The sequence below is a fragment of the Aegilops tauschii genome, chromosome 3 (genome assembly GCF_002575655.3).
Source record: "Aegilops tauschii subsp. strangulata cultivar AL8/78 chromosome 3, Aet v6.0, whole genome shotgun sequence".
Taxonomy (NCBI): domain Eukaryota; kingdom Viridiplantae; phylum Streptophyta; class Magnoliopsida; order Poales; family Poaceae; genus Aegilops; species Aegilops tauschii.
In genome coordinates, this window is record NC_053037.3 from 288,212,472 (window position 1) to 288,284,560 (window position 72,089).

General features: G+C 45.7%; 3 protein-coding genes across 3 annotated transcripts; 1 reads left to right on the plus strand and 2 right to left on the minus strand.

The window, feature by feature from the left end:
- The first annotated feature begins 22,525 nt into the window (after window positions 1-22,525).
- Window positions 22,526-23,038, plus strand: LOC141042901 (uncharacterized). Its single transcript, XM_073511814.1, has one exon. It carries the CDS (start codon window positions 22,526-22,528, stop codon window positions 23,036-23,038), a length of 513 nt encoding a protein of 170 aa, XP_073367915.1.
- A 6,683-nt stretch (window positions 23,039-29,721) lies between these two features.
- Window positions 29,722-33,184, minus strand: LOC109770033 (uncharacterized). Its single transcript, XM_020328735.4, has 7 exons — window positions 32,427-33,184; window positions 32,201-32,300; window positions 32,056-32,121; window positions 31,113-31,277; window positions 30,923-31,019; window positions 30,232-30,362; window positions 29,722-30,136 (listed from the first exon to the last, which is right to left on the minus strand). Exons 1-6 carry the CDS (start codon window positions 33,046-33,048, stop codon window positions 30,243-30,245), a joined length of 1,170 nt encoding a protein of 389 aa, XP_020184324.1. The 5' UTR covers window positions 33,049-33,184; the 3' UTR covers window positions 29,722-30,136; window positions 30,232-30,242.
- Window positions 33,185-33,396: 212 nt separating this feature from the next.
- Window positions 33,397-40,530, minus strand: LOC109770032 (developmentally-regulated G-protein 2). The gene is made up of 12 exons (XM_020328734.4): window positions 40,284-40,530; window positions 40,056-40,180; window positions 37,713-37,780; window positions 37,488-37,564; window positions 36,851-37,031; window positions 36,714-36,770; window positions 35,565-35,639; window positions 34,678-34,797; window positions 34,431-34,601; window positions 34,162-34,275; window positions 33,869-34,039; window positions 33,397-33,766 (listed from the first exon to the last, which is right to left on the minus strand). The coding sequence occupies exons 2-12, from the start codon at window positions 40,123-40,125 to the stop codon at window positions 33,671-33,673; spliced, it is 1,200 nt and encodes a 399-aa protein (XP_020184323.1). The 5' UTR covers window positions 40,126-40,180; window positions 40,284-40,530; the 3' UTR covers window positions 33,397-33,670.
- Window positions 40,531-72,089: the final 31,559 nt, after the last annotated feature.

Sequence of the window (72,089 nt, forward strand, 5' to 3'; positions counted from 1 at the left end):
CATTAGATCATCGTTGCATATCATATTTTATTGCATTTTGGTTTGATCCTAGAAATTCTACGCAACTCAAGGACCCACGGAGAGAGTTGGGGATTTCATTATTTTTATATTCGAGTTTTTCTCGAATTTTGAAAAGAGGATCGTTTGATTTTAATTATTTTCTCTTTGAATATTTATTTTATAAAAATAAAAGAGAGAGGATAAAATGACTTCCTCAAAATAAAGAAATATCGGAGATTTAATATTAAAATCAAATAAGAATTTTATTCGGAGTTTTATCGCTATTTTATTTGAATTAGGAAAAATACGTGTTTCTCAAAATTGCATTAGAGTCCCAAATAAATATTCACCTTGTCCGGTAGTTTTTAGAGGATGGGGAAAATTTATTTCAGGAATTTTGGAGTCCGTTTAGTATTTCTTTTATTCGTTTTTCTGCGCGGAATAATTTAAAAAAAACGAAACCGACTTCGGGCCGTACCCGAGCGGGACTCCGCCCAGGGGGGGCTTTATAAGCCACGCCGGCCGAGCCCCGAAGCCCATCAGCCCGCACCCTGCCAAACCCTAGCCGCCCCGCAGCCCCGCCGCCGACGCCGCCCGCCTGCGCCGCTGCCGCGCCGCCCTTCCGCCCACACCGCCGGAGCCACCGCCCTGCGCCGCCACCCGCCGCCGCACCACCGCCGTCTCGCCCGACCCGCCGGAGGTAGCCGCCGCCGTCCTCGGTTTTCGCGAGAAAACCGATCGGTTTTTTCTCGAAACCCTAGATGTGTTTTTTTTTATTTTAGATCGGTTTTTTTCCTGGTTTAGTTATTTAGCGAACGTCCGTTCGTACATTCGTTTTAACGAACGATTTTCACCGTTTAGTCGCAGACAGCGAACGTTTGTTCGTTAGCCTGTTCGTCAGTTTTCTTTTTCTCGGATTTTCCGCGATTATTTTCGATCGCGATTTCTGATCCGATTTTCGTTTTAGTTTATCTTTTCGCTCGTATATTGGAATCAGGCGATTCAAGCGCCTAGAGTTTCGCCTCGAAGCCCTCTTTCTGTTTAATCAACTTAAACAAGTTTTTGCTACTGTAAAATTTGACTTTAGTCCAGAATAGTAAATGAAGCTTGTTTCTTTCGTCGTTTGAGTTTTGTTGCTTCGTTTGATTTGATTCTTTTTGCCAACCGGAGTTCTTAAGTTGAACTTTCTGGTTAGATCTCTTATTTGAGTTTTACCCGTGCCCTTGCTTGATTGCTTATTGTATGCTTGTTTGTTTGCGATAGAGTACCCGGAGTGCGAAGCGTGCTACTACGAGTCTCTAGGTTTCGCGGATCATCAGCAAGGCAAGTAACACTTTGATCATACCTCTTTACTACCCAGTTTTATTGCATTAGATCAATCCTCAAACAATTGCATGGTTAGGATTTGTTTTAAATTGTGGGTTTTGGGAAGTAGATGAGGTAGTACCTATTCACCTGTTTATTATCAAACCTATGGGAGTTACTTCTACGTTGCTTATACTGCTATGCTATGCTCATAGACGTGGATTGGGTTTGAGTGTATTCATGACAGAGGTGAGCATTTTTAATTAATGGTTAACTTAAGGTGGCAACTTTAAGACATATCTGGGAGGATTGAGGCACCTGGGGAACCCAGTGTTGCCTGTATTTTTGGAAATCCTGGGGTACCATGTGATTCTCCTATGGACTGCCACCCAGGCTCAAAGGGATCATAAGATTATTCATGCTAGAAACTTCCGTGTGCAGCCACATGCCATTATGGGCTCTGCCATAGTTGAGTAAGTTGTGGGAACCCTTTCCATGATGGGCTAGCAGATGTAGGGGATTGTAGGTGTACAGGCCTATCTATCGGTTAAGGAGACCTCTTCGGAAAGACTGTGTCTCGGTCATCCGTTTCTCAAACATCATGTAGTGCGAGAAATCAAACGGAGGAGATCGAGTCTTGTGGGGAAAAGTGCACAAACCTCTGCAGAGTGTACAAACTAATCATGGTTAGCCGTGTCCCCGGTTATGGACGTCTTGAGTATCTAGTTCTTGGATTATCATGTGGATCTCATCACTCTATTACAAGATTAATTTTGATTGGGTTATTAATTACCTTTTAATTGGGATTGAGATGGGGTTTACCACTCTCAATGTTTTCAACCAACTTTGTAGTTAAATAAAATATATTCCTTTGTTGTAGGAAAAAATTGGCTTTTCGCAGAACATATTAACCATACAGCCTCCACCAGCCATATATGCATGTAGTGATAGCATTATTCTGTTCATTACTCTCTTGTGTTACATTGCCAGCATATTCCATGTGCTGACCCGTTTTCGGGCTGCAACGTATCATGTTGCAGACTTTTCAGACGATGAGTAAGGAGCCTTAGGTCGTGGTCTTTCACTCAGTGATGCCGTTGGAGTTGATGGACTCACTTTATCTTCCAAGCCTTCCGATGTTATCGTATTAGTTGGCCTTAAGCCATATTTATTGTAATAAGTTCTCTTTTGAGACATTCGATGTAATAAGTGTGTGATTGCCACTCTGTTATAAATCCTCAAGTACTGTGCGTGTCAGCATTACCGATCCAGGGATGACACTGATGCACAAAGATCAGACTGTTTGAGGTCTGGTCGCTACAGGATGGTATCAGAGCACACGCTGACTGTAGGACACGACCACTAAGCTAAAGCCCTAGATCACTACTCTCTTCTCATTTCTGAATCCTCTCCATTTTCTACTCTTTAGGATGGCGGACGCAAGGAACAAGTTCACGCAACCGGATGAAGACACCCCTTTTGGACGCCACTTGAAGGAAGTTACTAGGTACCTGAACATCAGAATACCAAGCTTCACCGGGACTTACAATGCCACTTTACCAGAAGAGGAGCGCTGGATGATTCAAGTTCAAGTTCCAGGAAGGACATTCACGCCAGTCACTCAGCCCATAGAGTTTTCCTTTGATGCACCAACCTGGAGTCTAGGAAAGAGTATGGCAGCCCACATCACCATGGGACGCATTGGGGAAGTTTACCACAAGGATCTCAAGGATACTATCTACCAGATTTGTGGGCGCCGAGATGAGCAATGGGAGATGATCAGCACCAGGAAGGATAGATCGATTGCAGCTTTCATCCAGGAGTTAAACCAGCACATTCGACGCCAGGAGAACCAGGTGTGCGCAGGCATGACAGATTTGAAGAAGGCGGTGACAAGGATCACGGAACTGGAGGAAGAACTCAAGGCTACACGCGAAGACTATGAGGAGGAAATTGTCGTACTAGTAGAGAAGAATGACGACCTGACAAGGAATCTAGGAGTTTTCATGGGAGACCCCGCGCCAGGAGGAGAAGATGACGGTTCCACTTGCCCGGAGAACTACATCATCATCGACGACACCGACTCGGATCCCGATGATAGCAATGATGACTATGTTGATGAAGCTGGAGCGGATATCATGGAGTCTTCGATCGATCAATTTTTCTAGTCGACCACCATATCAGTAGTAGTATTCCACCATGTATATAGTATAGTCCGAGCACTTTTGTAACGATAGTTCTAGACCGATTGTATGCCCTTGTTTGATTGATTGAGTGATATGATTGTGTTTGTCTCATGTGCATATGGGTAGTGTTTTCCCCCCAGACCTCATTCTACTCTGTTTTCTCATCTTTTCTAAACCCAGCAGATCCCTCCGAGACGCGACAATGGATTTGTTTTCCCACCGGAGCTCACTCAGTTGATCCAGCAGCAGAATGCATTGATGCGGATACTAGTCCAGAATCAGAATCAGGGGAACAACAACAACAACAACAACAACAACGACAACCCACCACCACCACCACCTGTTGATCACTTAGCCCGTTTTCTAAGGCTGAATCCGCTGGTGTTCTCCAGTAGCACCGAGCCGATAGTTGCAGATGATTGGCTCTGCAAGACTGAAAGGGAGTTGACCACTGCAGGATGCACAGATGCGGAGAGAGTGCGTTTTGCCGCACATCAGCTTGATGGACCCGCAGCATCATGGTGGGAGAATTTCACAGCCACTTACCCCATCGACACTGTTACATGGGACCAGTTCCAGCAGGCTTTTCGCACTGCCCATGTATCAAGAGGAGCTATGGCTATGAAGAAGCGTGAGTTTCGCAACTTACGCCAAGGAGGGCGCACCGTTGGCCAGTATGTTGATGATTTTAGTAAGCTAGCACGTTATGCCCTAGATGACGTCGCTACGGATGCACCTAAGCAGGAGAAGTTTCTGGAGGGACTGAATGATGAGCTGAGCATGCAGTTGATGGTGGAAAATTTCAATAACTACCAGGAGTTGGTAGATAGAGCTCTCATGCTTGAAGGGAAGCAGCAGCAGATTGACAGCCGCAAGAGGAAGTATGGACAAGGGAAGTACAATTCTGGAGCCCAGCAGAGACCCCGTTTCACCCCGAACTCGGGAGGACTTGTCCATAACCATGGAGGTCACAATCACACTGGAGGAAGTTCGCACAATCATAGTGGCCCCAAGAACGGGAATGGTAATGGAGGAAACAACGGACAGAACCGTTCCAACCCGGCAACGCCCGCCAAGAAAGATTTAAGCCACGTTACTTGCTACAAGTGCCAGAAGACCGGACATTACGCCAATGAATGTCCTGAAGCTAAGAATGGAAACGGCAATGGAAGCTCTGGGAAGAAGCCCAACCCTTTCAACAGGGGACAAGTGAACCACGTTAACATGGAGGAGGTTGAAGCTCAACCAGATGCAGTAATAGGTAAGTTTTTGGTTAAGTCATTTACTGCCGTTGTTCTTTTTGATACTGGTGCATCGCATTCATACATATCAAGGGGATTTGTGGATAAGTATAAACTGCCCACCAAAGTTCTTAGTACACCTTTGTTAGTAAGCTCGCCAGGAGCAGAGTATATGGCAAGCCAAGGATGTTTTCAGATGCCATTGACCATAGGTAGGCATGTTTTCCCCCCAGATCTGATAATTTTGGAGTCACAAGATTTGGATGTGATTCTGGGTATGGACTAGCTATCGATGTATCGAGGAAACATCAATTGCGCCAGTAAGACGATTCTGCTCACCACCCCAGAAGGAAGAAGGATCAAGTATGTATCCCGGCATGTGCCGAATAGGACTCAAGTAAATTCCTTATCAGGAGTTGTACAGGAGGAAGTACCAATGGTAAAGGATTTCCCGGATGTATTTCCAGAAGAATTGCCGGGCATGCCACCGGATAGAGACATTCAGTTTTTAATTGAGCTTTTGCCAGGCACAGGGCCAATATCTAAGAGACCGTACAGAATGCCGCAAAGGATTTGGACGAAATTAAGAAGCAGATCAAGGAGTTACTGGATAAAGGTTATATTCGCCCAAGTTCGTCACCTTGGGGATCGCCAGTGCTTCTAATGGAGAAGAAGGATGGATCGTTAAGGATGGTTGTTGATTATCGAGGATTGAATGAGGTGACGATCAAGAACAAGTACCCACTGCCAATGATCAATGATTTGTTTGACCAGCTTCAAGGAGCTAAGGTGTTTTCCAAAATCGATCTGCGATCAGGGTACCACCAGCTGAAGATTCGAGAGCAGGATATACCTAAGACAGCTTTTACCACGAGGTACGGGCTATATGAGTATACCGTTATGTCGTTCGGTCTGACTAACGCACCTGCCTATTTTATGAACATGATGAACAAGGTGTTTATGGAGTTTTTGGATAAGTTCGTTGTGGTGTTCATTGATGATATTCTGGTCTACTCGAAGAATGAAGAGGAGCATAAAGAGCATTTGCATTTAGTACTTGGGAAGCTCAGAGAACATCAGCTATACGCCAAGTTCAGCAAGTGTGAGTTTTGGTTGAAGGAAGTTGGATTCCTTGGACATGTTATATCCGAAGAAGGAATAGCGGTAGACCCCACCAAAGTTGTCACTGTGACAAAATGGGAAGCACCCACGTCGGTTGGAGAGATCCGGAGTTTTCTTGGACTCGCAGGATACTACCAGAGGTTCATTGAGAATTTCTCAAAAATTGCAAAGCCTATGACAGAGTTGTTAAAGAAGGACACCAAGTTCAAATGGACTGAGGAATGTGAGGCCAGTTTTCAGGAGTTAAAGAAACGCTTGGTTACATCACCAGTGCTGATTCTGCCAGATCAACGCAAGGATTATGAAGTGTATTGCGACGCTTCACGTCAAGGACTTGGAGCCGTACTTATGCAGGAGGGAAGAGTTGTTTCATATGCCTCAGGACAGCTTAAACCCCATGAGTAAAATTATGCTACGCATGATTTGGAGTTAGCAGCCGTAGTGCATGCGTTGAAGACTTGGAGACATTTTCTCATCGGAAACCATTGTGAGGTATACACGGATCACAAGAGTTTGAAGTATATCTTCACGCAGAAGGAGTTGAATCTCAGGCAGAGGAGATGGTTGGAACTCATTAAGGATTATGACATGAGGTTGCATTATCATCCTGGAAAGGCTAACGTAGTAGCCGATGCGTTGAGCCGCAAAAGTCATGTCAATACACTCATGAACGGAGGATTACCCAAGGAGTTGGCAGATGACCTACGCGAGCTATGTTTGGAAATTGTTCCGAGAGGTTATGTAGCAGCTTTGGAGATTCAATCTACATTGATGGATAAGATCGGAGAAGCTCAGAAGACGGACAAGGAGATTGTCGAGATAAAGGAAAGAATGAGCAAAGGAAAAGCTAAAGGATTTCGTGAGGATGAGCACGATACCTTATGGTTTGAGGACCGCGTATATGTGCCAAATGATCCGGAGATCAGGAAGTTGATTCTGCAAGAGGCCCATGATTCGCCATATTCGATTCACCCAGGAAATACCAAGATGTATCTGGATTTGAAGGATAGTTTCTGGTGGACGGGAATGAAGAAGGATATTGCAGAGTATGTAGCAGTTTGTGATGTATGTCAGAGAGTGAAGGCGGAGCATCAGAAGCCAGCAGGATTGCTACAACCATTGCCGATACCCGAATGGAAGTGGAACAAGCTAGGCATGGATTTTATCACAGGATTGCCCAGGACTCATTCAGGCTATGACTCGATACGGGTTGTAGTCGATCGTTTGACGAAAGTAGCTCATTTCATCCCAGTGAAGACCACTTACACCAGTGCTAAGTTGGCAAAGATATACATGACCAGGATCGTATGTCTGCATGGAGTTCCGAGGACCATTGTATCAGATAGAGGAACCCAGTTTACCTCAAAGTTTTGGAATCAGTTGCATGAAACTTTGGGAACCATGCTACAGTTCAGTACAGCTTTTCACCCGCAAACGGATGGACAGACTGAGAGAGTCAATCAAATTCTGGAGGACATGTTGAGAGCTTGTGCACTAGATTATGGATCTAGTTGGGACGATAATTTGCCTTATGCAGAGTTCTCTTACAACAACAGCTATCAAGCCAGTTTGAAGATGGCCCCTTTCGAAGCATTGTACGGAAGGAGGTGCAGAACACCGTTGTTGTGGGACGAAGTTGGAGACCGACAGTTGTTTGGACCAGATTTAATTAAAGAGTCTGAAGAGAAGGTTAAGCTGATTCGCAATAGACTCAAGGTAGCCCGGTCCAGGCAGAAGAGTTATGCGGATTCTAAACGCAAGGAGGCAGTTTACGAAGTTGGATACAGAGTGTATCTTCGTGTATCACCACTTTGAGGAGTGAAGCGTTTTGGAGTTAAGGGAAAGTTAGCACCACGCTTTGTGGGACCATACCAAGTTTTAGAACGTATGGGAGAAGTTGCTTACAAGTTGGAGTTGCATGAAGGATTGTTAGGAGTTCACGACGTGTTCCATGTTTCTCAGTTGAAGAAGTGCCACGCAGAGATGGCTGATATTCCTCTGAGAGATACAGTGCCGCTGGAAGCGATACAGTTGGATAGCGAATTGACCTACGAGGAGAAGCCAGTCAAGATTCTCGAGTTTGCCAGCCGAGTCACACGCAGCAAAGTAATCAAGTTCTGCAAAGTTCAATGGAGTCACCACACCGAAGATGAAGCCACCTGGGAACGAGAGGAAGACCTACGGAAGGATCACTCTCACCTATTTTCAAGCCAACCCGAATCTCGAGGGCGAGATTCATCTTAAGGGGGTAGGTTTGTAACATCCCAAATTTTCAATTTGGAATGTTATACATTAGATCATCATTGCATATCATATTTTATTGCATTTTGGTTTGATCCTAGAAATTCTACGCAACTCAAGGACCCACGGAGAGAGTTCGGGATTTCATTATTTTCATATTCGAGTTTTTCTCGAATTTTGAAAAAGGATCGTTTGATTTTAATTATTTTCTCTTTGAATATTTCTTTTATAAAAATAAAAGAGAGAGGATAAAATGACTTCCTCAAAATAAAGAAATATCAGAGATTCAATATTAAAATCAAATAAGAATTTTATTCGGAGTTTTATCGCTATTTTATTTGAATTAGGAAAAATATGCGTTTTTCAAAATTGCATTAGAGTCCCAAATAAATGTTCACCTTGTCCGGTAGATTTTTAGAGGACGGGGAAAAAATTTAGGATTTTTGGAGTCCGTTTAGTATTTCTTTTATTCGTTTTTCTGCGCGGAATAATTTAAAAAAAACGAAACCGACTTCGGGCCGTACCCGAGCGGGACTCCGCCCGGGGGGGCTTTATAAGCCACGCCGGTCGAGCCCCGAAGCCCATCAGCCCACGCCCCGCCAAACCCTAGCCGCCGCCGCCGCCGACGCCGCCCGCCTGCGCAGCTGCCGCGCCGCCCCTCCGCCCGCGCCGTCGGAGCCGCCGCCCCGCGCAACCACCCGCCGCTGCGCCACCGCACCGGAGCCGCATCGCCGCTGCCGCCGTCTCGCCCGACCTACCGGAGGTAGCCACCGCCGTCCTTGGTTTTCACGAGAAAACCGATCTGTTTTTTTTTTGAAACCCTAGATGCGTTTTTTTATTTTAAATCGGTTTTTTCGGTTTAGTTATTTAGCGAACGTCCGTTCGTACGTTCGTTTTAACGAATGGTTTTCACCGTTTAGTCGCAGACAGTGAACGTTCGTTCGTTAGCCTGTTCGTCAGTTTTTCTTTTTCTCGGATTTTCCGCGATTATTTTCGATCGCGATTTCTGATCCGATTTTTGTTTTAGTTTATATTTTCGCTCGTTTATCGGAATCAGGCGATTCAAGCGCCTAGAGTTTCATCTCAAAGCCCTCTTTCTGTTTAATCGACTAAAACAAGTTTTTGCTACTGTAAAATTTAACTTTAGTCCAGAATAGTAAACGAAGCTTGTTTCTTTCGCCGTTTGAGTTTTGTTGCTTCGTTTGATTTGATTCTTTTTGCCAACCGGAGTTCTTAAGTTGAACTTTATGGTTAGATCTCTTATTTGAGTTTTACCCGTGACCTTGCTTGATTGCTTATTGTATGCTTTTTTGTTTGCGATAGAGTACCCGGAGTGCGAAGCGTGCTACTACGAGTCTCTAGGTTTCGCGGATCATCGGCAAGGCAAGTAACACTTTGATCATACCTCTTTACTACCCATTTTTATTGCATTAGATCAATCCTCAAACAATTGCATGGTTAGGATCTGTTTTAAATTGTGGGTTTTGGGAAGTAGATGAGGTAGTACCTATTCACCTGTTTATTATCAAACCTATGGGAGTTACTTCTACGTTGCTTATACTGCTATGCTATGCTCGTGGACGTGGATTGGGTTTGAGTGTATTCATGACAGATGTGAGCATTTTTAATTAATGGTTAACTTAAGGTGGCAACTTTAAGACACATCTGGGAGGATTGAGGCACCTGGGGAACCCAGTGTTGCCTGTATTTTTGGAAATCCCGGGGTACCATGTGATTCTCCTATGGACTGCCACCCAGGCTCAAAGGGATCATAAGATTATTCATGCTAGAAACTTCCGTGTGCAGCCACATGCCATTATGGGCTCTGCCATAGTTGAGTAAGTTGTGGGAACCCTTTCCATGATGGGCTAGCAGATGTAGGGGATTGTAGGTGTACATGCCTATCTATCGGTTAAGGGGACCTCTTCGGAAAGACTGTGTCTCGGTCATCCGTTTCTCAAACATCATGTAGTGCGAGAAATCAAACGGAGGAGATCGAGTCTTGTGGGGAAAAGTGCACAAACCTCTGCAGAGTGTACAAACTAATCATGGTTAGCCGTGTCCCCGGTTATGGACGTCTTGAGTATCTAGTTCTTGGATTATCATGTGGATCTCATCACTCTATTACAAGATTAATTTCTATTGGGTTATTAATTACCTTTTAATTGGGATTGAGATGGGGTTTACCATTCTCAATGTTTTCAACCAACTTTGTAGTTAAATAAAATATATTCCTTTGTTGTAGGGAAAAATTGGCTTTTCGCAGAACATATTAACCATACAGCCTCCACCAGCCATATATGCATGTAGTGATAGCATTATTCTATTCATTACTCTCTTGTGTTACATTGCCAGCATATTCCATGTGCTGACCCGTTTTCGGGCTGCAACGTATCATGTTGCAGACTTTTCAGACGATGAGTAAGGAGCCTTAGGTCGTGGTCTTTCACTCAGTGATGCCGTTGGAGTTGATGGACTCACTTTATCTTCCTAGCCTTCCGTTGTTATCGTATTAGTTGCAATTAAGCCATATTTATTGTAATAAGTTCTCTTTTGAGACATTCGATGTAATAAGTGTGTGATTGCCACTCTGCTATAAATCCTCAAGTACTGTGTGTGTCAGCATTACCGATCCAGGGATGACACTGATGCACAGAGATCAGATTGTTTGAGGTCTGGTCGCTACAATGCCACAATAAAGTAAATTACATTGAGAATTATGTTAGGTAGCATTCCACATCAAAAATTATGTTTTTATCATTTACCTACTCGAGGACGAGCAGGAATTAAGCTTGGGGATGCTTGATACGTCTCCAACGTATCTGTAATTTTTGATTGTTCCATGCTATTATATTATCTGTTTTAGATGTTCAATGGGCTTTATTATGCACTTTTATATTATTTTTGGGACTAACCTATTAACCGAAGGCCCAGTGCAAATTGTTGTTTTTTTGCCTATTTTAGTGTTTCGCAGAAAAGGAATATCAAACGGAATCCAAACGGAATGAAACCTTCGGGAGGATCGTTTTTGGAACAAACGCAATCCAGGAGACTTGGAGTGGACATCAAGGAAGCAGCGAGGAGGCCACGAGGCAGGAGGGCGCGCCCCAGGGGGTGGGCGCACCCCCCACCCTCATGGGCCCCTCGTAGCTCCACCGACCTACTTCTTTCGCCTATATATACTCTTATACCCTGAAACCTTCGGGGAGAGCCACGAAACACCTTTTCCACCGCCACAACCTTCTGTACCCGTGAGATCCAATCTTGGGGCCTTTTCCGGCGCTCCGCCGGAGGGGGATTTGATCACAGAGGGCTTCTACATCAACACCATAGCCTCTCCGATGATGTGTGGGACCTTCGGGTCCATAGTTATTAGCTAGATGGCTTCTTCTCTCTCTTTGGATCTCAATACAAAGTTCTCCTCGGTCTTCTTGGAGATCTATTCGATGTAATTCTTTTTGCGGTGTGTTTGTCGAGATCCGATGAATTGTGGGTTTATGATCCAGATTATCTATGAACAATATTTGATTCTTCTCTGAATTCTTATATGCATGATTTAAATATCTTTGCAAGTCTCTTCAAATTATCAGTTTGGTTTGGCCTACTAGATTGATCTTTCTTGCAATGGGAGAAGTGCTTAGCTTTGGGTTCAATCCCAGTGACAGCAGGGGCAGCAAGGCACGTATTGTATTGTTGCCATCGAGGATAAAAAGATGGGGTTTATATCATATTGCTTGAGTTTATCCCTCTATATCATGTCATCTTGCCTAATGTGTTACTCTGTTCTTATGAACTTAATACTCTAGATGCATGCTGGATAGCGGTCGATGTGTGGAGTAATAGTAGTAGATGCAGAATCGTTTCGGTCTACTTGACACAGACGTGATGCCAATATACATGATCATGCCTAGATATTCTCATAATTATGCGCTTTTCTATCAATTGCTCGACAGTAATTTGTTCACCCACCGTAATCTATGCTATCTTGAGAGAAGCCACTAGTGAAACCTATGGCCCCCGGGTCTATTTTACATCATATTATTTTCCTATCAATTTGCTATTTATGCCGCCGTTTATTTTGTAATATTTACTTTCCAATATATAAAACAAAAATACCAAAAATATTTATCTTATTATCTTTATAAGATCTCACTTTTGCTAGTGGCCGTGAAGGGATTGACAACCCCTTTATCGCGTTGGTTGCAAGGTTCTTGATTGTTTGTGCAGGTACTAGGGACTTGCGTGTAGTCTCCTACTGGATTGATACCTTGGTTCTCAAAAACTGAGGGAAATACTTACGCTACTTTGTTGCATCACCCTTTCCTCTTCAAGGGAAAACCAACACATGCTGAAGAGGTAGCATACCTGCCGGGGGCTTGTCGCCCGTCGAGGTCTTGGCCCTCTTCGCCACCCTCTGGGCCAGCGTCTCCGTGTCCCTGTCAAGATAACATCAAATCAAAGAAAGACGACACAGGTGTAAGGTCAGGAGATGATAGGGGTGAAATACTTGCTCGTCCTCCACCTCCCCCTCCACTGGCTTCCTCTTCCTTTTCGGGCTAAAAGATCCGAGGTCGAATTCGGCCTCCAGGGTGCTGTCCGAGGGAGAGGGAGAAGGAGATGGGGTCCGGCGCCGCTTGGTCGAGGAGGAGGAAGTCGCCGTCTTCTTCGCCACTGCGGCCTTTACCGTCTTCTTCGCTGCCCCGGCCTTCATCGCCCTCATCTGGCGCACGAGCTACTCCTGAGCCGGTTGCCGCTGCGCGGTCCTGCCGGGCCGGACCGGCTCACCAGAGCTGGCCCGCTGCAGGATGCATTTCTTTCCCGCGGACGGAGGGTCGTCCGCTTCGGCTTCCTCTTCGGGCGACTCATTGCCCGCGTCTTCAATGAGGGGGGCCCCGACGCCGGCGCCGCTGGCCTCCCCGGCAGACTCCGCCCACTAGGCGAGCTCCTTCTCCTCCGCGGCCGCGTCGGCCTCGTCCTCTACGACACCGGCGCTATCGGCCTCCTTGGCAAGCGCCGCCTACGCCGCCCTGGCGGTGATGTATTCCAGCTCCTCCTTGGTGGTGTCACGGATGAGCAGCGGCTCGTCGCGGACATAGCCCTCCGACAAGTTGTCGAAGAACTCCTGCACCTTCTCTGTTGGCGGCTCGACCCAGGCCGGGTCGAGGCCGTGCGTGTTGAATTCCGGCATCATGGCAATGATAGCGGACCGACGAGAGTTGTTGCTCGGCGGGACTACTCCTGCCGGCAACCCAAACAGGGGCCCCTTGACGGCCTTGCCGGCCTTCGCGGCCCTGCCGGTCCTCTCAGCCCAGCCATCGGCATCCACATTGAGCTGGAAGTGCCTCTGGCAAAAATGGGCATGCCCCAGCACCGTGAAGTTATGCTTCAGGCCAGGGCAGAGCCTCATGACATCGGCTGCATTCCTAAAGTCCCAGGCCGGCCTTCCCTTGTTGTGCAGCGGGGCAATTCGGCTACGGATGAAATCGGCCCCAATCATCTCGAGGCTGAGCCCGGCCATGGTGAGGCGATGGATCCTGGTGGTGGCAACCATGAGCTTCTTGTCGTTGGCGTCGAGGTCGCTCCAGTCCCTGCGGCGGGTCGGCGGGCTCTGGCGGACTCGGCAGAACTCCTGGAGATCCTCCTCCTTGATCCAGAGCCACCGGCCCCGCCACTCGTCCCACCTCTCCTTCTGGGCACCCTCCGGGTATGTGCCTTTCTCCTGGGTCCTCGGGATCCAGGTGATGCACCCAGAAATGGCATCCCCTGGCTGGATGCGAGGATAAAAGTAATGGCGGAAGAGCGATGTGCTGGGGAGCACTCCGGCAAAGCCCTCACAGAGATGGGCGAAGAGGGCCATGCACGCCACGGCATTCGGCGTGAAGTCGAGGAGGTGAAAGCCGTAGGTGTGCATGATGTCGTTGAAGAAATCGGAAAAAGGGGGGCAGAGCCTGCAAGAAAAGTAATCGACGAAGAAGGGATACCGATTTGGGCCGGGCTTGGCGAAATCGGCAGGGATGATGTGTGTGGCAAGGTGCCCCGTCGTCTCCCTCCCCCGCAGGGGCTTGAAGTAGTCCCTGAGGTGGACCGCATCGACCGTCGAAGGGAAGTAGGTGTGCTGCATCCGAAGCACCGCCAGCTCGCTCTCCGGCGCCTCCTTCTCCCCGGCGTCCTTGGCCGCACCCTTGCCCTTGCTGGTTTTGGGTGCCATGGTGGATGGAAGAGGGCTAAGAATCAAGAGCAATGGGGGCGCGGCGGCGGCGAGCAGGGGAGAGCTTCGAATCTTTCGCCTGAGGAAAAAGAGGGGAACGGTGGTTCCGAGATTGGAAAAGGCGCAGAGGTTAAATGAGTAGCGCGCCTGCGGTTTTTCCTTTTTATGGGGAAGGCACAGGCCGCCTCTTTACCATGATATGACGCACGCGTGCAGCAACTTCCCCACGCACGACCCCCACGTCATGCATTCAACACGGGTCGTGGGGAAGCGCAACGAGCAAGGGAGTTAATACAGTAAAAACTCTGCCACGCGCGCGCCCAATAATGCCCCGCGCTTATATGTGGCCCAGGCCCGGGGGCTCCTGTCGGTGTACAAAAGTAGGGGTCCTTTTTGTACCCCTTTACTTGTGCGCGGGCAGTCGCAGCCACGCACCCGCAGCTGCGCTTGGCGGGATAGAAAAGGAAGCCAAGTCACAAGACTACCAGAGCCGTGCTCAAGACCAGAAGCGTGAAGAGCAGAGGGGCGAGGTGAAACTCCCCCGGCAAGGCCCTTTCCGGGGCGGCCTTCACAGCCCCGTCAAGAGCCTTGTCGGGGCAACTTACCCAACACCAACGGGGCCGCCACCCTTGAGTCTAAAATTTCCGACGCCATCAACCACATTGGAACCAAAGGCTCGGGAGGCGCCTCCATGGTGGCATGCAGATCTTTGTGAAGACAAAAGGCCTGCGAGGCCTAGGTAGGAACCAGAGAACAAGACAACAGCAAGGCTCCTTGCCGAGGATGCCCACGAGGCCCCGGCAAGGGTCCTGCCGAAGATACCCACGAGGCCCCGGCAAGACTCTTGCCGAGGGCACCCGCAAGGCCCCGGCAAGACCCTTGCCGGGAATATCAGCAAGACCGCGGCAAGGCCTTGCCGCCCCATCACCGACCCACCAACTAAGCAGGTACCCACATGGCAGTACGTGACTCCTAAGCCAACTAGTCAAGCACCTACGTGGTGGCATGCAGATCTTCATGAAGACCCTGCCACCACACCAGCTCAGCAGCCAGCCAGCCTACATGGCGCTGCATGCCTCGTTGGCCTGGACGCGTGGCGAAGCGGCGACGGACGGGACGGGCCTAATTGTCGCCCCCGATAAAGCAAGAGGACACCTAAGTAGCGCATTTAATGTGTTTTGTCCTACAGTGCCAGAGATAAACTCGACTATTGTACAACTTTCCACCTCCTGTGTGCCACTGTCGCAGCCCCTTTGACTATAAAAGGAGGCCCGCGGCATACTGGGAGAGGATTCGGACTTTTTGGACCCTGCACGCTTTGTAGCTAGTCCAAGAACACCAGATAAACACAAGCCAGCAGGAGTAGGGTATTACACATCACTTGCGGCCCGAACCTGGATAAATTTGTCGTGTTGATCTCTTAAAACCCGCTCTTTCCACAGCCCCGCGCCCGCCGACCGTAGAAGGGATTCCCGTGATCCCATAGGTGTCGTTTCCACCGACAAGATTTTATTTTTCTTGATATTGATTGCAATCTGTCTTGTCCAATTATTCTTGGAAGACCGTTTTTACGCACTACCAATGTTGTGATTGATATGAAAGAAGGCAATATTAATTCTAATTTCCTTTGAGGAAGGGTATGGAACACTTTCCTAGAACAAGAATTAGGCTACCTTATCAATAAATCGTGAGGGCATCTTATGGATCTCGAACCAAAGATGACAAAACTTAGATCCTTGCCTTATGCCTAGCTAAGGGCGTAAAACTATAGCGCTTGTTGGGAGGCAACCCAATGAATATTTTTATTTTTGCTTTTGGCTTTCTGTTCTTGAGTGTTAGCACAATTATGCTACTGTTATGATTGTGTTTTTTGTGTTTAGTTAGTGTTTGTGCCAGGTAGAACCAATAGGATCTTCTTGGGTGATAGTTGTTTGATCTTGCTGAAAAAGACAGAAACTTTGTGCTCACGAAAAAAATCTCATTTTTTATCAGAAAGAGATTTTGCCCTGATTCTTTTTGCAGAAGACTAATATACAAATTATCTAGGTCTTCCTAGTTTTTCAGAATTTTTGGAGTTCCAGAAGTATTCGAACAAATCATATTGCTAGAGACTGTTCTGTTTTGACAGATTCTGTTTTCTTTGTGTTGTGTGCTTATTTTGATGGCTCTATGGTTTTCTTTGATGAGTTTTTGCCATAGAAAAGTTGGAATACAGTAGATATAATACAAAAACAAAATAAGAATTGGTTTGATACATCACTTATAGTAGTGATTTATTTTTCTTACACTAACGGATCTCATGAAGGTTTTGTTGAGTTTTGTGTGATTGAAGTTTTCAAGTTTTGGGTTATCTTACGATGGATGAAGGAAGGATAGAAGAGCCTAAGCTTTGGGATGCCCCGGAATCCCAAGATATTATCCAAAAATGAGCAACCAACTAAGCTTGGGGATGCCCCCGAGTGGCATCCCCGCTTTCTTCCAACGATCATCGATATGTTACTCGAAACTATATCGTTATTCGTCACATGATATGTGTTTTGCTTGGAGAGTCATGTACGATATAAGTTTTTGCTTGTTTTTGCTTGTTTTATTTTGTGTTTTAAGTCATCAATCCTTGCTGGACACACCTATTTGGGAGAGCCAAAACTATGTCATGACTTGTTAGAATTGCTCTCTTTGCTTCACTTCAATTTTTATGACCAATAGGACTTGCTGTAGTGCTTCACTTATATCTTTTTAAGCATGGTGTGCTTAGTATTTTTGAAGAAATGCTCTCTTGCTTTACTTAGATTTATTTGAGAGTTAGTAAATTTTGAAGAAATTCTCTCTTGCTTCACTTAAATTATTTTGAGAGAAAGAAGAAAAATTATGCTCTTGATCTTCACTTATATTTGTTTGAGCTTATGAAAAGCAACACATGAAAATTAGTCCGAAAGTGATAGATATCCAAGGATATAATAAAAACTTTCATGAAGATCATTGGACAAAATAAACTTGATTCTTAGTAATAGTTTTGAGATATGATGATGTGATATGTGAGTTATGTTGATGAGTAATTATGCTTTAGTAAGAATATTGGTGTTAAGGTTTGTGATTCCCTATGCAAGTATGGAAGTCAATAGTCATGCAATGAAAATTATATCCTACTTGTGGTGCATTATTCGGTGTTATTTATGCTTAATGCTTGCTTATGAGATTATCTGTTTCTTGGTTGGTCGCTTCCCAATCTTTTGCTAGCCTTCACTTTGCACCAAGTATGATCTCTACTTGTGCATCCAAAATCCTTTAAACCAGTTTTGCCACATGAGTCCACTATATCTACCTATATGCGGTATTCTTTTGCCGTTCTAAGCAAATTTGTATGTGCCATCTCTAATTTTCAAAATAAACTTCTCTTTTGTGTGTTTGTTTCGCTCGCGGAGCGGTGAAGGGTGGCTAATATTTTCCATGCTAGATGTGTTATTCTCACGATGAGTGTTTATTCACTTGTCATTGCACGAGAGTAAGGCAAAAGTCTTAGGGATGCCCAGTCCGAAATGCAAAAATGAATTTACTTTATGTTGTCGAATAATAAATTCCTTGGAAAGTGTTGGTATGGAGGGCAACCGTGGATATGGCTAGCCATGGAAAGTGAAAGTATGGTGGAAAAAGGAATAAACTTTATTTTCTATTAGGGAACCGCCTATGGCATATCTAGCATGGAAAGTGTTCGGAACTCTAAGTCATTTTCGTTGGTGGGATGGATACACCTCCCAAAATGTTTTTATCTCTAATTTTTTTTGCTTTGAGATCTGGCACCTCTACAAATCCCTACTTCCCTCTGCGAAGGCCCTTTCATTTACTTTATGCAATTTTCATTTTGAATTTGAGTCTCCATCTTCTCTCATAAAAAGCACCAACTAGGAGGCAATATGATCGTACTTAAGTATTGGGTGTAGCTAATATTCGAGTGTGTTTCATGAATGAATCAATGTTTGAGCATGATGGGCTAGGGATAACTTATTGTAGCGTTGATATTTTCAAAGACTTGGTTGCTTGTTGATATGCTTGAGTATCTAAATTATTATGTCAAAACTAGACTATTGCTTTGAATCACGTAAAAGTCCAATTGTCCATGCTATAAAGAAAAGAATATGATATAACATGATAGGCAGCATTCCACATCAAAAATTCTGTTTTTATCACTTACCTACTCGAGGACGAGTAGGAGTTAAGCTTGGGGATGCTGAACGTCTCCAACGTATCTATAATTTTTTATTGTTCCATGTTGTTATATTATCAATCTTGGATGTTTTATAATCATTTTATAGTCATTTTATATCATTTTTCGGTACTAACCTATTGACATTGTGCAAAGTGCCAGTTGCTGTTTTTTCCGTGTTTTTTACATCGCAGAAAATCAGTACCAGGCGGAGTCCAAATGCCACGAAACTCCACGGAGATTTTTTATGGGCCAAAAGGAACACAACGGGCCATGGCTGCTCCTGGGGGTGCCCCGAGGGGGGCACAGCCCACCAGGGCGCGCCAGGAGGCCCAGGCGCACCCTGGTGGGTTGTGCCCACCTCGAGTGCCCCCCGGACCGCCTCTTTGTTCTATGAATACCCCAATATTCCAGAAACCCTAGGGGAGTCGACGAAATATTCATCCAGCCGCCGCAGAGTCCAGAACCACCAGATCCAATCTAGACACCATCTCGGATGGGGTTCACCACCTCCATTGGTGCCTCTCCGATGATGCGTGAGTAGTTCTTTGTAGACCTTCGGGTCCGTAGTTAGTAGCTAGATGGCTTTCTCTCTCTCTCTCGCTGAATTCTCAATACAATGGTCTCTTGGAGATCCATATGATGTAACTCTTTTGTGGTGTGTTTGTTGGGATCTGATGAACTTCGAGTTTGTGATCAGTTATATCTTTTTATATCCATGGAAGTTATTTGAGTTTCTTTGATCTCTTATATGCATGATTGCTTATAGCCTCGTATTTCTTCTCCGATATTTGGGTTTTGTTTGGCCAACTTGATCTATTTATCTTGCAATGGGAAGAGGTGCTTTGTAGTGGGTTCGACCTTACGGTGCTTGATCCCAGTGACAGAAAGGGAAATGACACATATGTATCGGTGCTACTAAGGATAAAACGATGGGGTCTATCTCTACATAGATAGATCTTGTCTACATCATGTCATCGTTCTTATTACATTACTCCGTTTCTCCATGAACTTAATACACTAGATGGATGCTGGATAGCGGTCGATGTGTGGAGTAATAGTAGTAGATGCAGGCAGGAGTCGGTCTACTAATCTTGGACGTGATGCCTATATAATGATCATTGCCTAGATATCGTCATAATTATTTGAAGTTCTATTAATTTCCCAACAGTAATTTGTTCACCCGCCGTTTGCTATTTTTCTCGAGAGAAGCCACTAGTGAAACCTGCGGCCCCCGGGCCTTATTTCTCTTATATTTGCCTTTGCGATCTACTTTTTCCTTGCATTTATTTTCAGATCTATTAAACCAAAAATACAAAAATACCTTGCTGCATTTTATTTCTATTTATTTTATTTGGCGTTTGATCTATCAAATTATTACAACTTATTCCCGTCCTCACACCATTTCTGGCGCCGTTGCCCGAAAGGGATTGACAACCCCTTTAACACGTCAGGTTGCGAGGTGTTGTTATTTGTGTGCAGGGGCTGTTTACGTTGTGTTGCTTGGTTCTCCTATTGGTTCGATAACCTTGGTTTCATATCTGAGGGAAATACCTACCGCCGCTGTGCTGCATCATCCCTTCCTCTTTGGGGAAATACCGACGTAGCTTCAAGCGACATCAAGGAGGCACTACAATAGAAGCAAGACCAATTATTTCATCCTTACTAGGCAATTATTTATTATGAGGTTGTCTATGAAACTTAGATAAATTAAATCATGAGACTCATCACCAATGCTAATATTTTCAGTTTGTTTCTCACAGTCTATTATAGCACTAATAGTATTCAAGAAAGGTCTGCCAAAAATAATGGGACAAAATTCATCTTGTGGGGAACCAAGAACTAGAAATCAGTAGGGTATTTTATTTCCCACACAAGACTTCAACATCTCTAACAATCCCAAGTGGTGTGATGGTGTCTCTATTAGCAAGTTTAATAGTAACATCTATGTCTTCTATTTTAGCGGGTGCTATGTCATTCATAATGTCTTGGTATAAGGTAAAAGAAATAGCACTCATGCTAGCACCCACATCACATAAACCATGATAAGATCTCCTATTTTAACTAAGACAACAGGCATGCCAACAACAGGTCTATGCTTGTCTTTTTCATCGGGTTTGACAATTCTAGCAGCGTCATCACATAAATAAATAACATGCCCATCAATATTTTCTACCAGGAGATCTTTAACCATAACAACACTAGGTTCTACTTTGATTTGCTCAGAGGGTTTATGTGCTTTTATACTACTTTTGGGAACCATGGTTGATACCTTAGCATGTTCCTTTATCCTAACAGGGAAAGGTGGTTTTTCAATATAAGCAGTAGGCACAACTGGATCAACATTGTAAATAATAGTTTCATCATTAGCTGTAACTGGTTCTTTAATTTTTCTTAATAGGTGGATGATATTTAAACCACTTCTCCTTAGGGAGATCAACATGACTAGCAAATGATTCACAAAAAAGGCTACTATCTCAGAGTCAAGTCCATATTTAGGGCTAAACTTGTGCAAAGCATCGGTATCATAAAAGATTTAACACAATCAAACCCAAGCTTAATACCTGACTCTTTACCTTCGTCGAGTTCCCAATCTTTAGAGTTGCGTTTAATTCTTTTTAAAAGATCCCACCTGAATTCAATAGTCTTCTTCATGAAAGAACCAGTACAAGAAGTATAGAGCATGGTCAGATCATCACGAGAAAGTCAAGCATAAAAGTTATGAATAATAATTTCTCTTGAGAGCTCATGGTTGGGGCATGAATATAACATTGACTTAAGCCTCCCCCAAGATAGAGCGATACTTTCTCCTTCACGAGGCCAAAAATTATATATATATATATAATTCCGATCACAATGAACTAGATGCATAGGATTTTTTTGGTGAAATTCCAATTTCAATCGATTCCAGTTCCAAGATCCAATATCATCGCATAGCCTATACCATGCCAATTATTTTCCTTTGGAAGATAAAGGAAAAACCTTCTTCTTAGCTTCATCTGTGGGTAAACCTGCAAGCTTAAATAATCCACAAATTTCATCCACATAGATCAAGTGCATATCAGCATGTTCTGTTCCATCTCCTGCATAAGGATTAGCTAGCAGTTGTTCTATCATACCCAAAGGAATTTCATAACTGACATTTTCAGTAGGTGCATTAGGTTGAGGGGCAACTAATTGTGCTTCAGGTCGAGGTGAAGATGCCCCAAACAAACCCCTCAAAGGATGGTTTTCCATAGTAGCAAGTGACAATAAATTTCAGCGCGTAATATAAATTTTCCCTTACCAAGAGCGCTTCACTCCCCGGCAACGGTGCCAGAAAAGAGGCTTGATGACCCACAATTATAGGGGATCAATTGTAGTCCTTTCGATAAGTAAGAGTGTCGAACCCAACGAGGAGCAGAAGGAAATGACAACTGGTTTTCAGCAAGGTATTTTCTGCAAGCACTAAAATAGTCGGTCATAGGTAGTTTGATAGCAAGATAATTTGTAATGGACAAGTAACGGTAATGGTAAATAAAGTGCAGCAAGGTAGCCCAATCCTTTTGTGGCAAAGTATAGGCCAAAACGGTCTCTTATATTAAGCAAAGCGTTCTTGAGGGTAAACGGGAATTTCATCTAGTCACTTTCATCATGTTGGCTTGATTTGCGTTTGCTACTTTGATAATTTGATATGTGGGTGGACCGGTGCTTGGGTGCTGTTCCATCACTCCCTTGGAGTAAGGCAAGCCACACCCTCCATTTGCATGATTGCAATGCAATGTCGTGGTTTATTTAAATGAATTTGCTTAAAATATTGCATTAGTTAAAAATGATTTATTCATGGCATTTCTTGGAGTGATATTTGATCTTGCTACTGCCATGATGATGTTTGGATTTCTAGGACTAATGCTTTGCAGTTTAAGGATGCCATGTTACCATTGGATTATTAGTAGCTATAATTATTTTCATCGTGATCATATTGGGTACCCTAGGAGCTCGAGCTGGCTGGAAGAACAACCATTTGCTCAACCGCCGCGTTATGCATCGATTCCAGTGTTTCACCGCAGATGAGGAGCTCCGGGATATTTATATGAATGGCGGCCGCTATACCTGGTCCAACGAGCGCGACAACCCCACTCTTGTGCGGAACGATCACGTCCTGTGCACCGCCTCCTGGGAGAGTGGCCACCCTTACTGCGTGCTTCGTTGCCTCTCTTCTGCCGCCTCCGACCACTGTCCTCTCCTGTTGGACTGCTCCATGCGTGCCCCGGGCGCGCGCCGCTTTCAGTTTGAGCGTTTCTGGCCGCAGCTACAGGGCTTCCAGGACGTCGTTTCTCAAGCCTGGCACTCCTCTCCGCCCGACCCTGATCCCTTTCGTCGGATCGTCGTGCGTATAGAAGCCACTGCCCGCCAGCTCCAAAGCTGGAGTGCACGCAAGGTGGGCCACATTGCGCTGCAGCTTCAGGTGGCCCGCGAGCTGATCACCGCCTTGACGCCGCCCAGGATCTGCGCCGCCTGTCTGCGACCGAAACCTGGCTTCACCGCAAGCTGAAGGCGGCGTATCTTGGCCTCGCTAGCCTCGACCGCTCCATTGCTCACCAGCGCACGCGGTTCCCCTGGCTCAAGAATGGCGAGGCTAGCTCCGCTTTCCTCCGCATCCACGCATCCCACAGGAAGCAACGAAACCACATCTTCTCTCTGCAAGTGGAGGACAACACCATCTCCAACCCCGATGCCATGGCTTCGGACGCTTTCGAGCACTTCTCCTGCATCCTTGGCACTGCGGACGCGCGCAGCATCTCGATCAACCTCCAGGAAGTTCACCAGGGCACGTTCGATCTCTCCTGCTCTAGACAACCCCTTCTCCGAGGAGGAAATTTGGGCAGCGATTAAGTGCTTGCCCTCTGGCAAGGCGCCGAGGCCGGACGGATTCAGGGCTGAATTTCTCCGATGCTGTTGGCCGTTCATCAAGGATGATTTTTGCGCCGCCTTCGATAAGCTCTACCTGCTCAACGGCCGCGGCTTTCAGAAGCTCAACAAGGCCTTCATCACTCTCCTCCCGAAGAGACCGGACGCTTCCACACTGAACGATTTCCTGCCGATCAGCTTGATCCACCTCTTCGCCAAATTGTTCGCCAAGGTGCTCTCCCTCCGGCTCGCGCTGAAGCTCTGCACGATGGTCTCCACCAACCAAAGCGCCTTCATCGCTGGATGGTGCATCCACGACAACTTCCTGCTCGTCCAGCAGACCGCCCGACTCCTGCACAACTTGAAGATGCCACGCCTTCTCCTCAAGCTCGACATTGTCGTGCTTTCGACTCGGTCTCGTGGGCCTTCTTGCTTGACACCCTCTCCCACCTTGGCTTCGGGAGGTGGTGGCGTGAATGGATCTCGATCCTCCTCTCCATGGTGTCGACCCGTGTGTTCATCAATTGGAGGCCCGGAAACCCTATCGGCCACGCGTGCGGGCTCCGCCAAGGCAACTCTATCTCTCCGATGCTCTTCGTCCTCGTCATCGACGTGCTCAACTCATTGATCACCCAGGCCGCGGCTCGCGGTGTTCTCCAATGGCTCACCACCCGGCATGCAGCCTCCAGCATATCGCTTTACGCGGACAATGTGGTGGTCTTTTGCTGCCCGGACAGCACCGACCTCAATGCCATCCGTGACATTCTGCGGGTCTTTGGCGACGCCTCTGGGATGCACACCAACTTCTCCAAGTGCGCCACACTTCCAATCTGTTGCTCCCCCGAGCAACTGGCTGCCGCCTCGCAGATTTTGAGCTGCCCGGTACTGCAATTCCCTACTACCTACCTCAGCATTCCGCTCTCGGTGAGGAAGATCCCCACTTCTGCGTTTCTGCCCCTGATCGACAAGCTGGTGCGCAAGCTATCCACTTGGCGCAGCTCCATGCTCTCGCGTGGTGAGCGGCTTGCTTTGGTTCGTCACGTCCTCTGCGCCATGCCCATGCACCTCCTCATGGCCATGGCTTTGAACAAGACCATCCTTGGCCAGGCCAACAAGATCATCCGCAGCTTTCTCTGGATCGGCCGCAAAGACTCCCGTGGTGGCCACTGCCTCGTCGCCTGGCCTAGGGTGTGTCGGCCGCTCTCCTCCGGCGGCCTGGGCGTCCGTGACCTTCACTGTGTCGGCATCGCGCTTCACGTCCACTGGCTCTGGCTCCGGCGCATGGACGAGGCGAGGTCGTGGCAGCACCTACACCTCCCCTCCGATCCTGAGGTGGCCGCCGTGTTCCGCGCTTCCACCATTTGGGTCGTGGCAGACGGTTCGTCCTGCCGATTCTGGCTGGACCACTGGATCAACGGGCGAACTGCGGCGGAGATCGCCCCCCTCGTCTTCGACCTCGTCCCGTGCGGGCGTCGCAAGAACCGCTTGGTGCGTGATGGCCTACACCATAGGACTTGGGTCCAGGACATCGAGGGCGCTCTTGGCCCATTGGCGCTGATGCAGTACGTGGAGCTATGGCGGCAAGTGCAGCTCGTCCAGCTCTCTGACGCCCCCGATGCAATCCGCCGGCGCTGGACGGAGTCTGGCCACTACTCGGCCAAGTCCTGCTATGAGCAGCTGTTTGTCAGCTCCATCTGCGACCCCCACTGGCGCCCCATCTGGAGGTCTTGAGCGCCTACCCGAGTGAAGATCTTTCTCTGGCTCGCCGCCCTTGACCGCTGCTAGACGACTGCTAGGCTGGCGCGCCACAACCTCCCGCACGCCGACTCTTGCCTTTTCTGCGATCAGGACACCGAATGCATCCAGCACATCCTCGCCCGCTGCTCCTTCTCGCGACAGGTTTGGTTCGACATCCTCTCTTGGTGTCGGCTACCCATCCCCCCACCGGACCCTGGAGCAGATCTTCTCTGTTGGTGGGAGCGCTCCCGCAATTCCCTTCCCGCGAGCGCACGTAAAGGCTTCAATTCTTTGGTGATGCTCATGTCCTGGGAGCTATGGAAGCATCGGAACGGCTGCATTTTCGACGGTCTTCGTCCCTCCACCACTAGCCTATTCGAGACGATTCGTCAGGAGGCATTACTTTGGGCTTCCGCCGGAGCCAACGGTTTGCACACCATTGTAGGCATAGGCTAGTACCCTTTGTTTTTGGGTTGAGCAGCCCCGGCTCCTGCTGCTCACGCATTGTGCTTTGCGCCGTTCTCTCATGTACGCCCCATAGTGTAATGCCTAACCTTGTATTCTATCCTACCTATCAATGAAAGATACGCAAGCTTTGCGTATTCACGAAAAAAATGCTTTGGAGTATTATTTGGATTTGATACTATCATATGGATCTATGGTTAACCCTCTTGGTATTGCTATAGTAGCATCATTATCTTTGGATTCATCATGATCTTAATTAATATGCTACCCTCGGAGTATTATGATATGACTATATTATTCTTTGGATTATTCGTTGGATATTGCTATAACTTGGATCACATGTTGATTATGAGATTGGAGAACCAGTTACCACAGATATACCTTGGGGACAAATTCCGTCATTTTGTTGGTCAGGTGCCACCGAACCGAGCTCACCAGTGCAGCCACACTTGCCTGGATGGGGAGGCCCTAATTCGGTCTATTGTCATGCCTCTCGCCGGTGCTTCCAACTAAGGAAGGTTATTTGCTCGCGCTGCCCTGGCCCGGTAAACGGCAATAACCTTGTGTGCCCAAGTTGTATTGTACCCGGGTGTCCCCATTTGGGACGTGTTTGTTTTCCCTTCACGGTGGCCGGCCACGAAGGTGGTGGATGTCACGCCGTGACATCGGGACCACCCATGACTTAGCCCAAAGGGGAGTTTGTCGGAGTGGCTGGGAGAGTGGCATGCAATAGATTGGTTTTCTCGGAATGTTGTTGGTCCACCCGAATGGGAGCACGAGGCCATGAGTTCTGTGGTGTGGGTACAATATACTAACCTCTGCAGAGTGTACAAACTATCGATAGTCGCGTCCTCAATCATGGACACAATTCGTACTAGGTCACACCATTCGATCAACACTCATGATGACGGAAACTTATTAGATGACTTATATTTATATGTGAGTAGCAACATTTTGGCAGGATGCTGATGATGATATCGGGATGATCTTGAGGATGATCATTCAGTTTGTGAGGTGATCACGCGGTGATCACGAGGATGTATTGATCACGAGGTGATCGAGGTGATATATTGCTTGGCCGGATAGCCAAGAGTGAGATGGTTCATGTGACCCAAGATGTTGGTTTAGCATTAATTCTAGCTTTACCATATTATGCTTAATGATTGCTTCCACCTCATAGTAGTTGTTCATAACTTAACTTGTTAATGATATGTTATTGTCTTGCCTTGATGCATTTGGTTGTTGTGAGCTTGCGATTACATTCAAAGTACTCACCTGGCATGCCATGCCAGTTTGCAGGTGATGCCGTGATTGATTGCTTGATGAGGATACCGAGCGTGCGAGCTAGACTGTGTCCCAGCCAGAGTCCCTGTGGAGTGGAGTTCATCACCGTCGTTGTTGTTCCGCTGCTAGAAGTTATTCTGCTGCTACGAGTTGTTCCGCTACTAGCATAGAGTTACCTTAGCAGGCATAGTGTCGTCGTGCTGATATAATCTTTGTTACCTCAGTACCCTTGTACCCTTATTCATTTGTATTAAGAGTTGATTTGTTCTATGTCAAGCAATGCCGTATTCCAGAAGACTTGACCTCTGGGCTGGAATACGGGGTGTTCCGGTTCCTCTGAGCCTGGGTGCCACGGGACTGTAGGTAAAAAAACAGATGCGATCTAGACTATGAAAAACTAGAAAAAAAATCTCATCGAGCAACCTGGAAATCTAATACAACTTAATAGGAGCAAAGGTGTCCCGTCTTTCGATGAGATGGTAACTATCGTTTTCGGTGGAGTAGACTTTAACAATCTGACTACGAACGCGCGAAGACGTCGCGCCTTAGTAATCGCTAAACCAACTCCGAGTGGTTATTAACCACGCCGAAGCACGATCAACCTGGCCACGAGGGTCTATTTTCTGCACACAAACAAAGAACAAGCAAGAAACTGAGATTGCAATCTGGATATTGTGAATTTAAGAGGAACACTTATTGATAAAAGTGGGGTTCTGAAACATCTTGGTCTGGTCGTTGGACACAGATGAAGTACGCGCCTTGCACTATGGCGAACTTTAATCTAAACAAAACCCAAGTCTAAAACGACGCCATGAGGGTTGTATTTATAGGGAGACAAAGGGGAACCCTAGACAAGGTGGGACTAAATTTCATCCTAAGTCGTTTTCCCTATTAATACGGATTCTAAAAACAGCCTATTAAGTGTATGTCGAAATTGCATGGCCTGACCAAAAAATAAGGTGGCGCGGCACCTATATTAAGCTATGGATGGAATTTATATTTCTCAAAAAAAGGATGGAATTTATGAAAGGTCATCCATTATATTTCATCCATGTCCTTATATGTCATCATGCTGAAAACTCCACCAAAAACTCCGTTCTCATTCCCCTTGCACGCGTCATCCTCTCTGATGCTTGATCATGCTCCAATGTTCATCCTTCTTGTCCATGTTGGTCCCTTCATTTGTAAGCAAAATAAATGTATCCAATTTAGGTAGCATCATATTCACATGAACATTAGAATCTTTACCAAGAAACAAAAGTACTTGGTAATTTAATTAGCGTGCGTGAGCTCTAGTAATTGGTCCAGTATATATATCAGCAGGGGGTTGTGGGTGTAACTGTAGTAGTGATGTCCTCATCACTTTAGGACGCCATGTGCGGCTCCTTAATCCTCCGGATCTACATTGCGCTCCTATGAACTTTTATAATCAATAAAGTGAAGTGTGTTTAGACTACAAAAATATGGCTACCATGCCTCGCATTTTTAAATATTCGAGTACCAAGTGGAATATGGCTACTACGCCTCGCATTTTTAAATGTTCAGGGTACCGGGCTCCGAATCGGACGAAATTCGACGTGCGGCCAAGACCACGGGCAAACTTTCAACTCATTTTAAGAGCATTTATTTGTCATTTATAAAATATTTTTTAAATGGTCTCATGGTCATGTGCAAGTGTCATGTTGGTCTCCGAGCATAAGGACAAAGGACAGGGGTACTTATTCACCATCCAAAAAATTGTGAAATAAAATATGGCTACATGTTTAATAGGTACCCGGCTAATCCAATACAATGACAATGTGTTGCCGATGCAATGATGATGATGTCATGATGATGCATAAATAATAACAGACAAATATAATGTTAGGGTTACTTTGCGTTGTTACTAAGACATTAGCACTATCCATTTTCTGGTAGGTCCAAGTGAACACTCAACCGATCGGTGCTCGAGGTTCATTAGGAAACATGTAACCCTAGATCTTGTCCTCTCTTTACAAGGCGAGACGGGGGTAGTTTGAGATCATCTGACATATCAGCATTGTCTTGGTAGCAACAATACATTCATATAAAGAAACAATACATTCATATTGTAACTCCCCTCACACGTAACGTTTTCCCTTCCATCAATCAAAGCAAAGTAGGAGTAGGGTTTTCGCTCACCCGTGAGGGCCCGAACCTGGGAAGTACCCGTGGGCGATCCCATCTAGAACATTCGGTCGCGCACTCTATCCTACCGAAGCTACTAACGATTTTCAGTACCATCACTAACCTTCAGCTCAACATGATTAGTTTAAAAAAAATGAACATCCGCTTACGTTGGCCCGGTCTAGTGACCCCAGTATGTCGTTCGGTGGCCGAGGTCATTGCCTTGGGATTGACCGCGTTCGGGCGCTCTACAATTGGATGGACAACACGGCCATCATCTGCAAGGGTAGAAAAGAGGATGATCTAAAGACAAATTGGAGGTGTGATCTTTTTTTTCTTCCATTAACCCACGGACATGTTTGCTACTCCTTCCGTCCCATAATATAAGAACGTTTTTGACACTAGTTGACATAAAATTTCCCTTGCAAAAGTAGAGCAGCGCCAATGAATGAAGTTTGAAATATGTAACAGTACAGCACCTTATACATAGCCATAGAGCATAGCAGGAAACAATTCATGAACATCTCAGGAAGTGCCGAAACACCCTTCACCTGTCCTATATCATAGAGAAATATTAAGAGCATATTTGTTTTGCGTTAATAGACACAGCAAGAATTATCATGCTTTTTCCTTGAAACATAGGCAAGACGGATCCCTACTCAACTACGGAGACAGGAGGGCAAACAGCTGATCTCATTTCACAGAACGAAACACCAGTGTGTATTATCGAACTTGCGTCTGCTCATCACTGCCAAGTGTTAATTTTCTCATTCTTCACCACCAAGGTTCCGTGCGTTTTACAAAACTGAGACGGTGCCAGCTCAGCTTAATCTAAACTAACCTGGACTCCTATCACCAGTAAGATGCCATTTCATTTCACTAAACAATTCACAGAATCAAAGCAGCACCTGATTCCCCCGTGTCACACCATACCAACTCTGTGTGCTGTCCAGATACAGGCGATGCCAAGGCACGGTAAGGGTACAGAGATAAGATACCGTGGCACGCTGATTCTTGCGAGTATTCACACAACATTTTGATTAGTAATGATGCATTCGGAATCCTTCCTGCTAGATTGCCTATCCCATTTCATGGTTAGGATGCCTATGATCTGCGAAAAAAAAAAGATAATTTTAGTTGCGGTGCCCAGGAAAGCAGTGACGGGCAGGTGAACTGCACGGCTAGGTAATAGATGGGTGCAGTTACCTGCAGATGCCTTAGCGGAACTCTTCATGGAAGTAGTCCTCGTCATCGCTGAAGTAAACACTACCATAAAATGCATAGGGGTTCTCGATCATCTCTTCCAGTGTTAGCCTTCCATCATGATCTTTGTCTGCCTAATTTTTTTTGGAAAAAGCAAATCAAATCGAGGACAAAAGAGACCCCACACATGTTTCCTCATAAGCTGAAGTACAATTGCCCTTTTGCTTGACCATGTATCAAGTACTCCATCCATCCTAAAATAAGTGTCTCAAGCTTAGTACAACTTTGTACTAGAGTTAGTACAAAGTTGAGAAACTTATTTGGGACGGAGGGAGTATAAAAGTAAGTTCAAATAGCTGCAGTTAGTTACTAGCCAAATGAGATTGATGACCACCCCTAGTCAAAAACGTCTAGGATAATGGCAAAAAATAAGATATGAGAAAACAAAAAGCTGCTTCACCATATAAGTATAAATCCTGAACTAACAAATTAGCATTTCGAAGAACTTCAATCCCTTTAGCATCATTTTCATTATGCACATAGACATAACAGCAGCATGCTAACGTACCTTGAATTCTTCAACGATTATCTTACGCAACATATACATAATAAACAGAACCTCGCGCTATTCTAAGGTCTCAGTTAATAAGAGAAAATTAAGTAAAAAAAGCTCCAGCGGGGATGCGGATCAAACCTCTGAAATAGCATGTGTGGCTTGCTGTCTGGCATAATAGCGTTCTGACAGATGGAGCTTATCAAGAACAGGTTCTAGTTCATGCTCTGAAATGAACCTACATAAGAAAAGTTCAAATGCATAAAAAAGAAGTTGGTCATATGAGAAATTTCATCACTGGAAGTCCTAAATCAAAGCTGCAATCATGTACCCGTCATTATCTTTGTCAAGCTTGGCAAACCGCTCCTTTGCAATTGTCATGTTCCCAATATGAGAAATAGCTGCATTCTCGTCATCATAACCATGTATATGGTCATGTAGCCCATGAAAGTATTCTTCAAAGTTTAACTTTCCATCACCATCTTTATCTCTCTGCCTGGACATGGCATATGGGCAACACAAGGAACTGTGAGTGCTCTCATATAATATAGGTAGATAATGAAATAATGGAAGGAATATTCACCTCCAGAAAAACATTTAGTGATACAAAATTCACAGCATTCCAGACAAAAAAAAGAAAATACGTATGCCCATTCAATAGGTACTTTAGTCTTTTGACCTAGCAAAACACAACGCTCTGGGATGTTACTTGCAACTGCTCAAACTTGATGTGGTTTTACCTTCTTCACAGGGTAACTATTGTAATACGATGAGGTGGTGTGTGCTTATAGGTCTACAATGTAGCTTCTTTTGCACTTAATTTAGAAAGATAGATTTTTGTTGTGACACCTAAAGAGGCACGCAGTAGGGATATCTATTTCCAATTATCTCACAAATGACTTAATTGAGTGACAAAAAGTGCATCGGGTCTGACAGACACACACAGGATATCGGATATTCATGAGGCATGACCAATGGTAGAAAATTTTGGGGAGGTCACTGTTCACCTATCAGTGACTGTGAACCAAGCAACCCCTTCATATTGAACTGTTAGACCATCCAATGAACGATGTAAAATCATGTACTCTACAAAGATTAGCATTGTAAAATTTTGCTGCTTTAATCTGCATTAAGGTACTAGCAGGAAATCAGGACTACCAGCTAAGTACCAAGTACTAGTCGTCTGCAGTAGGTTCAAGTTTAAACCCAGGCCCGCATACTCGTCTGCTTTAATCTGCAGTAGGAAATCAGGATTGCGGAAAAGGAAGAATTACCTTAATTCTTGTCTGCAGAGCAAGTTGATAATTTTAGGATTCTCCGAATCACTTGGATTAAGAAAGCTGCAGTAAAGAAATACAGAAAGTATTAATATACAATCAAGAACCACATGATCTTTTGTACACTGAAATGAATGCGTACTCGTGAAACTCAGTTTTATTGAGGAAACCATCCCCGTTGACGTCCGAAGCATTGAAGTGCTCCTCTTTCCACCACGGGAACCCCAGTGAGTTGCCATCCCCTGCAAATCATTAGCTAGTAAGTTCATTCGCATTATATTATTCCATGATGATTTTTTTGTTCCTTTTTTTGGCTCGCTGAGTTCATTCATGTGCAAAGAAGAAGAAAATGCGGGGAAGAGTTGTACCATGGGACTGTTGGCGCAGCGCCCGGAAAGTAGTGAAGGAGACGATCCCGTTGCCGTTCTTGTCGTAGAGCTCCATCTCCCTGGCGGAGCGATGGAGCTGGTCGGCCCTGGCCTGATCGAGGTTCCACCTGATGAGCTCATCGAGGGAGACGAAGCCGTCCTTGGGGCTGAGGTCGATCTTGGGGAAAAGCGCGCGGATGCGGTCGGAGACGTTGAAGCGATCGTCGTCGTTGATAAAGTCCTCTTCCTCCCTGAGGAACTCCTCCCACTCCTTCATGTGGTCGTCTTTCTCGGCGTCGCCATGGAGGATGCGGTAGTGCTCGCGCTCCCACTCCTTGTCCTCCAGCCGCCGCTCCAGCTCGGCGATGGCCGGGTCGAAGGGCGCCGCGTGGCGGTTTCCTCCGGAATCGTGGACGGCGCCGGCCCCGTAGGAAGAAGCGACGGCGGCGGAGTTCTTGGGGTGGAGCTTGAGGCGGCGGTGGGGGCTGCGGCCGTGGGGCTGGAGGCGGGGGGTGTAGGAGGCAAGGAGTATGAACATGAGTAATGAGATAGTGACCACGCAGAGGAAGAGGACCGCGGCCGGAGACTTCCGCCCCGGCGAGGCCGCCGCCGGCGGCGTCATCGCCGGCAAGAGAACGGGAGGCGAGGGGGGACGAGCGGTCGGTTTACGGGTCGGAGATTTGGACCCGCTGGCCCATAACGGGTGGCGTGAGCATAACGTGATGACGTCCAAAGCGCTGGCCGCGCCAATAGTCTCTCTACACGCGTGCTGTGTGAGCACTTGAGCCAGTTTTTCCTTGTCCAGTAATTAATGTGTGCAAAAGAGCATTCCAGTGGGCGAATCAGCTGTAGAATCCATTAATTAACGGACATGTTAAAAAATCGTCAGATTTTTAACCATGACAAATCTGACATCCAGGATGGCGAATTATGTTGACGCAAGCATGGCAATTTCTTGCGAGAACATAACTTCAAATCAGATTTGTAGTGGAATCCATTAATTAATTAATGTTCCAAACACAGTACGATAACAAGAGGTGGCATCTGTAACTAACTCATTTGCAAAGTTTGCTGGCAAAAACACTCACTGCGTGTACACAAGCCTGCCTCATCTTATACAGAATGAGAGCACATATACTATCTGGAAAAAAGCAACACTTTGTCATATGATTGTGCGGAGATGCCAGGCTTGATGGTCGCCCAAAATAGCATCCGGCTCAGCTAGTTCCACATCGGCGATGGGATCATGTCTTGAGAGGAGCTTTCTTCACCCTGTCGGAGATTCGGTCAGGTGCATTGGTGTGCGACTTGAAACGGCCTCGTCCGCCCTCCTCTTTTTCCTGAATCAATCCAAGTTGTTGCACATCCGCAGGGAGGGTTAGCATCTTGTAATGTTTTCAAGGATGTGATTATTGAGCTATAAGAAAGAAAGAATAACCGACCTTCTTCTTTACTATCTGGACCACATCCTCGTCTTCAAGACCATGGCCAAGACCACAATGCTGTGGATAGTGCCGAGCACTCGTTCCCCACACGAGCACATATTTCACATCCTTGAGTAAGCTCCTGTGGATGTGATTGCAGAAGTCTTCAACTGTGCAACCACCCCTATCCTGATTCATTCATGCCAACACAACAATACCACAACCATCAGACCCATTTCAGTGCAAGCATGCATGGCATGATAGAGAGAGAGAGAGAGAGAGAGAGAGAGAGAGAGAGAGAGCAAACATACACTAGAAAGAACCACTGGATCTCCGAAATCGGGCTGCTGACCCTGCGGCTTTGTATACACTCTCACCAGACCCATTTCCTCCCACATTCTTGCTAATAGCCTGTCCAAGTTCAACTGCAAACAAGGACGATTCACTTCTTTTAAGCAAAAAAATTGTGAAACAAAACAACTTACTGTAACATCTACACTAGCAAACACCAATTTTAATTATCCTGGACACCAATTTTTTAACTTTTGACACCCCACAAATAATCAAGGAGGAAACATACCTGCAAATTGCAGCTGATAACAAGTGAATTTGGTTGCCGAGCAAGATTATCCACATCATCAATACCCACAACATCAATCTTATTATATACATAAACACACTTGATGTACTTCCGATTTCCTTCAATCACATCAATCAGATCATCCACAGTAGAATCCTCACGGAATAATACCTACAAGTAAATTAAAGTAATGAGTTAAAATTGAAAAGGTGCACACATAACACCACTAACACACACAGGCATGCACCTCTGCATTATGAATTTTGTACTCATGCAGTATCTGATAGCAGAGCTTCTCATCAATATGAGTTAAAGGTGCTGTGCTGTTGAAAGAAATCCCACCAGTCTTCTTCCTCTTGAAGTATATCTATTTGTACACACAAAAAAGTGATTCATCAACCAAGAAAAACATGTATAAATAACAAATACATATATCAACTTCCTCGTAATCAACAGAATGTAACTAATACAAACCAGCAATTTAGGACAACACCATAAGACATGTAGTATGACTAACTCATAGAGCTGGTTGGATGAGTCACTTGTCCGTTACAAACCCTAAAAGTACCACAAACTTAAACAATTGTGATGGATGCTCGATTCTTCACAAAAAGGTGATTTAGAACATCGATAACTCGCCATACTATGCTAACCGGTTTTTAGCCCATTCTCCCTTCATCTCCACAGTCCAACCAAATTTATTATGACTGCCATGCATAATTAATAATAACACACACACAGTCATGTGGTATGTGCTGGCCAGATGAACTTTGTGCATTCTTTGAACATTGTACTCCCTTCATCTCCACAGTCCAACCAAATTTATTATGACTGCTGTACATAATTAATAATAACACACACACACACACACTGTCATGTGGTATTTGTTGGCCAGATGAACTTTGTGCATTCTTTGAACATTGTACTTGGCAATACTTTCCCAGCACACACAAAAAAAAGGAGCTGATTCAGTTTTAGATTGGCACAATTACACATCCAAGGCAGATAGTCAGATGTATGTGGACATTGACTTTAGCCATACAGTATGTCTTCTATATATTTGTCTTATGAGTTATGTCCATTTGGGTTTGTCCTAGTTCGCAGTTCACACCAAGTGACTAAAGAAATATATACCTGAGGAGGCCTTTTGTTCAGACGGAGGCCAACAGCTTCCAGTTCTCTAGTTAATATTTGGCGATGCCCTTCACTCTGAAAACAAAAATAGAGCATGAATCCAATAAGCAACTAGAACTCGGGTAATGCCCGGTCATGTGCAATCATCATGTATAAGAAGGGGAAGATTGCATGTAAATAATTCTTCTTATTTTATATCATTTTTTAAATAACATACACACCACAACCCTTCATCTCCATTAAGAAGATTTTGAGAAGTTTCAAGCAGCCATACCATTAACTTAAAGAATAAATATGGCATACATTTATCTCTTCAACAGTTTAGCAATATCTCAGCAGATTTGAGAACATGTATCCCAACTACCATACAACATTAGGTGAAAAAGGATAGTATTAATATTAACCAGCCAGGTCCTCTGCTAGCAATACCATAGTGTCTCTTCAACATTATCCTAATGAAAATTGCGTTAGAACTTCCTAAATTACCGCCACCTTCTCACTTGCTCCCCACAACTTGTTTTCTTCCTTAGGTCTCCCTACTTGTCGGTTGTCTCTGTTTCTCACATGGCCATTTCAGTTAGTCTAAGGGTGAAAAGGAGCCATGTGAGGAACAGAGAAAAGTTAAGGGAGCAAAGTAAGAAAGTGACGAGTGTAGAGAGCTCCAGTGTAATTTCTCTTAAGACGCCACTCATTTTTCTCTTACTTTCCAAGCCATCCTTTTTTTAAACTGCTTTCTTTATTTTGTCACCAATTTTTCCTTCTGATCATCTGACTTCAATTTTTGCAGCCTAAAACTTTCCCCATGAATAAGATAATTTTATAACATGGTGTTGAAGGGATTAGATGAGAACGTTCATACTTGAAGCATTCTACCATGAAAAAGGTGACATTCCGGCTGCTCTTGTGAACAAGATCCAAGTTATGGGGGCCAGAATAGCCTATTCTGTCGTTAAAATAGGAAGCACGCTACCCAAAAGAACCTAGAGTCCAGGACATGTTTCCATTGCCTTACAGTTCCCCCTTGTCTCTAATCATAAAGTATTGATTATGCTTAAAAAAAATCATATCTTCTTAAAATTGAGCAAACAGGAATGTCCAAGCAATGAAGCAAAGCTTGTGACTTGAGTGGGGTAAAGATGCACTACTTACTTTTGAGGCGTCAAGAACCATAAGCACGAGATCCGATGACTTGGCGACAGCGATAACCTGAAAACAGCAACAACGATGTAAAATCAAAGTAATGTCACCAAGTGAATTATCCTTATAATTAAACCAACAGTATTTACCTGCCTACCACGCCCCTTGCCTTCAGAGGCGCCTTCAATGATACCGGGAAGATCAAGAAGCTGGATTTTGGTGTCATTGTAATGGATAATACCAGGAATGCAAGTGAGGGTTGTGAACTCATATGATGCAGCTTCAGAATGTGTCCCGGTCAGCATAGTTAAAAGAGTTGACTTTCCAACACTGCAATATGAAACTCGTGTGAGTCATAATGACATTATATACCTAAGTGGATAACTAGATCGAACCTTGTATGCATAGCAATACAAACAAGAAACTTTTACCTAAGTTAGTAACCATGTAGAAAAGGGCAGGAGATTAATATTGGGTAAAAGAAAGTAGGTATAAGTTATAGCATTTTTTTCCTAGGGAAAAAGGTAGAGGCACAAGTACTACACATGAGTTGGGTCATCAGATAATTCAGATATCACATCTCCATTTTATCCAACCCGATGGTTGAATTAGATTGACAGAGAGACATGGGTCAAGAATACAAGTAAGCACAGCACATGATACATCTGGAAGACGGAACATTCTTCCTATTATAAAACAGCACAAGAATTAACAATCTAGTGCTACAAACCAAAATGCTTGAGAACCCACAAAACAGTACTCAGTTTGTAGGCATAAGAAAGAGACCTGGGAAACCCTATAAGCGCAACACGACCGTGCCCAAACTTTGTGACCTCAAAACCATCTCCTCCAGCACTGGCACCCTATATCAACAACATGAGACAGCTGCTGTTACTAGAAATCTTTGAAGTTAAAGGGAGTAAAAGAATTTAGTACGGATTGACTAAGAAAAAACAAAACAATAGTTATGTATGATCATCTAAATTGTGCAGCGCCATAAATTAGAAGTACCTTTGGAGGCTCTAATAACTGTGTCCTCAGTTTTGCAATTTTTGCCTTCAGTTGTCCAAGATGATATTCTGTGTGACAATAAAAACTTAAGTTAGTCTCTAGAACCAGAAAACAGCGTTTAGTATATCACGTAGCATACCACAATGACCCGTTGCAAAATAAGGATAAACCACAAATACTAGTTGATAGAAAATTAATTATCATTGTTTTTCAGGCGTCACTTAGGCGACAGGGCGCTCTCCGACAGCATGGCGCCGAGCTCGCCTTTGGTAGCTTTGAAAGGCGTCCGCCTTAGAGCTTTGAGGCGTCTGGACGTATCTTAGGCACACAAGGCGCAACCTTGGGCCAAATCAAACGCCATAGTCAGAGCAGGCAGCGGGTAACTGAGCTGTCCCGAGGGAACAAGGGCAGGACTGTGGCGCGCAAGTAAGGTGAGAAGGAGGGGAAAGAGGGAAACAAACCAGGCTACCCAAGTGCTTGCAGAGAAAGAGCTCTCTCCTCTCTGGCGGCGGCTGCAGAGTGGAGAACCAACGTCCACGGCTCAGCTCTGCGCCAACTTCCTCCTCTCCGGTCTCGGCTCCCCCTCTGGCGCAGCCCTCTCCCAGCAGCGCAGCAAGGTCTGGCTCTCGTCCTCTCTCTCTTCCCCCCCTCGTCTACTTCTTCCTTCCATCCCGTCCCAGTTCTCTGTTTCTCCAAACGATTGAGAGGATGACTTCCTCTGGCACAGATCTGCCAGCTTTCTCTCCGGTTTCTACTCCCCATCCTCTGGCGCAGGTGCGGAGCACTCCCCCAGCAGCAGCAAGATATGGCTCCTCTCCCCCCTCCTTTCTCTTCTCCCCGCCCTCCCTTGTTTTCATCCCCGCCCGGTGCTCTGTTTCTGTGTGTGCCTGGCCGCATGTCTGCTCTTTTTCTCCTCCACCTCTGCTTCTTCTTCTCATCTACATCTGCTTCTTCTCCTCCACATCTTTGACGGTCCTTCCTTAGTGTCGCTGCAGTAGCCAAGTGTCCCTGCTCTGATGGATCGAGCACCTGCCACCTGGTAATGTGTATGATCTGTCTAATGATCCTAGGAGAAAAGCTATATCCAACAACCCAACTTGGAAATATGTGTTCTGGCCAGCCTTAGAGAGGAAAATTTTACTCCAGTGTACGTAGTCCATGCTGGAGTGAGAAGGTTGAAGCAGCACCTTTCTGGGGGTTTCAGTGATGTGGATAAGTGTCCCAAGGCACCCGTGAAAATTAGTAAAGAGATGCACTACTTCTTAAACACAAGAAAATTTAAAGCTACGTAGCGATGTATAGATGAGGGGGATGAAGCTCAAGTTCAGAGGCATCATCCCCTCATCTACACAAGATGATTTGGGGCCTGTGCTTTGCATACAGCCATCATGTTATGAAACTTGTGGTGCATTTATGTTAACGCTAGTTGTTGAATCTCCTAATTCGCTGTCATATATTATATATTATGTGTCTAATGCATCGCCTCGCCTTATGCTTTAAGCGTGCAAAAGGTGAGTCGGTGCTACAGAGCCTTGCTCGCTTTATCGCCTTGAAAACATTGTTGATTGTCAAGAAAAACTTGAGGTTACAGACTGAAAGGCACAAATTGTGCATACATACAAATGCACATACAGTTCCTTGCTAATTTGTTTTTCTCTACAATTTTTCTGGCTGTTATCTGACCAGCAGTCTTGGCGAAATACTTCTGAGAATTAGAGGTTTTTCTTGCTAACTAGAGGTTTTTCTCTGCAACAAATTCCCTTACATATTGTGCATATATATTTTGCAAAATCCATACCTGTTTGTAACAGTATGGAAAGTGTTCATACCAAAATGCATAAAGATGGATAGACATGAAACAATTGGTTGATTTGAACTAAAAAGAACATAAGGACGGAAAAGGATTGTTCTTGATCCAGTAATCATGAATTACATAGATGTGCAGGCCCCTGTGGGAAAACCATTTGTCTGGAAATTTTAGAATTATCATAAATCCAACAGTGGATGCACAATGTGTATACAGATTGCCCGATTTACTTATACATCTAGGACAATGAACGGCCATGTGATCACAGATTATAGCTACAGAACAAAATGTCTGTCTAAATTTTCTAACAGAGGTACGAAAACGTAGAAAGCATGAGCAAAGTAGAAATTGATAATCCAAGAAAGGCCGAAACCACAATATGCCCATTTCACTTCCACCAGAATCCCCTCCCCAGCTTATATTTCATCACTAGATAAAGTGGCACAGTAGAGTACAGCAGAAAAGAACAAACAGTAGGCAGTGATGAGCAATAATCCCACGGTAGTAATTTCAAGGTGCAATGAAGGCAACACAACCTGTTGCTTTGTTCTTCTGCGTCCGGGCCATCTCGGCCTCAATCTCCTTGATCCTCTCGAGGATACCCATCTTTCACCTTGTGAGGTACGCACCTTTCTCCCCACGAAGACAGACTCAGATCGATCTTACATGAGAAGAAGAAAGATCTGTTGGATTCGATTGCTCGCAGCGAGGAAAAGACGAGGGGCAAGACGGAGAAGAGTATAAACAAGCTAGGGCTTCCTCACCAGCCGTAGGAATCGCGGCGGGGCGGATCTCGACTCCACTCCCAGTGCAGTGGAGGGGCTTCGAGGTGTGCTCCGGTGCGAGAAGGGGGCGCAGGAGGGGTTTCGGCGGCGCTGGGGCTTTGGGCCGGAAGAGGTGAAGGGGAGCACGGTGAGGTGAGAAGAAGGCTGGTTCAAGGGCGGCAGGGATCACGTTTCGTCAGCCCGTGGTCGATTGGATGGCCTTGATTGATTTGATCCTACACGCCTATTTCTCCGATTTTGCGTTTTGAGGTTTGCGTGCAGCTTAAAAAAGAACTATTATGCGTTGTTATATTTTTTGCGAAAAAAGCATCCGGATCTTTTATAGAAATTTAAAATCAGTTGGCTGTCTTGCCGTCCGATCTAGATCGCATCATCCAACATAGATTGACCCAGTTCGTCCTTCTGTCCCTACCCCACGCAGCACCCCCTTCCATGGTTCGCTCGTTGACAGCTGCATCACTCCCCTTCTTCCATCCGTTCATGCAGCCACGCCAGCCACATGACGGCAACTGGTGGCCATGCGACGACAACTGCCGTCTTCCCCCACCCCGGCAGCGCCCGATGACAGTGTTGCATGTATATCTCAGCGTCACCCTCGTAACTGTCGACGACATGACCGACCTTGCAACGCTCGTGCCAGTTGTGCCCCCTACTTGCAGTGCCGGCGAGATCTCGTGGTTATGAACGAGCGCCGCATTGTAGCATCCTGCCGCCGGGCGTTGCAGCACCACGAGCAAAATCTACGTTGCAGCATCCGTCGCGGCGAAGATCCATGGTGGCAACACCATAGACAAAGTGATGCATTGTGGCATCCTCCGCAGGCGAGGGTCCACGATGGCAGCACCACGGGCAAGTGATGCATTGCAGTAGCCGCCGCCGACATGATTCGTGGTTGCAGCAGACGGAGAGATCGTGTAGTTCCAGGAGCAAGGGTTGCATACTTGCATTGCAGCACCGGCGCCGCGCGAGATCTTCGACATGGTTACTGCTCGGCCGCGGAAAAACAAAAAACCTCAGGCGCGACGCTCTCCGCAACACCGAGCACTCCCACGACGATGTACGACGTTGCACTAGAGCGCTCTTCAACACCAGGCTCCCCCCTCCGCAGCACCAGCGACTGCACTGGCGCACTCTACAACACCGACTCTAGCGAGGCCGACGTGGGGGAGCTGCAGGCTAGCGCGGTGTTGCAGGTCATCGGCTGCTGGAGTGCTACAGGTCGCCGGCGGGTGCTGCAAGCGGCCCCAGGGCTGCTCTCAACGAGCAGCAATGGCGAAGAGCTGAGGTAGACAGGTGGTGACAAAGGTAGGAGAAAGAGGAAAAGAAACGAGTGGCCAGCATCGGTTGAGGCTTAGAGATAAGGTGTGTGGCGGGTAGCCTGACGAGGATGCGTGGCGCACGGTCGACCGACTGATTCCTTCCTAGAAATCATCTGGTTGATTTCAAGAGTTTTCCATGTATAAATCATCCCAAACATAATAAAAATTACATCGAGGTACTTAAACCATCAAACGATCAATAGCACGAGTCGTCGATGGGACATTGTCTTTGTGCACGTGCCATTAAGTACCAGCGCTCTGAGTCGTAATCATCGTTGCTGAACCCTTAAATCGGTCTGAAGTGTCTGACATCATAACTCGTCGTCGCACACACGCGACAAGAAATCCTAATCTCTAACCTCACGGCACCAAGGCGATGGCAGGAATCTACAATGGAGCTCTATCGACTCTGTCTAGATGGACAAACTCGAGGAGAATCGAAGCCCGAAAGACCAACTCGATGAAGAAGCATCGCCATCCGCACGAACGTCAGCCCGTGATAACCCACAAGTATAGGGGATCAATTGTAGCTTTTTCGATAAATAAGATTGCTGTCGGGGATATACCCCGCGGTATGACCCGGCCAGACTTGGCGACTCACCAGAGACCTGGCTGGAGCTTGGCGACTCACTGGTGATCCGCCCGAACATGGCGATTCACAAGTAACCCGCCTGGACATTGTGACTCACTGGAGACCCGGCGGGCGGATCAGACGAACGACAAGGCCCAAGGCCCAGCAGGCTGGCTTATACTCTGGTGGGTCGGTTTAAGGAGAAAGGGATGACGACTATTTCCTTTACGAGGAAGCAAGACCCGGACTTGTATTCAACTTGTAAGAAAAGATAGACTAGTCCTAGTCCTACTAGGACTCCGCATGTAACCCGCCCCTCTAACTTATATAAGGAGGGGGCAGGGCACCCCAAAGAGGGACAAGCAAGAAGAAACAATCTTTAGGGCTAGACACAAAGAGCCGGCTATACCGGCGACTCTCTCGTGATTATAATGAGACCTAGCCACAAACAGCATGTAGGGCTATTACCGGATGATGTTTCCCGGGGCCCGAAGCTGTATAAATCCTTGTCTTGTGTTGCGCCTCTCGATTCCGCCCAACCCCTCTCAAGCTACCGCATAGATGCGTTGGCCTCGCGACTAAGTCCTGACACTAAGGACATCTGCCGTGACAATTCCACGACAGTTAGCGCCCACCGTGGGGCGTGCGCACGGTGGTGTTGAGTTCTTGGAGGGATTCTTCATGGATCGAGAAGTTTGCGACTGTCCGGTTCAAGAAGAGTCGACGCAATAAAGCCAGATGAAGGAGTGCTGGCACAGCGTGTATGAGATTGAAAAAAAAAGTTAAATTATTAAGGTTCTGGCGTTCTGTTCGCCGCCAACGCAAGGCGATCTGTTGTTGTCGGATCCGCCTCACTGTCTGATCCACCGAGTCCCTCAAATCGCTACTATGGGGTGACAGGCTCAAGTCCCGAAGCGTTTTATTTCTGCTAAACCGGCAGGAATACAAGACAAAAGCAAGCTTAGCCTGCCGTTGCAGTTTTTATGCTGTTGCTCTCGACACAGTACAAGTCCCGAAGGGACGAAAACTGTGGTTGCCTTCTGAGAAGAAATAAAAGGCAGGCGCCGATAGCGACCGCGGATCGAGTCCGTGTACTGAAGGAATCTGCTGGCAGCAATTGGAAAGAATTAGAAAGACCAGAAACTAAAAAGACTGTCCGATTGACAGTAGTACTACTACTTAATGGGCACGAAGATGAAGACTGCATTAATTAATACTAGCACTTTGGTGTTCAACTAGGATTGCTACTTCCCACGCGAAGCACTTTACATCAGATGGAACTGACCGGCGGCTGCTGATTAGACCAGTCAATCATTATTCAAAGCAAAAAGTAAAGAGCAGGAAAACTAGCGCTCTAGTACTATAAAAAAAGCAACCACGACCTGGATCGGATGGGGTCGTGGGCATGGACTCGTTCCACTGCCGCTGCAGGTACCGTCGCACCAGAGGCTGCCGCCTCCGCTGCCGAATCCCGATGTCGTGGTCTCATCTTGCTGGGTGTAAATCGCCGGCGGTGATCATCCTTCGCTGATGTCCGCCGCCGGGTTGAACCGGTTCTGCTGCCACAAGTTGCCGCCACCAAGTTACCTCGCCGGCGCGTCGAGCCACCCCGGCCACGCCGCCTCGCCTTGTTTCCAAAATGCTCTGCAGATGTCTACGGATGTAATCAGGTGCACTCGTCTCCGTTAAATTACTCTACGTATTAAGTGTGTATTATACAAAACATATGTTGTCTGCTCGTGCTATTTTATACTCGCAGATCTATTCACCTCAAGAGTTTTTTGCTGGCGATTTTTATTGCGTCACTTCCAACAATCTTTTGAGTCACCATGACGCGCGATTCAGATAGCAGACGCGTGATTCAGACAGCTTGCAACGTAGAGGACAACTCGCTCGTCCGTGACGGTTTACAACACTATGGGCGACTTACCCATCCGACCCCGTGGCCGATTCTCCCGTCCATGCCGTTTTACAATGCCACGGCCGACTCGCCTGTCGATTGGGCGAATCAAGTGATATCCTTCTAAATATAATTTTGGCACATATTCCTCTTGTCAAAAAACAATCACTCTGGTCTGTGATATTTTTTAGGCAGGACGGCTATTAAAAGAAAAAGGATGGTGTTATGTCACGGATGCATGTTCGGCGGTGCTGCATGGCTTCATGGGCACCCGTACCGCGGTCCGGTTTACATCAAACGCGCCAGCTGACTCGCTCGTCCGCACCGTCTTACAACGCCACGGACGACTCGCTCGTCCGCCCTCGCGGCCGGTTCACGTGTCCGCACCAGCTTACAACGCCGTGGCCGACTCGCTGTCCGCGCCGGCTTACAACGCCACGGTCGACTCACCCGTCTGCACCGGGTTACCACGCCGCGGCCGGTTCACCCGTGAGCGACTTCAACTTCACCTAGCAATCATTAATTTCATGGCGGATTATTTCCGGCCTGGCACATCAGGTGATATCCATCTAAAATATATCTTATTGGTACATATTATTTTTTATCAAAGAGCAGTTTATCTTTGTCTTGGTCTGCAATATTGTTGATGCAGGACAATTGTTCACTACATCAAAACGATGTGGTTAACTCGCCCATCCGCACCGGCTTACAACGCCACGGCCGGCTCATCTGTCTGTGCCGCCTCTGATGCAACGGTCGTCTTTACCATCCGTTTCTCGCGGCCTGGTCTATATCAACATACCGGGCCACACCCGTCTGCGTGAGCTGATTATTGAGTATGAGCAAGTCACTGTTTGGGAAGCCCGGTTTTTTCTTCCAACAAAATTGGAGGCAAATTATCACGTATTATCAGCCGCCGTCTGCACTGGATGGTTCAAATGGGCAGGCGCACAAGTCGCCGCCACTACAGTTTGGTTAACTTCAAACAGCGAGTTGGAAGGGGCCATTGGCCGAGTTGCTGACACGGCTCATACAGGATCATTTATAACCCGCCACAGTCACCTCAACCTTCTGTGGATTCACATCGCGCTATCAACACCAATGACATACACCTTATCTATAGTCAATATGGAGAATCTCAAAGCCAACTCCTCGAGTCGTCTTGAGACTCGGGGGCTACAATGATATGACTCGGCAGCATTGGTCGGTTTCAATGCATTCAAGAATTCCGGGTCATTGGAGGGAGAAATAATTCGGTCCCGGAGGCTACCACCATATTGGTGAAAAAGTTTAAAGGCCGTCAGAAAATTTCCGGCTTAAAAAGAAGGATTCCGGTTTAGATCCGGCTCAAGAGACTTGACATCTCCCACAAAGCACTGAAGCTCTTAATATCCGGTTTAAAATCCGGTTCAAGGGAAATTTATCTGCCACAAAGTTTTGAAGCTCTCAAATCCGGTTCAAAATCCGGTTCAAGGTAAATTTTTCTATCACAAAGCTTTGAAACTCTCAATATCCGGTTTTTCCGGTTCAAAAAGAATTTATCTCTCGCAAAGTTCGAGTTCTCAGGAAAAATTAAAGGGACCAAAAAGAGTCTTTACAAAGCACAACCCAAACATAGGTACCCTGCTTTAATGACCATTGGGAGCTGATCGTATTCGAATTTAGCTTAACCCTTTTGGTGTGACCCTGATCGTATTCGAATCAAAGTCGTTAAATATTCTCATGATCACTAGGGGGCTTCCTGTTCAAACATAGGTCGTATTCGAACCAAAGAGAACATAGCTGTCGGTACCCTCTTGATCGGCACACTGCCGAGCTCACTAGGGGGCTTCTTGATCGTATTCGAATCATAGCTCAGCCCCTTTTGGGAACCGACGTGGATCGTATTCGAATCAGTGTCGTTAAACAACACTCAAGGTCATTTGGGGGCTTCCTGTTCAAACATAGGTCGTATTCGAACCAAAGAGAACATAGCTGTCGGTACCCTCTTGATCGGCAACGCCAAAGCCACTGGGGGCTATATGATCGTATTTGAATCTTAACTTAACCCCTGTGGGACGGTTTTCTGATCGTATTCGAATCAGAAGCCTCAAAAATTTTGAAGTCTCTTTTTGCAAACAATTTTTGGATTTTATTTGAAGCTTTTTGCTCATATCTGAAGCATATATATATATATGTGTGTGTGTGTGTGTGTGTGTGTGTGTGTGGTTTCTATTAACCCACCCTGGCTTTCGACGAACAAGTCGCCAGCATATGACAATATTAATACTTGGAAGGTTTGGCTTCTAAGGATTGGGTTATCACCCTTACTGCACAGGTCATGTAAACCGGCAGTATAAATTCAATATCATAGTGGTTATATGTGAGATATTATGACCCGCCCTGCGGTAAACCACCAAGGGATCTTGTGATCTAATTATGTGCAGGATAAGACTACATTTGGGTGGTTACATGCCCTGGTTTTTGACGTTAAGTCGCCAGGGCATATGTTGTTTAAACTCTGCAGGATTTACAGAGCTATGACTTACATAAATGATTAAATTCAAGCCCATCATCAAAGATTGAAATTGGTGTCTCAAAAGGGTTATCAATTCTTGATTTTCTCAAAGGCTATAATCCGCCGGGTTGTATAAATTCCGGCTTACAATGGAGGCGTATTAAATCGCCATTGGCCAAGAGCCACCGGGTATTTAACCTCCGGATTGACTTATCAACAGATAAGGTATTCAAAGTCGCTTTGGCGCAATGGCTATTATTTTATCAATGGATATGATTTATTCTACAATGGAAAGAATAGTCCCGAGTCGCTGCAGGCTTACGACCCGGCATTTGGGGGTTACATTATTTAAATTGAGATCACATCAAATATGCAAGTCCCATGTCACTGCCAGCATGCACCATGGCACTTGGGGGCTAATGTAAAGACATTTTTTGCTCAACTTATTGAAGACCCGACTCATCACATTGTAATGAGCCGGCCCTTGGGGGCTACCAATTGCACCTGTCGAAAATTCAAGGTACACAAGCCTTAATCTATTATATTGAAAGATCCACTACTCAGTTGGTAGAGTACAAAGCTCTTAACCTTGTGGACGTGGGTTCAAGCCCCATGGTGGAGATTACATCATATGCTGTTATTATCAATGAATCATATACAAAGTCCCAGCTCGGTAATATCTTACTGACCCGGCCCTTGGGGGCTACACGTTGCTAGTCAAGTTTACATGATCATATTTACAAAGTCCCTGCTCATTATTATATAATGACCCGGCCCTTGGGGGCTACACAGATTCAAGTTTTTATGAGCATAAGGCAATTACAAGTCCCAGGTTGCTGCAAGCATGACAACCCGGCACTTGGGGGCTACATATGTGGAATATTCAGTTTATGACTAATGATTGAGATGAATAACCCGGCTTTCTTCAAGGTTGCAACACTTATATTGAAGCAAGTCTTAAGTTATCACTATGTTCTCCTCTTAAGACTTGGGGGCTACAGGTGATATGCATATAAGGGAGAAAAAATCTTCAAATTCTCAGTTTGGAGCAGACCAGATTGACCCGGTGTTTGCAACAATCATGACCCGGTGTCACCAATAATAATGACCCGGCGTCGGCAACAGTTATGACCCGGTGTTATCAATATTTACAAGCCGGTAATTTTGGCAATTATAACTAGCCAGTATCTACATCTTTAAACTGGCAGATCACCAGATGAATCTTGAGTCTAAGATGTTTATTAAGCCGGAGTTTTGGAAACCGACTCAAATGGAATATTTTGTATAATATTTCTTTATAAGAGCCAATGTCAGCAAATGGATTATGAAGCTGGCCTATTGACCCGGATATTCCAGGAGAAAATGTCAAGGACTTAAGGATGATCAGGTTCCGGCTTACAAGAATATTTAACCCGGAGCACAACCTGTCAAATTTGTTCTTGAGTTATTTTGCAGGATCAGTTTAGCATGGATAAATCCAAATTAAACTGGGGGCTAATGTTGGGGATATACCCCGCGGTATGACCCGGCCAGACTTGGCGACTCACCAGAGACCTGGCTGGAGCTTGGCGACTCACTGGTGATCCGCCCGAACATGGCGATTCACAGGTAACCCGCCTGGACATTGTGACTCACTGGAGACCCGGCGGGCGGACCAGACGAACGACAAGGCCCAAGGCCCAGCAGGCTGGCTTATACTCTGGTGGGCCGGTTTAAGGAGAAAGGGATGACGACTATTTCCTTTACGAGGAAGCAAGACCCAGACTTGTATTCAACTTGTAAGAAAAGATAGACTAGTCCTAGTCCTACTAGGACTCCGCATGTAACCCGCCCCTCTAACTTATATAAGGAGGGGCAGGGCACCCCAAAGAGGGACAAGCAAGAAGAAACAATCTCTAGGGATAGACACAAAGAGCCGGCTTACCGGCGACTCTCTCATGATTATAATGAGACCTAGCCACAAACAGCATGTAGGGCTATTACCGGATGATGTTTCCCGGGGCCCGAAGCTGTCTAAATCCTTGTCTTGTGTTGCGTCTCTCGATTCCGCCCAACCCCTCTCAAGCTACCGCATAGATGCGTTGGCCTCGCGACTAAGTCCTGACACTAAGGACATCTGCCGTGACAATTCCACGACAATTGCAGAACCCAACGAGGAGCTAAAGGTAGAATTTATATTCTCTTCAAGTTCTATCGACCACTGAGGGAGTCCTGGATTAAGGGGTCTTCGGGCGTCCGGCCTGTGTGACGTTGGCCGGACTAATGGGCCATGAAGATACAAGATGAAAGACTTCCTCCCGTGTTCAGATGGGACTCTCCTTTGCGTGGATGGCAAGCTTGGCGTTCGGATATGAAGATTCCTTCCTCTGTAAACCGACTCTGTACAACCCTAGGCCCCTCCGGTGTCTATATAAACCGGAGGGTTTAGTTCGTAGAGGCGATCACAATCATACAGGCTAGACATCTAGGGTTTAGCCATTACGATCTCGTGGTAGATCAACTCTTGTAACCCACATATTCGTCAAGATCAATCAAGCTGGAAGTAGGGTATTACCTCCATCGAGAGGGCCCGAACCTGGGTAAACATCGTGTCCCTCGTCTCCTGTTACCATCGACCTTAGACGCACAGTTCGGGACCCCCTACCCGAGAACCGCCGGTTTTGACATCGACATTGGTGCTTGCATTGAGAGTTCCGCTGCGTCATCATCAGAAGGTTCGATGGCTCCATCAGACATCTACAACAATGCTGCCCCGGAGGAGGTTTTTCTCCCTGGCCAGATCTTCGTGTTCGGCGGCTTCGCACTGCGGGCCAACTCGCTTGGCCATCTAGAGCAGATCGACAGCTACGCCCAGGTCACCAAATTAGTTTTGGGAATCTGGACGTCGCTGATATCCGAGAAGACTTGATCTTCCAAGGATTCGCGACCCCAACCTCCGCTCTGGCCTTAGATCCGGAGCGTATCACTAGGTCCGAAGACGGGATCCTCGAGCCCGCCGGACTATCTGCGGTCACTGAGCCCAGTACGGGAGAGCCCGGGGAAATAGTGTCGCTGGCAACCATCATGGAGCCGGACTCTTCTCCGAACACTGGCTCCGAACCCTCGGAGTCAGCATCGCGTGAGTTCAGCCAAGGAGTTTCCTTCCCGCCGTACTCCACGGACTCTCTTCTCCCTGGCCAAACCTCGCCTTTAAGCGAGGCTCTGGACTTGATGCGATCCCTCGTCATTACGGAGGAGCAACGTCCGAACTATGCCCAGCTCGGACTAGGGGCTGAGTGCGGGGAATTTTATGTCCCACCCACCACCCACTTCATAGCCACTGTTGAGGATTTAACTGACATGCTCGATTACGGCTCCGAAGACATCGACAGTATGGACGACGATGCCAGAGAGGAGCAGGCCCAAAACCCGTCGTTTACCGGACGCTGGACGGCCACCTCTACGTATGACGTGTACATGGTGGATACACCCAAAGAAAGTGACGGCGATAATGAAAAGAATCCAGTCGAGGATAAACCTCCTGAGATACAACCAAAGCGCCGACGTCAGCGGCGCCGCTCTAAATCACGCCGTGGAAAAGACATCAATACCGGCACGAGAGACAACAATACTCCAGACGACGCTGAAGACGAAGAAGAACCCGTCGAGCCAACCTCCGAACATGACGATCATGAAGATGGGCAAGTTAGCCCTGATGAACAGGCCGTAAACAAAGACTCGAAGGACAACAATTATCTTCCACTCTCCGAGGATGAGGTGAGCCTCGGCAACGAAGACTTCATCGTGCCAGAGGAACCTCTCGAGCAGGAGCGCTTTAAGCGTCGGCTAATAGCCACTGCAAGGAGCCTGAAAAAGAAGTAGCAGCAGCTTCAAGTTGATCAAGACCTACTCAACAACACGTGGACTAATGTCCTGGCACCCGAGGAATACGGCCTCGAGCGCCCAACCAAAAGTTACCCGAAGCGTAAACTTCTACCTCCATTCGACGACGAGGCACTGGACCCCGTACCATCAGCGCGTAACGCGGCTGACCGACCACCACGTGGTCGGGACAAAACGGCAACTCAAGCCGAACACCAGCCCATACCACCTCGCCGTAAAGGTAGAGACACAACAGCTCGGGGATATACATATGACCTGCGGCAGGACCTGGAAAATAGAGCAGGTCAGACCAGATCGATCTACGGATCGCGGGGGCGTGCCCTGACGCGCGATGACGGCTATCTAGCCGGGCGTGACAAGTATAACCACGTCCAGGCCGAAAACCGCAGATGGACTCCATCCGAGCTACGACGCGACTTGGCCCGATATAGAGGCGCCGCACACCCCCTTTGCTTCACTGATGAAGTAATGGAGCACGAATTCCCGGAAGGGTTTAAACCTGTGAATATCGAATCATATGATGGAACAACAGATCCCGCGGTATGGATTGAGGATTTTCTTCTCCACATTCACATGGCCCGCGGTGATGATCTCCATGCCATCAAATACCTCCCGCTAAAACTCAAAGGACCAGCTCGGCACTGGTTAAACAGCCTGCTAGAAAACTCCATTGGCAACTGGGAGGACTTGGAAGACGCCTTCCGCGACAACTTCCAAGGTACATACGTCCGACCTCCGGATGCCGATGACTTAAGTCACATAGTTCAACAGCCCGGAGAGTCAGCCAGGAAATTCTGGACCAGGTTCCTAACTAAAAAGAACCAGATCGTCGACTGTCCGGATGCAGAAGCCTTAGCGGCCTTTAAGCATAGCATCTGCGACGAATGGCTCGCCCGACACCTTGGCCAAGAAAAGTTGAAGTCCATGGCAGCCCTCACAGCACTTATGACCCGCTTTTGCGCGGGCGAAGATAGCTGGCTAGCCTGTAGCAATAATAATGCAAGCGAACCCGGCACCTCTGAGGCCAGAAATAGCAACGGCAAGCCCCGACGCAACAGGCACAAGCGTCGAAGCAACGGTGACAATACCGATGACACGGCGGTCAACGCCGGATTCAGTGGCTCCAAGTCCGGCCAGCGGAAGAAGCCATTTAAAAGAAACAATACGGGCTCATCTAGCTTGGACCGCATACTCGATCGTCCATGTCAGATCCACGGCACCCCCGATAAACCAGCCAATCATACCAACAGAAACTGTTGGGTCTTCACACAAGCCGGTAAGTTAAATACCGAGAACAAGGAGAAGGGGTCGCAAAGTGAGGACGACGACGAGGAGCCCCGTCCGCCGAACACAGGGGGACAGAAGAAGTTTCCCCCCAGGTCAAAACGGTGAGCATGATATACGTTACCCATATCCCCAAGAGGGAGCGCAAACGCGCGCTCAGGGACGTCTATGCGATAGAGCCAGTCGCCCCAAAATTCAACCTATGGTCGTCCTGCCCGATCACTTTCGATCGCAGGGACCATCCGACCAGTATCCGTTATGGCGGTTCAGCCGCACTGGTACTCGACCCAATCATTGATGGATTCCACCTCATGCGAGTCCTCATGGACGGCGGCAGCAGCCTCAACCTGCTCTATCAGGATATAGTCCGCAAGATGGGCATCGATCCATCAAGGATCAAGCCCACAAAAACTACCTTTAAAGGAGTAATACCAGGTGTAGAGGCCCGCTGCACGGGCTCCATCACATTGGAGGTCGTCTTCGGATCCCCGGACAACTTCCGAAGCAAAGACTTGATCTTCGATATCGTCCTTCCTCAGTGGCTATCACGCACTGCTCGGATGAATTGCATTTGCTTGATTTAATGCGGTGCCACACTATGCCTATCTCAAACTCAAGATGCCCGGACCACGCGGTGTCATTACAGTCAATGGAAACACGGAACGCTCCCTCCGTACCGAGGAGCACACCGCGGCCCTTGCAGCGGAAGTACAGAGCGGCCTTATCAAGCAGAACTTTAATTCAGCAGCCAAGCTCCCAGAAACTGTCAAACGAGTCCGGACTACTCCGCAGCATGACAGTCCAGCTCGTCAGGAGTCCGACTATCAATTCGGCCTCCGTCTCAGTCCCGACCAAAATGGCGGCATATGTACTGCGCGTACATAACTACGCACTCAAAATACCATGGGCAGAGACGGAGGCATAACTCGATTGTGGTCCATAATACGGCTCGACCTTCCCTGGGCACACATACTTTCTCCTTTCTTTTATCCTTTTCAGGTTTCTTTTTCACAGGCTCCTTACGACGGCCTGATCATCGATCCTTTCGAAGGATGGATAAACCAAGGCGGCAAGCATCACAGACGTGTGGGGGATCTCTAGGTCGTCTTCTTGACGATCACTCTACCTATTTTTAGAACCTGCATGCAGCTCCCCCTTGGCCTCGGCATGTTAAATAGCCATGTTGCTTATCGCACTATTTGTACAAATACACTTTGATGTATTACTCAAACTATAATGGAAACAGTTTGCGGCCCAACTTATGTGGCACTGGCTTACTACTTCATTTTTATTTCGCTATTCTCATCGATTGCACCCGTACACTTTGGTACGCTTCAATTCGCGAGGGGCTTCATTGCGCTCCATACTATGGCAACAAAGTCTGAACACTTTTTACAGTACAATTCGGCACCCCGAATTTTAGCATTATATGCACCGGCTCCAAATCATGTCTTTGGTCAATAGTTGGGTTGCCCGGCTCCTGTGCTTGCTACCTTACGTTTCGTCCTATCGGCTAGGGTAGTAAAGGGAGAACTACTGCACTTGTATTTCTGGTTTATCCGGGTAAACACCTCAATAGAGAAAGCCGAAAACTGACTGTCATGATGTGGCGAGAGCTGGTCAGCTATTCGGAGGTTAAAATCTCTTGTGATTTTTTCCGCATTATGCGACGGATCGGCCTCCACCCGATCAGGTGTCTACAGCACCCTAGTCCGGATTAACAAATACTCCCTCCGTCCCATAATATAAGAGCATTTTTACACTAGTGTAGTGTCAAAACCGCTCTTATATATATTATGGGACAGAGGGAGTACTAACTAGGGGCTGCGCCTACATTTCTATTGTCAAACTCTTATGGCTAAGTGAGGGTGATAAAGCCACATAGTCCGATTGCCTGGTTCGCTGCACTAAACACCTCCTTCAAGGACCAAACTTTTGGATCAATAGTGTTTAGGTTTCAACCCAAACACCCCCGTACTACCTACATGGGGGCTGAAGCCGACGACTGGCCAACTCTCAGATTTAATAAAACGGCCGCACAGGAGGCAAAATAATAAACAAGCATTATATTACATATCGGCTTTGTTTCATGATACAGGAAGGGATAACATGAATGACTTCATTCAAAGATAATGTCTTTTGAACACTGGCCCTCCATGATGCGGGACCCCTTCAGGACATCATCAAAATACCGCTCGGGCGTGCGGTGCTCCTTACCCGCGGGCTGTCCCTCGATCGCGAGCTTGACGGCGTCCATCTTCGCCCACTGCACCTTGACACGGGCGAAGGCCATCCGCGTACCTTCGATGTAGACCGACCGCTTGATGGCATCAAGCCGAGGGCAGGCATTGACCAACCGCTTCACGAGCCCGAAGTAGCTGCTGGGTATGGCTTCGGCAGGCCATAAACGGATTATCAAATCCTTCATGGCCAGTTCAGCCACCCTATGTAGTTCGGTCAGCTGTTTCAGCTGATCGCTAAAGGGCACCGGATGCTCTGGCGCAAGGTATTGCGACCAGAACAGCTTCTCCATTGAGCTCCCCTCTTCGGCTCGGAAGAGCTCCGCAGCGTCAGCAACACTGCGCAGCAGACCCGCGAACGCCCCTGGAGAACTCCAAGTCTGGGTCAGTAAGAGGTAGCTTTTCTTCACATATTTGCTCTGCATAATGAAGGCCTTACCCGCCGCGATTTTCCTGGCCTCCTGGATTTCCTAGAGGGTGCCCTGGGCTTCAACCCGGGCATCTTGTGCGCTTTGGCGGGCCTTGGCAAGTTTGGACTCTTCATCCGCAATATTGCGCTCCAAGGACTCGCATTTCTTCACGGCGTCCTGGTGCTCCTGCTGGACCTCACCGGCCCTTACCTCGTGCTTTTCGCGGGCGACTTGTTCCTTTGCCGCTCTCTTCTGGTCCTCGGCCAGTGCACTTTTGAGGGACTCCACCTCGGTCGCAGCTCCTACGAAAATATCATGATACCATGATCAATACAATCAATTCATATCTTTCTGGATCTAAATAGGCCATTGCATACCTTGCTTGTCCTCTAGCTGCTTTTTCACAGGGCCGAGCTCTTCCTCGGTCCACTCCAAACTCTACTTCAGTTCGAAGACTTCCGCAGCATGAGAGGTCGCAACCAGCAACGACGCCTGCTTATTCATATAGACATGTGTGGTTAATCTCCTGCGAAAACTATTTGATCCTCTGTCCGGCTTTTCTTTCCGAACACCGGACAGAGTCTCAGGGGCTACTGTCTATACTATGATATTCTCTTTGCACAATTACGTTTCATACCTCAAAGCCTGTTAGAAGGCTGGTGCAGGCTTTGGTCAGTCCGCTCTTAGCGGACTGAATCCTCTCAATCACCGTACCCATGAGGGTACGGTGTTCCTCAACAATGGAGGCGCTTTGCAGCGCTTCCAGTAGAGTATTCGATTCCTCTATATGGACAGAGGTCACCGATGGAATAGGCACCTCCTTCTTTCGAAGGAGGCTGCTTGCCTGATTCCGGAACCGTATGGGTCTCCGGAATGGTATTCGGCTGGGGGCCGAATTGGATATGGCCCCCATCGCCAGTCTCCAGGGGGATTTGCTCCCCATGTGTCCGGCGGCCGAGGTATCACCCTCTGGCGCCACCCTGACGCCCTCCTACATCTCTCCCTGGCCTGGGGAGGCCCTTCGGGAGAGCACCTCGGCGTCGTCCATGGCCTTGGAAGAGGAGGCCGCCGGAAGGGACCCGCTGTCCATCACCTTGGGATCCAGCGAATTCCCCGAAGATGAGGATCGCTGGAGGTGGGAACGAGCCGGACTGCAGTGCATGATTCAACATGTTAAAATTACGAAGTAAAGCAGACGAATATATTAATGCGTTAGTGCCTTTGAGTACTTACGATTCGGCCAGCGGCTTATCCCTGGGGCGCCACTCCGAGCTGCTGTTAGTATCCAACACTGAGTTGTCCGCGAGGGAGGCTTTCCCCTTATTGGATGCTTCTGCCTCCAGATGCGTGGAGGCCGCCCTTTTCTTCCTTCCCCCCTCTGAGGGAGAGTTGCTTTCCTCCTCCTCCTCCTCGTCCTCGATGGGGGAGGAGTGGGTTTCGGCGTCTTCGGACGTCATGTCCGAAGTGCCTTTACGGCGGAGGCCACTTCTGGTCTCCTTGGCCTTCTTCTCCAGCGCCTGGTAGGGCGCCGGAACCAACATCTTTGTCAGAAGTGGGATTGCTGGGTTTTCGGGCAACGGAGGCGGACACTGAATCAGCTCCGCCTTCTTCGTCCAGCCCTGAAAAGACAGATAGGGAAGCTTAGACGTCTTCCTTGAATGTACAGGTGAAGGATACACCTTGAAATACGAGAAACTCACCGGACTAGCAGGATGGGTCAGGTTGTATCCACGGTCCTCGGTCGTCTTCGGCCATGTCTCGTTGGCCTTGAAGAGCACCTTCCAGATGTCTTCGTGTGTAGTGCCGAAGAACTGTTGCAAGGTCTGGTGCTCGGCCGGATCGAACTCCCACAAATGGCAAGTCCGGCTTTGGGAAGGAAGGATCCGGCGAAAAAGCATCACCTGGGTCACATTGACAAGCTTGATGTTCTTGTCCACCATGCTCTTGATACGCATCTGCAGCGCCATCAACTCGTCCGACGAGACCCAGTCCAGGCCGAGGTGAGCTGCATTGGGGTCCCGGACTTGAATCCGGGAGCCGCGGCCCATGTGGTGCCGCGGGGCTCTGTGACGTAGAACCACTGCTGCTGCCACCCTTTGACAGTCTCCACAAAAGTGCCTTTGGGCCACGGGACGTTGGGCATCTTGCTCACCATAGCGCCTCTGCACTCTGCGTGTTGACCACCCCCCACCTTCGGCTTCACATTGAAGGTCTTCAGCCACAATCCGAAGTGGGGTGGGATGCGGAGGAAGGCCTCGCACACGACAATGAATGCCGAGATGTTGAGGAAGGAGTTTGGGGCCAGATCATGGAAATCTACCCCATAATAGAACATGAGCCCGCGGACGAAGGGGTGGAGAGGAGACCCTAACCCGCGGACGAAGTGGGGAATGAACACCACCCTCTCATGAGGCTTCGGGGTGGGGACGATCTGCCCCTTGACTGGAAGCCGGTGGGTGATTTCCTGGGCCAAGTACCCCGCCTCCCGGAGCTTCATGATGTCCTTCTCTGTGACGGAGGAGACCATCCACTTGCCCTGCGCTCCGGATCCGGACATGGTCGGAGTGCTTTTTTGAGGCGGAAAGGATGGAAGCTTGGGCGCTGGAGCTCGAGGATGGGTGGGCAGAGAGAAAGAGGGCGTGGGTGAAAAGGTGAATCCTTATATCTTTATAAAGGCAGTGAATATTAAGCGCCTCCCCATTCGCCTTAAAACTCACCTATTCCCCAAGGGTTGTGTAGGCGGCGCGGTTGGATTACCCACGCCTGTATTGATGAGAATCCCGCAATAAGGGGACACGATCTCTGCTTCGACAAGACGTGCCAATGGAAACCGCATCTCGAAACATGGAACGGGAGGCTAAAAAACGGTTTGAAATAATGACCGAGCAGAGATGTGGCGTCTCGCTACAGAAGATGTCAGTAGATGGGACTTGTTAAATATTGTACTCTTTGTGGAGCTTGTTTTGCAGAGCCGGACACGTTCTCTGTGCTCGAGGACTACTTTGAAGTATTCGGAGGAGGAACCCGCCTTGCAATGCTGAAGACAATCTGCACGCCGGACACATCGTCATTGAAGCCTGGTTCAGGGACTACTGAGGGAGTCCTGGATTAACGGGTCCTCGGGCATCCGGCCTATGTGACGTGGGCCGGACTAATGGGCCATGAAGATACAAGATGAAAGACTTCCTCCCGTGTCCGGATGGGACTCTCCTTTGCATGGATGGCAAGCTTGGCGTTCGGATATGAAGATTCCTTCCTCTGTAAACCGACTCTGTACAACCCTAGGCCCCTCCGATGTCTATATAAACCGGAGGGTTTAATCCGTAGAGGCGATCACAATCATACAGGCTAGACATCTAGGGTTTAGCCATTACGATCTCATGGTAGATCAACTCTTGTAATCCACATATTCATCAAGATCAATCAAGCAGGAAGTAGGGTATTACCTCCATCGAGAGGGCCCGAACCTGGGTAAACATCGTGTCCCCCGTCTCCTGTTACCATCGACCTTAGACGCACAGTTCGGGACCCCCTACCCGAGATCCGCCGGTTTTGACACCGACAACCACCGATGCAACTCTACGCACACTTAACGTCTGCTTTACCTAGAACAAGTATGAAACTATAAGTACTTTGTAGGTGTAAAGCGATAGGTTTGCAAGATAATAAAGAACGTGAAATAAAAGTTAGGTGTTGTCTAATTAAAGTACAATTAAATTATTATAGCGAGTGTGGAAAAGTGGTGGTAGATTTACGAAATTGTCCCTAAGAAATTGGCTAGGTTACTAGATCAATAGCAAGTTTTTATGTGGGAGAGGCCACTGCTAGCATGTCATCCCTTACTTGGAATTCTATGCACTTATGATTGGAACTATTATTAAGCATCCACAACTACCAAAGTTCATTAAGGTAAAAACCCAACCCTAGCAGTAAGATATATTGGTCCCCCTTCAATCACGTGCGAATCAATTTCTATGGTAGGAAGAAGCTTCTGTCACTCTTGCCCTCCAATGCATAGTCCTATCAACATACAACTAATCCTAAGGTGTGATCCACACACGCGCTCATATGATGGGCACCAAAGGACAACAACATAACCAGAAGCAAATTAAACCAATCATAGCAATTCACCAATCACCCGAAAGGACAACAAAAATCTACTTAAACATCATAGGATGGCAACACATCATTGGATAATAATATGAAGCATAAAGCACCATGTTCAGGTAGAGGGTACAGCGGGTTGCGGGAGAGTGGACCGCTGAATATAGATGAGAGAAGGTGATGGAGGTGTTGATGAAGATGATGGAGTTGTTGGAGTAGATCGTCGTCACATGATGATTGCCCCGACGGCGTTCCAGCGCCACCGGGAGAGAGGGGGAGAGAGCCCCCTTCTTCTTCTTATTTCCTGGCCTCCCCCTACATGGGAGGAGGGTATCCCCTCTAGTCCATGGTCTCCATGGCTCTTGGAGGGCAGGATCCCCTCCGAGATTGGATCTCTCTCTCTCTCTGTTCTTTTCTGTTTTGCGTTCCTGTTTTCTGGCCCTTCACCATTTCTTAAATTCCCGGAGATCTGTAACTCTGATCGGGCTGAAATTTTAACATGATTTTTTCCCGATATTATCTTTCTTGTGGCGAAAGAAGGGGGGTCAACTGGCTTACGAGGTGCTCACAAGCCAGCAGGGCGCGCCCTGGTGTCTCGTGGCCACCTCAGACACTGTCTTGCATTGATTCCTCTTCCCAAAAATCACATACATTCCAAAATAAATCTCCATAAATTTTTATCGCGTTTGGACTTCGTTTGATATGGATATTCCGTGAAACAAAAAAACATGCAACAAACAGGAACTAGCACTGGCACTGGATCAATATGTTAGTCCCAAAAATAATATAAAATAGTACCAAAAGTATTGAAAGTTGTAAAATATTGGCATGAAATAATAAAAAAATATATACAACGGAGACGTATCAGCATCCCCAAGCTTAATTCCTGCTCATCCTCGAGTAGGTAAATGATAAAAAAATAATTTTTGATGTGGAATGCTACCTAACATAATCTTGACCATAAAATCTAATCATGGCATGAATATTAAGACACGAGTGATTCAAAGCAATAGTCTCTAATTTGATATAAAGACATCAATACAGGCATCCCAACAAACAATCATGCCTTTCAGAATAAAAATGCTAAAGAATGCTATCCCTACAAAATCATATAGCCTTATCATGCTCCATCTTCTTAACACAAAATATAAATCATGTACTACCCCGGTGTCAACCAAGCAATTTGTTCATACTTTTTAACTCACTTGAGCTTTTTCAATCCCCACGCAATATATGAGCGCAAGCCATGGATATAGTATTATGGGTGGAACAGAATGCGGTGGTAGAGATTAATCTGGAGAAGATAAAAGAAGGAAGAAAATCTCCGGCTAACCAACGAGCTATGGAGATGCTCATCAATTGATGTCAATGCGAGGAGTAGGGCTGCCATGCAACGAATGCACTAAGAGCTATAAGTGTATGAAAGCTCAAACTCAAAACTAAGTGGGTGTGCATCCAGCTTGATTGCTCATGAAGACCTCGGGCATTTGAGGAAGCCCATCATCGGAATATACAAGCCAAGTTCTATAATGAAGAATTCCCACTAGTATATGGAAGTGACAACATAGGAGACTCTCTATATGCAAAGCATGGTGCTACTTTGAAGCACAAGTGTGGTAAAGGATAGTAACATTGCCCCTTCTTTCTTTTTCTCTCATTTTTTTGTTTTCTCTTCTTCTTTTTTGGGCTCTTCTTGGCCCCTTTTTCTTTTTCTTTTTTTTTCGTTCGGAGTCTCATCCCGACTTGTGGGGGAATCATAGTCTCCATCATCCTTTCCTCACTGGAACAATGCTCTAATAATGATGATCATCACACTTTTATTTACTTACAACTCGATATCTAGAACAATATAACTCTATATGAATGCCTCTGGAAGTGTACCAAGATGTGCAGCATAGCAAAGATATCAAAAAATGGACAAGCCATGAAAATATCATGCTAGCTATCTTATGATCATGGAAAGCAATATGACAATGAATGCTCAAGTCCTGTATATGATGATGATGGAAGTTGCATGGCAATATATCTCGAAATGGCTATTGATACGTCTCCATCGTATCTACTTTTCCCAACGTTTTTCCTCTTGCTTTGGACTCTAATTTGCATGATCTGAATGAAACTAACCCGGACTGACGCTGTTTTCAGCAGAACTACCATGGTGTTGTTTTTGTGCAGAAATAGAAGTTCTCGGGTTGGAACGAAACTTTGCGAGGATTTATTATACAATAAAAGATAATTTCTGGAGCCAAGAACCACCAGAGGGGGCACCTGGGTGGACACAACCCACCAGGGCGCCCCCCTCCTGGCGCGCCCAGGTGGGTTGTTCCCACCTGGTGGCCCCGTAGACCCTGAATCCAACCCCATAAATACCTATTTCCAGAAAAAACCAGGGAGAAAGAATTATCGCGTTTCGCGAGACGGAGCCGCCGCCACCTCCTGTTCTTCATCGGGAGGCCATATCTGGAGTCCATTTGGGGCTCCGAAGAGGGGGATCTTTGATCTTCGTCATCACCAACCCTTCTCCATCGCCAATTCCATGATGCTCCCCACCGGGAGTGAGTAACTCGTTCGTAGGTTCGCTGGTTGGTGAGGAGTTGGATGAGATTCATCATGTAATCGAGTTAGTTTTGTTAGGGCTTGATCCCTAGTATCCACTATGTTCTGAGATTGATGTTGATATAACTTTGCCATGCTTAATGCTTGTCACTTTGGGCCCGGGTGCCATGATTTCAGATCTGAATTGTTTATGTTATCACCATTATACCTATGTTCTAGATCCGATCTTGCAAGTTATATTCACCTATTAAGTGTTATGATCCATAAACCTCGGAGTGCCAGTAGTCGGGATACTTTCCGGTGATGACCGTAGTTTGAGGAGTTCATGTATTCACTATGTGTTAATGCTTTGTTCCGGTTCTCTGTTAACAGGAGGCCTTAATTTCCCTTAGTTTCCAATTGGACCCCGCTGCCACGGGAGGGTAGGACAAAAGATGTCATGCAAGTTCTTTCCATAAGCACATATGACTACTTACGGAATACATGCCTACATTATATTTATGAACTGGAGCTAGTGCTGTATCGCCCTAGGTTATGATTGTTATATGATGAATATCATCCAACGAATCCACCGATCCAATGCCTACGAATTTCTCTTATATTGTTCTTGCTAAGTTACTACTGCTGATGTTACTGTTACACTTGCTACAAAATCATTGCTATCACTGTTACTGTTACTATTGCTATTGCTACTACTATCGAAACTATCATACTACTTTGCTACTGACTACATTGTTGTAGATAATTAATCTCCAGGTGTGGTTGAATTGACAACTCAGCTGCTAATACTTGCAAATATTCTTTGGCTCCCCTTGTGTCGAATCTATAAATTTGGGTTGAATACTCTACCCTCGAAAACTGTTGCGATCCCCTATACTTGTGGGTTATCAAGACCTTTTTCTGGTGTCGTTGTCATTGAGCATAGCTATATTCGTTGAGTCACTTGGGATTATTATCAAATTATCACTAGGAGAATCTGAAGGATACTAAAACCAAGATCGTTCCCTCTATGACGAGGGGAGGTAAGGACCTGGCATCACACTCCGCACTTCATTCACCTTCTCTTTTGAGTAGACTTGCAACACCACCACATGTTATTAATCCTAACATGTCGCAAGTCATTGATGATGATGCTTCTGCTATGAATGATACTCATGATGATGCTAGTGCCTTGCTTGATGATAATGTGCCACTAGGTGAATTTCTTAATGAACAAATTGCTAGAGCTAAAGAGAATGAAATTATTGAAACTGATGAAGTACTTGAAACAGAAAATCTTGAAACACCTATTAGATCTAGTTCTCCTACATATGAATTGCCTAAGATATCAGAAGGCTATGTTATGGATGAGGAGACAACTAGAGACTTTCTTGCTTGCAATCATAGGGATGATCCTAAGAAATTATTATGCAAACTGAAAGAGAAATCTTTGAATGCTAGAATGAAATGTGATCCTAAGTTTGCTACTTCACCTATCTTTGTTGATGATAAGGATTATGAATTCTCTGTCGACCGAGAGTTAATTACTTTGGTTGAATCTGATCCTTTCCATGGTTATGAAATTGAAACTGTTGTGGCACATCTTACTAAGTTGAATGATATAGCCACCCTATTTGCTCATGATGAGAAAATTCGCTACTATTATAGTCTCAAATTATTTCTGTTCTCATTAAAGGGTGATGCTAAGACTTGGTACAATACTCTTGCTCCTAGTTGTGTGCGTAGTCCCCAAGATATGATTTACTACTTCTTTGAAAAATATTTTCCTCCTCAGAAGAAACAAGTCACCTTACAGGAAATATTTAACTTTGTGCAAATTGAAGAAGAGAGTCTCCCACAAGCTTGGGGGAGGCTTCTCCAATTGCTTAATGCTTTGCCTGATCATCCTCTTAAGAAAAATGAAATACTTGATATCTTCTATAATGGACTAACCGATGCTTCTAGGGACTTCCTAGATAATTGTGCTGGTTGTGTTTTCAGGGAACGAACTGTTGAATAAGCTGAAGAATTATTGAATAACATATTGAAAAATTATGATGATTGGACTCTTCCTGAACCACCGCCTAAACCTACTCTGAAGAACAGGGGTATCTTATATCTCAGTCTTGAAGATATGCGAGAGGCAAAGAAATCTATGAAGGAAAAAGGTATTAAAGATGAGGATGTCAAAAATTTACCTCCTATTGAAGAAACACATGGGCTTGATACAACACCACCCAAGGTGGTAGAGGTAAATTCTTTAATGAAATTCAACGACAATGACAATCCTTATAATATGCGTCCTAGTCAATGCCTTTATGAGTTTGATAATTACATTAGAAAGCAAGATCACTTCAATGCAAATGTTATGAAACAACTAAAATACAATTCTGATATGATAGCTCGCTTGAGTGACTTGTTATTTGGAATTACCAATGATGTTAGAGGTGTAGGAAAACATGCCGCCATGGTTCAAACTCAACTAGAACAAGTTGCTAAATCTCAGAGAGAATTGCTTGATGAAATGAACAATAATATGAATGACTTTGCTGTTAGAGAAGCAACTAGAGGAGGTAAAATGACTCCAGAACCACTTTACCCTGAGGGACACCCAAAAATAATTGAATAAGACTCACAAAGACTTGACACACATGCACCTAGTCCTTCTAAAAATAAAAAGAAAAATGATAGGACTTTGCATACCTCTAGTGAACCTGAAATAGAAAAACCTCCTGAAGCTCATAATGATGTTTCTATTTCTGATGCTGAAACTCAATCTGGTAATGAACGCTCACCTACTGATAATGAAAAGGATAATGATGAGGTTCATGGAGACACTAAAACAAATAATAAAGAACCAGATAATGATGTTGAAATACAACCAGCTGTTGATCTTGATAACCCACAACCCAAGAATAAAAGATACGATAAAAGAGACTTTGTTGCTAGGAAACATGGTAAGGAAACATAACCATGGGTTCAGAAACTTATGCCCTTTCCACCTAAATCAACTAAGAAGAAAGATGATGAAGATTTGAACGCTTTGCTGAATGATTAGTCCTGTCTTTTTGCGTACCCGCTTGACTGATATCTTAAAAATGGCCCCTTATGCAAAGTACATGAAAGACATCATCACCAATAAGAGAAAAATATCGGAAGCTGAAATCTCCACCATGCTTGCTAATTATTCTTTTAAGGATGGAGTACCTAAAAAATTGGGAGATCCGAGAATACCAACTATACCTTGCTCCATCAAAAGAAATTATGTGAAAACTGCTTTGTGTGATTTAGGAGCTGGTGTTAGTGTTATGCCTTTCTCTTTATATAAAAGACTTGATTGGAATAAACTCACACATACTAAAATTTCTTTGCAAATGGCTGACAAATCAACTGCCATACCTATCGGTATTTGTGAGGATGTGCCCGTTGTTGTTGCAAATGTTACTATCTTAATTGACTTTGTTATACTTGAGATGCCCGAGGACAACAACATGTCGATTATCCTTGGTAGACCCTTCTTGAATACTGCAGGGGCTGTTATTGGTTGCAATAAAAGCAAGGACACTTTTCATATCAATGGTAATGAGCATACGGTGCACTTTCCGAAGAAACAATTCCAAGTGAATGGTATTAATGTTATCGAAAAATCTCTAACACTCACCATTGGAAGTTTTCAGATACCTCTACCTACTACTAAAAAGAAATATGATATACTTATTGTTTGGTACATGCATATCCCAGTTGAGGTAACTTAGTGTTTTACGAAAGTTCTTCGATTTCATGCTAATCGAAGGTGGTTGTTAATAAGACTTGATCAACCTTATTAATGGATCACTTTTGGGAGGTATGATTGATGAATTTAGTAGCCATTACCTTCTATCCTTACTTTTATTTTCTGTTTTTCTTAGTTAAATAAATAAAAAATGCCATGTTTTATCTGTTTTCTGAATTTCCCGTGCAATACAAAATGACCCAAAAATAAAAGTTCTCAGAATGCTCTGAAATTTTGATACGATTTTTCTGAATACTTTTGAATTTTTTATGCAAATAACATCAGAGGGGGGGGGGGCACCAGGTGGGCACAACCCACCTGGGCACGCCCTGGTGGGTTGTGGTCCCCACGTGGGCTCCCTCACTTATATCTTTAGTCCATATCATCACCTACCTCCAAAAAAAATCACCATTGCTCTCTCTCTCTCTCTCTCTCGTGTTGTTGCTCTCAAACCCGTAGATTATGATCTCTTTGCTCGAAGCCTCGTTTCCGAAACTGTTTCGGGGGATTGTTGCTTGGTATGTGACTGCTCCATTGATCCAATTAGTTTTTGCTTTAGTGGTTTATATTTTGAATAATTAGCTACTCTTGGTGATGCTGTAGATGAGCTTGCATGTTGAATTCTTGGAGTGCTAAGTAGTTTGAATTCTTGATATGGCCACTATGCCTCTCTATTAGTAGTTGCTATCAATCTTGTGAAGTTTTGTTAATAAAAAATTTGTGGCCAAATTTTTTCAGAAATTGTACGCATATACGATGAACTTCTTTGGAAGGAGTTCTTCGAGGCGGAGGTCCTCAGAGGCATCTTCTAGTAGCAGCTCCGTTCGTCGGTCTTATGTTGAACCAAGTGCAAATTCTATATGAGATCATGCAACGATTTTATGGTGAGTGCCGGTATTAAAGAAAAGTTTGAGCAATATGTTCACAATACCGAGCTCGGTACCTACATTGAAGATAAGTGCAACCAACACCTCAGCCACACAGAGTCGTTTACGAATTTAAATTCCATCCTCGTGAGTCTAGAGTGTCATTTAAACTATATGACAATCCATTTACTTTACCTCTAGAGACATTTTCTAACTACTGCAAAATTCTATTTTGGGGTTCGTTGGATGAACCACTGAGATCGGAGTTTGAGATATTCTTGACTAGCCTTTGCTATGGTGAGACTAGAGGAGTGACACAAGGTATAATAAAGAGCATTCATTTTCCCTCAATTCAATACGTTGCACTATTTAATGGAAAATGCATCGTAGGCAAACAAGATTGTAGTACACTTTGTGCTGCTGACTTGAGCCTCATACGCACCGCTCTCACCGATGACAAATGTTATAACCTTGGAGCGATTGTTGCACGCAAGTTGAAACATAATGCTGGAAGTAGATATTTTTATGGTGGAATTTATGCCACACGTCTAGCCAGGGAGCTGGGTATTTCACCTTGGCCTTATGACCCTATCCTACACATGCAGTACTTAGACTTTGACGCCAAGAAATGCCATAAGATCCTTAGTGGTGAAGCCCATAATTATACATATAACCTGCTGTTTAATAAGAAGTCCGTTGTGGACACCTTTTTGCCTGCGCCTGCTCTCTTTGATGTTCACTGCAAGGGAAGATATTATGTTCTTGAGAGCGAGGCCCGCGCGCATAATGCGGAGGTTGTGGCTGCTCGGCGGGCTGAGGCGGCTGCACCTAGAGCCTCCGTGAGCTATCTTTCCGATCACTACGCAGGCTACTGATGGGGATTACCAAGTTAGGCCGAAAGCCTAAGCTTGGGGGAGTACGTATTTCCATCGACATTACATTCATTGTTTATACATTTCATTCTAGTTGTCGGTGTCCACATTTTTTCATTGTATTATCCATGCCAGATTTATTTTCTTGCCTTCTTCTTGTGTGTTTGAAAAAACTTTGAGAAAATACAAAAATATTTCCTGATTCTTTTTGGTTTTTCTTTCTAGCGTAGTTAATTGTAGTATTGAGAGGAAAACCCAAAAAGATTTCCTTGTCCTTCTTTTGGTTGTTGGGAGCTTTCCCGTGTAAATAGTTTTTTTTGTTTTTGTTTTTCCCTTTTATTTGCTTGTTCAAGAAAACTCAAAAACTCCAAAAATATTTCAGTGTGTTTCGCTGAATTTATTTTCTTTTTATTGAGTCATACCGAGGAGAAGACCATGATGAAATTGTTGAGTGGCTCTCATATGCATTATTGTTGATCTAACAAAGAGCCCATATTACCTTGTCTTCTCTTTTGAATAAAATGTTTGCATATTCCAGCTTAGTCCACGACACTCTTGCACTATTATTATTTTCATACCATTCGGTCGTGCAAGTGAAAGGCAATAATGACGATATTTGATGAACTAGCTATGGCAGAGAGAAACGGGTATGAACTCAACTTGCTCTGATTTTGTAAATATGTTTAATCTAGTATCCATGATTTAGCCTATTATGATCAAACATGTTTGCAATGACCCTTAGAGATTATAGTTTCTCATGCCATGCTTAAGTAGCTAGGAGTGGATCATGATTTATCTTGGCTGTCAACATTGCTTTAAATGATTGTGATGTAGTATGATGATATGGTATCCTCCTCTGAATGTTCGAGTGGCTTGACTGTTGGCACATGTTCATGCATGTAGTTGAATCAAAACCAACATAGCCTCTATGATATTTATGTTCATGGTGTTCATATACTACCCATGCTAGTATTCAATGTTACTTATGCATAATACATGTTCATGACCGTTTTCGCTCTCTAGCTGGCCGCTTCTCAACCTATTTGCTAGCCTTCTCCTGTACTAAGCGGGAATTCTGCTTGTGCATCAAAATCCTGAAACCCAAGTTATTCCAGATGAGTCCACCATACCTACCTATATGCGGTATTACCCTGCCGTTCTAAGTAAATTTGCATGTGCCACCTCTAAAAACTTAAAATAAATATCCTTTTTTTGTGTGCCTGGATTGTTCATAAAGTGACAGGAGGTAGTCAGTATCTTCCATGCTAAGCGGGTTATTCTCATGATGAGTGTTTATTCACTCATCCTTGCATGAGAGGGGCGGTATTAGGGATTCCCAGTACCGAATTCAAATTGCAAATAATTAAACAAAACTCCCCCAGGATTGTTGTTGGTATGGACAGTACCCGTGGATTCGGACCAGCCGTGGAGTGTGTTTGTTGGTGGAGGGGGAGTAAACCTTTACTTTTATCGCTTGGGAACCGCCACTAATGTGTTTAGCATAGAAGATACCAATAACTAATGGTCGTGAAGTAAACAAGAAGGGTGCATTTCTTAAAATTTCATTTACCTCTGATTTAAAAACTTGAGCTCTGGCACTGCTGCAAATCACTGCTTCCCTCTGCGAAGGGACTATCTATTTACTTTTATGTTGTGTCATCACCTTCTCAAATAAGCGCCAGATCCTGAGAATACTATTGTCATCTTCATGCATTGTGTGTAGCTAATGTTGGGTGCATCATGACTGGATCTTTTCTACCATGAATTACAATGTTTAGTCGTTGCTTGAACTTTGGAGGTGCTCTGCATTTATGTTTAGCGGTCTCAGAAAGGGCTAGCGAGATACAACTGTTCTCATATTGTATCGTGGTTGTTTTGACAAAGTGTTGCCTTGAGATATCTTATTATTGCTCGCTAGTTGATTATGCCATTGATATGAGTTAATATAATTTTTAAGAGTTATTGTCGACATGGTTAGTCATAATCTTTGCTGAAAACATGGGTGCTACTTAAGCTTATTTATGTAAACAAGAGCAAAAGAGTTCATAAAAGTTTTTCTTTTTCACTTTCAGTTTATCAACTGAATTGCTTGAGGACAAGCAAAGGTTTAAGCTTGGGGGAGTTCATACGTCTCCGTCGTATCTACTTTTCCTAACTCTTTTCCTCTTGTTTTAGACTCTAATTTTCATGATTTGAATGAAAATAACCCGGACTGACGCTGTTTTCAGCAGAACTACCATGGTGTTGTTTTTGTGCAGAAATAGAATTTCTCAGATTGGAACGAAACTTTGCGAGGATTTTTTATACAAAAAGAGAATTTCTGGAGTCAAGAACCACCAGAGGGGGGAACCTGGGTGGGCACAACCCACCAGGGCGCGCCCCCTCCACCTAGTGGCCTCACAGACCCTAAATCCAACTCCATAAATACCTATTTTTCCAGAAAAAATAGGGAGAAAGAATTATCGCGTTTCACGAGACAGAGCCGCCGCCACCTCCTGTTCTTCATCGGGAGGCCAGATCGGGAGTCCGTTTGGGGCTCCGGAGAGGGGGATCTTCGATCTTCGTCGTCACCAACCCTTCTCCATCGCCAATTCCATGATGCTCTCTACCGGCAGTGAGTAATTCCTTCATAGGTTCGCTGGTCGGTGAGGAGTTGGATGAGATTCATCATGTAATCGAGTTAGTTTTGTTAGGGCTTGATCCCTAGTATCCACTATGTCCTGAGATTGATGTTGATATAACTTTGCCATGCTTAATGCTTGTCACTTCGGGCCCGGGTGCCATGATTTTAGATCTGAAGCGTTTATGTTATCACCATTATATCTATGTTCTATATCTGATCTTGCTGGTTATATTCACCTATTACGTGTTATGATTTGTAAACCCCAGAGTGACAGTAGTCGGGATACTTTCCGATGATGACCGTAGTTTGAGGAGTTCATGTATTCACTATGTGTTAATGCTTTGTTCCGGTTCTCTATTAAAAGGAGGCCTTAATTTCCCTTAGTTTCCAATTGGACCCCGCTGCCACGGGAGGGTAGGACAAAAGATGTCATGCAAGTTCTTTCCATAAGCATGTATGACTATTTACGGAATACATGCCTACATTATATTTATGAACTGGAGCTAGTGCCGTATCACCCTAGGTTATGACTGTTATATGATGAATATCATCCAACGAATCCACCGATCCAATGCCTACGAATTTATCTTATATTGTTCTTGCTAAGTTACTACTGCTGATGTTACTGTTACACTTGCTACAAAATCATTGCTATCACTGTTACTGTTACTATTGCTATTGCTACTACTATCGAAACTATCATACTACTTTGCTACTGACTACATTGTTGTAGATAATTAATCTCCAGGTGTGGTTGAATTGACAACTCAGCTGCTAATACTTGCAAATGTTCTTTGGCTCCCCTTGTGTCGAATCTATAAATTTGGGTTGAGTACTCTACCCTCGAAAACTGTTGCGATCCCCTATACTTGTGGGTTATCAGCTATGGAAATGCCATGATAGGTAGGTATGGTGTCTGTTTTGAGGAAGATATAAGGAGGCTTATGTGTGATAGAGAGTATCATATCACGGGGTTTGGATGCATCGACGAAGTTTGCACCGACTCTCGAGGTGAGAAAGGGCAATGCACGGTACGGAAGAGGCTAGCAAATTGCGTAAAGGTGAGAGTGCGTATGATCCATGGACTCACATTAGTCATAAAGAACTCACACACTTATTGCGGAAGTTTATTAGCCCTCGAAGCAGAGTATTACTATGCATGCCCCTAGGGGGGAGGTTGGTAGGAGTTAACCATCGCGCGTTCTCGATCTCCACGCAAAGGAAGACAATCAATAATAAATCATGCTCCAACTTGTTACCATGACGAGAGACTATATGTGCATGCTTCGGGAATCACAAACCTTAACATCAATATTCCTATGAAACCACAATCATTCACTAGTACCTGTGCTACTTGTGAGCTACGTTGGGATTTCCCGAAGAGGAGGGGATGATGCAGTACAGTAGAGATAAGTATTTCCCTCGGTTAAGGACCAAGGTTATCAATCTAGTAGGAGAACCACACAACACCTCGTTAGCAGCACCTGCACACAAAATAACAAATCCTTGCACCCAACGCGAACAAGGGGTTGTCAATCGCTCGGTGGTTACTTGCAAGATTAAATTGTGTAGTGATTGATAGATAGATAGAACAAAAATACAAAATAAATAAATAAAAAAAAATTGCAGCAAGATATTTTTAGGATTTTAATATATGATTAAAGTAGACCCCGGAGCCATAGTTTTCACTAGAGGCTTCTCTCTTGAAAATAGCATATGGTTGTTAAATAAATTACCGTTGGGCAATTGATAGAAAAGCGAATAATCATGACGATATCCAAGGCAATGATCATGTATATAGGCATCACGTCCGAGACAAGTAGACTGACTCCTGCCTGCATCTATTACTATTACTCCACACATCGACCACTATCCAGCATGCATATAGAGTATTAAGTTCATAAAGAACGGAGTAACGCCTTAAGTAAGATGGCATGATGTAGACAAAGTAAACTCATGCATGAATAAACCCTATCTTTTTATCCTTAATGGCAACAATACAAATACGTGTCATGTCCCCTTCTGTCACTGGGATTGAGCACCACAAGATCGAACCCATCACGAAGCACCTCTCCCATTGCAAGAAAAATCAATATAGTTGGTCAAACCAAATCAATAGATTGGAGAGAAATACAAAGCTATAATAATCATGCATAAAAGAGTTCAAAGAATACTCAAATAATATTCATGGATAATTTGATCATAACCTCACAATTCATCGGATCCCAACAAACACACCGCAAAAAGTGATTACATCGAATAGAACTCCAAGAACACCAAGGAGAACATTGTATTGAAGATCAGAGAGAGAGAGAGAAAGAGAGAGAGCCATCTAGCTACTAACTATGGACCCGTAGGTCTGTGGTAAACTACTCACATATCATCGGAAGGGCAGCAAGGTTGATGTAGAGCCCCTCCATGATTTATTCCCCTATGACGGAGTGCCAAAAAAGGCCTCCAGATGGGATCTCGCGAGAACATGAACTTGTGGCGGTGGGAAAAGTATTTCGGGTGGTCTTTGTTGGTTTCCCTATTTTAGAGAATTTATAGAGGCAGAGTTAGGTCAAATGGAGCCACGTGGGGCCCACGAGCCACCAGGGTGCGCCTACTGAGGGAGTCCTAGATTAGGGGGTCCTCGGACTGCCGGACTATATACTTTGGCCGGACTGTTGGACTATAAAGATACAAGATTGAAGACTTCATCCCGTGTCCGGATGGGACTCTCCTTTGCGTGGAAGGCAAGCTTGGCAATTCGGATATGTAGATCTCCTCCCTTGTAACCGACTCTGTGTAATCCTAGCCCCCTCCGGTGTCTATATAAACCGGAGGGTTTAGTTCATAGGACAAGAACAATCATAATCATAGGCTAGCTTCTAGGGTTTAGCCTCTACGATCTCGTGGTAGATCAAC

Excerpts from the sequence above, each read along its gene's own strand:
- LOC141042901 (XM_073511814.1), top strand. The coding sequence starts at position 22,526 with ATGCATCGATTCCAGTGTTTCACCGCAGATGAGGAGCTCCGGGATATT.
- LOC109770033 (XM_020328735.4), bottom strand. The coding sequence starts at position 33,048 with ATGACGCCGCCGGCGGCGGCCTCGCCGGGGCGGAAGTCTCCGGCCGCG. Across the intron at positions 31,278-32,055 it reads CTCTGCAGACAAGAATTAAG|GCAGAGAGATAAAGATGGTG; the intron begins GTAATTCTTCCT and ends TGCCATGTCCAG. Across the intron at positions 31,020-31,112 it reads CTTGACAAAGATAATGACGG|GTTCATTTCAGAGCATGAAC; the intron begins GTACATGATTGC and ends TTTCTTATGTAG.
- LOC109770032 (XM_020328734.4), bottom strand. The coding sequence starts at position 40,125 with ATGGGTATCCTCGAGAGGATCAAGGAGATTGAGGCCGAGATGGCCCGG. Across the intron at positions 37,565-37,712 it reads AGTTATTAGAGCCTCCAAAG|GGTGCCAGTGCTGGAGGAGA; the intron begins GTACTTCTAATT and ends TTGTTGATATAG. Across the intron at positions 34,798-35,564 it reads TGAACAAAAGGCCTCCTCAG|ATATACTTCAAGAGGAAGAA; the intron begins GTATATATTTCT and ends GTGTACAAATAG.